Source organism: Phaethon aethereus (genome assembly GCF_964289735.1).
Source record: "Phaethon aethereus genome assembly, chromosome: 1".
In the NCBI taxonomy this organism is placed as follows: Eukaryota; Metazoa; Chordata; class Aves; order Phaethontiformes; family Phaethontidae; genus Phaethon; species Phaethon aethereus.
In genome coordinates, this window is record NC_138575.1 from 137,261,756 (window position 1) to 137,333,844 (window position 72,089).

At 41.1% G+C, this 72,089-nt stretch overlaps 1 protein-coding gene across 1 annotated transcript; it reads right to left on the reverse strand.

The window, feature by feature from the left end:
* Positions 1–2,823: 2,823 nt before the first annotated feature.
* Positions 2,824–50,933, reverse strand: EGFL6 (EGF like domain multiple 6; the record flags this gene model as incomplete). The annotated part of the gene is made up of 12 exons (XM_082014438.1): positions 2,824–2,919; positions 4,159–4,424; positions 6,055–6,141; positions 8,080–8,160; positions 21,316–21,645; positions 29,456–29,578; positions 31,325–31,459; positions 35,211–35,330; positions 39,109–39,228; positions 42,122–42,214; positions 44,296–44,408; positions 50,866–50,933. The coding sequence occupies 12 exons, from the start codon at positions 50,931–50,933 to the stop codon at positions 2,824–2,826; spliced, it is 1,632 nt and encodes a 543-aa protein (XP_081870564.1).
* Positions 50,934–72,089: the final 21,156 nt, after the last annotated feature.

Here is a 72,089-nt window from a genome sequence, read left to right on the forward strand (position 1 = left end):
GATCTGTGCAAATTATTTTCTTACTCATTCAATGAATCTTTTCTTTTTATCTTGTCTTTTGGGTGGAACGCTACTACTAAAGTAATTGTCACAGTGGGCTACGATTCAACCAAAAACGGATAAATTATCAGCATATCTGGCTCCATATCAGACCATGTTCATTGTGTTCACGCTCTATTGTTTGTGTATTGATCAAATAGTCTTTAGGTATTATATCTTCCACAGGCAGTTTTTATCTTTCCATGCCAAATAAATGCACGTGCAAGAAGTGTCTAGCTGCACCTTTTTAGGTAGACTCGGTTTGCTCTACATACATATTTCAGCTATGTCATTTACACTGTAATGCTTGAGACTGTAACAATTCTTAGACTTCTTCGGCTTTAGGGCATTGAGTATATGTAAATTATTGCTTTTTGAAGCTAGACACAGAATTTTATTTCAATAAAATTGATCTTTCTTTTTCTTGGCCTTCAGTAAGGGTAGTTCAACTTCAGCGTCAGACAAGGAGGAGTGAGTCCAGAAAAATACGTTTCACTTTTCTGTCTTCTTGTGACCAGGTTCTTCAGGCATCCTGAGATTCCAGTCAGCATCTGGTCCACTACTGAGGGACCTTTCCCCTCGCTTTGAAACTCCCAGAGTCTTTGTCCTGAGATTAAAGAGAGTTTGGTTTTATAAAGTCCTTACTCTGTAATTTCCTCAGCAACTCCAAAGACACCAGGAAAGAAATTCATATGTCAAAGCTGAAGCCCATGTACAGTTCTCAGCGCATCTGTTTTGTAACACAAACCAGTTCTAACAAAGAACAAGCATTTCCTGATTACATAGCTATTGTAAACTTCCCAGACATTCCAGTCTTCTTTACCCTTTCCTCAGCTGTGTGCAAAAATACTGTGTTTCAACAAGAAATGTCTCAAGCATCCCTGACTTGCTTCATCGGTGCAATTTAAGGTGTTTGAACTTTTGGAGTTGTATTTTGTTAAACAGCTTAGGTTCGTATAGGCTGAATTCTTCAGGGTTCTTTACTGTTTCTCTGTAAAATTCTATTCAGTTGTTCTGGAGGTTCCCTTTGTGTAAGAAATAGAGTGTGTTACTAATAATAAACAGTGAGCAGTCAGCATACAAGGGGATACACAGAGCTAACCAAGAGGAAAATGTATGCACTCATGTTTAACTTAGCATTGCCAGAACCAAGGCTTCTCCATGGGCAGCTCTGTCCTCTTGGGATTCAGACCGTTAGGTACTTTCAGAAGAGATCACAGGGCAGAAGATGGTCTTGTGCTCCACAGCATTGTCATCTGATTTCTTCTCAGAAAAGGTGGACCCTGGATTCTAGACCCGCTTCAAATGTGTGCATGTACATGTATGTGTACATGTGTGTGTTCATGGGTTAGCGTGGTGGGGGGTGGCAGGGTGGCAGCTCCTAGTTCATGGGAGAGGTTCTGCTCACCTCTCTGCTCCTGGGGATGGCAGATAGTCTCCATCTCTTTTGCAGAAATTTGAAGGACACGAAGGGACTCGCAGCAAAGATTTTTTTTTTTCAGTTGTGTAAGAAGGAGCCTTATTGTGTGGCTACTAGGCTATTCTGTCTACTGGAAAATGAAAACCATTCTTTCACACCTCTGTGGGGTGAAGTATGCCTGCAATCCAACAGGAACCAATTTGTCCCTGAAGGGCAGTACATAATGTGAAGTTTCTTAAGTGCTAATAATGATCCCTTCTTTTTGTTCCTGTTGGAACCTGTTCCTGGGTCCAGAGGAGGGCCACAAAAATGATCAGAGGAACACTTCTCCTATGAAGAAAGACTGAGAGAGGTGGGGTTGTTCAGCCTGGAGAAGAGAAGGCTCCAGGGAGACCTTATTGCAGCCTTCCAGTACTTAAAAGGGGGCTTGTAAGAAAAATGGGGACAGACTTTTTAGCAGGGCCTGATGTGATAGGACAAGGGAGAATGGTTTTAAACTAAAAGAGGGCAGATTTTGACTAGACATAAGGAAGAAATTTTTTCACAGTGAGGGTCGTGAAACCCTGGCCCAGGTTGCCCAGAGAGGTGGTAGATGCCCCATCCCTGGCAACATTCCAGGTCAGGTTGGACGGGGCTCTGAGCAACCTGATCTAGTTGAAGATGTCCCTGCTCACTGCAGGGGACTTGGACTAGATGGCCTTTAAAGGTCCCTTCCAGCCCAAACTATTCTATGATTCTATCATTCTATGATGAACATTACATGCTTATAAAACTATAAAGGGATCATTTCTGAACAGTGTGACTCAAAGAGACTGATGACAAGGTATTTTACATACTTTATTAGTAATGAAAGTATTCCTCAAAGACATGACTCCACTTACAATTTGTGTAGCTCCGTCAAGAAGGAAATAAAGCTCCTCTGTTTTCTCTTACTTGTTGAATAGATTGAATATCTACACACTAAGCAGGAAGTTAAAATTACGTCACCAGAAGTGCTAACATCCTCTTAAGTACTGCTTGATGTTCTTGTGAAGTAGAAGAAATAGAAGGCTCAAGAATAGTCTTGAAAAGAACTTTAAGGAATAAAAGCATGTAGAATTTGTAAAAATGCTAGACAAATAATACTTTAGAAACTGTGACCTTGAATGATAAAATACAGTAGTGCTCCACTCAAAGCATCTGTTAGAATAATCCATAAGAAGTGTACTCTGCTTCTTGCACGTATCAGTTTTGCATTTCTGCATTAAGTTCAAGGCACAGTTTTTATGTTTTCAGTTTTTATAAAGAAAATTATACAAAAATACACTACTAGTAAGGCAAATATTAAAAATAGTATTAAATCCAGTATACTCAAATATCTGTTATCAGGTGTCTTCTGGGCATAGACCAGAAATTAATATAACATTGTCCACTCCAATTTCTCCAGTTTTGCCCTTCCCACGTTCTGATTCAAAAGTGACCTGTCATGAGAAAAGAGATGTATTAACAGTGAAAATGTAGTTCATACAACCACTTAGCAACTCTTAATGTTAATTAGTTATAATGCTATATCTAAAGAATGTTTTATCACACTACAGGACTTAATGACTTAAATCCTTGCAGTTTTTAGTTTCCATGTATTATTTACATTATCATATTTAGACTGATAATCCTCTTCCCAAATGTATTCCTCTAAGAAGATTACTTATTTTCATTGTACAAAGAAAATGCAAATTGAGTGAAATCCTATTATAATAACATAGTTTTATCACAGTGTGTGATGTTTAGTGCACTCTGTTTCTTGAAGGCATTACAACTGTTCATTTTTGATCTATTATATATACCCATATCTATATATTTGGGTATATATACTTTATATATACTACATATATAGTATATATGCTATATATTTTTATATTTATATATATACCTCTATACATGGTATGTGTATATATATAGCATAGTAATGTATACTATATAGAGAGAGTAGGTTCATTTTTATGAATACAATGGTTGGGTTTTTATTTTATAGCCTGATTTTCATTTAGGTAAGGACTTTTCTACAAGTAGTGCACGGAATCTTGAAAGGAAATAGCATTTCATTTATACTCACCGTATTCAATTATACAGAAAAAGCCTTTACACAGCACTGGAAATATTCAGTCACATAAATGAGAACCAAGCCCTAGAATTTCAAGGAGAAACTTGCTGAAGCCCTGATTGAGGCAGTTTTCATACATACATCAGCACACAGTGTTCCCTGTGGGCTAGCACGTCCTGCTCCTAGGGTGACTGCCCACCCCTGATCATACACGATGCCTCCTTTTGCAGTAATTATCTGGTTTAGTGTGGTTTGAGAGCATCCTCTTCTGTGAAACAGGGATAACTTTCATTTTGCCAGGAATATATGTATGCTTCTGTTGCATGAGATATTAAGCAGAGATTTTCATTGTTTCTGTTAATTTATGATGTGATGCAGTTTTTACAAAATGACAGGATTACTGTCATCAGTGTTCTAACCAATTGGGGTAATTCAGTTCTGAAATTACAACTAGATAGTAACTTTTCTGCCTCCTAAAATCTGTGCTCCTGTTTCCTACTTCAGATAAGCTTTTCAATTGCCAGTTGCCTATAACAGAGTTGGTGGAACACTTGAGGATTAGGAAATTAAGCTGTTATGTTGATTATGGTAGTTGACTTATAAATTGTGTTACACTTACACTGTTGGTTGCTTCAGCCCCCTGAAATATATCTATTTTTCCAATTCTCCACCTTTCATCTTTTCCTTTGTTCTGCTCCCAGACAGGAGTGTTTTTTTTGTTTGCCAGGAACACTCGAAGTTTCCCCACTCTCTCACCAGCAAGCCGATAACTGAAAATCAAGCAGTAGCTGCTCTTTGGTTTGAGGTCAGTGAGGAGAAGTTTTAGACGCCCCATATCCTTCTTGTGCCCCACAAAGGCTGGAACGGCCATGTAGTACCCATCGCCTTGTAACAAAAAAACAGGAAAACACATCTTTAATGGACTTGTGTTATTTATTAGCAAATTGAATACATATTTGCTAAGAAAAATATGTGGAAGCTGTGTTCCTTGAATAATTTAAAATCAGACTGGAGAAAAGCAGCAGGGAGTGTACTTTGCAAGGAATAAGCTTGCACTGTTGGAAGTCAGATCAGTTTACAGAGGAGATGAGTTCATATTTCACTGGCAATTACAGTAATTCTTCCTTGCACTATCTTTCAAAGGCAAAATCATCTCAGTTTTTCAAATGCAGCAGCCTGAAACATGCTGCTGTGCCTCTGTGGTCAGACCATTTCCAGCATTTAAGCTACCTCAATACTTTCTCCACTGTCCTCTGCAGTGATGAAAGCAACTCATAAAGGAAGTGGTAGCTTATTCCCCAAATCCTGGAGGACAAATGAAATGAGAGAGGCACACAAAGTGATAAAGGGGTGAAACACCTGGGCCCATAAATAAGTCATAATCAGTAGATGTAAGCTTGGGGAGATGGCGTAAGGTCAGGGTAAAGTTTTCCTGGAAGAGACAGGACAGAGAAAAGACTTGGGGAAAAGGAAATATATAGAGCAGGAGAGGAAGGATTAGTGAAGAAAGACTGGAATGGAAAGACTGTGAGGGAAGAGGTAGAGAATGTGCATGTAGGAACTGGAGCAAGTGGCCTGCAGGATCTGCAGGATCCACCGGTCCCTACTGCAGCAGCTTCTGCAACATTCCCTGTGTCACAGGGGAAGAGACATCCTTTCAAACCAGTTTCTTCAGCCACACCTTTTTATACACACCAGCACAGCAGTCACACCTTGCACTCACGGAGATCTTTCTCATGTTTTAGCAGGCCTGCCATTGGTACCAGGTCAGGTGTTGGTTGTTCTTGAATAGCCCCCTGCCCTTGGCTCATTCCGAGGAATGATGTCACTAGTTTGTCCTGCTGAGTCTGAGATTTCTGAGCAGTTAATCACAGTGCTGTCTAAGCCATGCGAGTGACTACATTACCACATCCATCTACATGGCAGAGGTGTGGTTAAATGCCCTACCAGTCTTGGAGAGGCACAACACATAACTGATAAGGTTTCCACTGCCTTGTACCTCGCAATTCTGAACAGTTAAATTTCTAATCCTTTTTCTTATCTTTTGATTTGTTTGTGTTGAAATTTAGAAACATAGAATCATTAAGGTTGGAAAAGACCTCTAAGATCATCAAGTCTAACTGTCAGCCCAACACCACCATGCCCACTAAACCATGTCCTGAAGTGCCACATTTACACGTTTTTTGAACACCTCCAGTGATGGTGAGCCCACCACTTCCCTGGGCAGCCTGTTCCAATGCCTGATCACTCTTTCAGTAAAGAAATTTTTCCTAATATCCAATCTAAACCTCCCCTGGCACAACTTGAGGATATTTACTGCTGATTACCAGTTGCCACTGGATATTTCAAATAAACAATTTCCACTCTCAGCATTCTCTGACTCCTTTTTTCTTTTATAAAGAAAACCCGCTGATAGGAAAGCTAATTCTTGATTCTGTTTTCCCCTCCATCCCCCTTTTTTGGAGGGGGTGAGCCATCAAATCAAAGCATAGCTAGAGGACAGGTATTTAAATACCTCTATCTCGATCAGCAGGATTCCAGTCAAAGTCATCATCAGTGTCTTGTTTCCAGTCACAGACCCCTTGACTGAAGCTGCAATCAACTGAAAAAAAAAATTGGCAATGGAGACGCAGAGGTAAGAGGAGCACTATATCATAAGTACTGATAAAAATAATTTGCTCTTTATTCAACCAGTTATGAATGCATAGGTAATTCTAAAATTATCTACAATCTGAGTTTAGATAGTGTTGACCTAGATTAAATTGCAAAAAAGTAAAACATTAGAATTTATGTAGTAATTCATTCTTTAACTCATTGGAAAACCCGTTGTGTCTTTTTACTGCCACTCTCCCATCTGCACATGGGTTTATGTGCTGTGACTTCTGAATACTGAGTGCCTGCTGATCACCAGGTATAGTTGGAGGTGTTAGTTTTGAACTCTGGCATCACAAATGGTTTGGGAACTGTCAACTTTAGAGCTTTCCTCTCTCCGTTTGTTCCAGTGCTGTAGCTGTAATCAGCTGAGATGCTCAAGCTCCCGTTCTGTTCATTGGAAGAGAAGCTGGCCTCCCATGAGAGGAATCCTTTACGTCAGCACTTGATACTAAATGGAGCTGGGAATAGCCCAAATCTGTTGACCTATACAGCACACTGAAAAAGGGTGTCACCCAGCACACACCACTGCCTTTGTGACTGTGCAGATGAAAAGCATTACATACACAAGGAAAGAAACACTGTGCAATGTAAGCATGACAGATCAGATTAAGAACAATACATCAGCCATCTGAATTTCCTCAGAAAGAAGCATCCTTCTTGTTCTTTTCATGTATTTTACCATGCGACAGAGAAGTGCAGTACATGGCATTTAGAGAGCTTTACTGTATAAATCCATTTTTTCTGCGACTACTGCCTTCTGAATTGGAAAACCCCCAGTATCTTACCCTTAATGTCAGCCAGCATATCTTTCTATTTTGTTTTGTTTTGTTTTCTTTAGGATTTGGAAGCATTTGTGGATTGTTTTTGGGTGAAGCCCACCTTGTCCTAAAAATAATGTCAGCTACAGCCAATCCCAGCATTTCAGCCCCTGCCCACCTGGCTGGTAACTCCCCAGGAGGATGCTGCTACCCTGTAAATGCATCAGCTCAATACGCTCTCTCAGTCCCCCCTTTTGGATTCTGCTTTCTTCCATGGCTTTCATAAGCAGGTCCTTATAGTCAGCTTCATGACTCTGCCCATCACAGGGAAACTGTTTCCCACCAGGAGAGAGTGGGAGACTGTCCTCTGATCTGCTTTTATACTCTGCTTTGACCAGAGCTACACTGCAGTCTGTTATAGCTCCCAGCAGGCAGTGAAGTTTTCTGTTAGAAAATGCATCAAGCAGTTTCCTAAGGCATGGCAGAAGCTTAAGCTGTGTACATATATTGGCAGGTCTTGCACCTTGCATGCTCCCCTGACTGATTTTAGAACAATTTTTTAATGTGAGAAAGAACAGGTAGTAGTATCATCTTACTCTGATATCCACAGAACTTACTGATGAATGGGGAACTATCATAAATTCATAGCCAGGCTATTTCAGAGTCAGGGTAAATATTTACTCAGTCTTGTTCAGGGGAAACTCCTATTGATTTCTGAGAGAGAACCAGAAGAAAAAACAAAAGAATATGGCTGAAAGACGTTGGCATATTGTTGTGTGCTATGAAACACACTTCTAACATGTTTTCATTTTACAGACAATAAAAATTATTTTTTCATTACTATGAAATAGATAAAGTGAAATTAAATTGCAAGTCAAGTTTCAGTGTGTGGGAACTTTCTATACTTGGCTTAAAAACAGTTAAAGTATCTTTTGAAAAGGACACAAAACCAGCTTCTCACGTTGGAACTGGCAGAATGGTTTGGTCAGGTATGCACTGCAACATGCTCACCAAACCTTTATTTTATTTTAAAGGCTTTTAAACTGGTCCTGCCTTGGCTAATATAGGTTGTCATGAAAACACACAATACACAGTAAAATAAATACTATAAAATAAAAATCAACTACCTTCTTGCTCTGGTCTTGACACTGGAACTTTTCTCTGTGCCAGGAGAGGGCCAAAGGCAGCTGCTTCCTTCACCTTGGGAACTAGGAAAACAACTTGTCACGTGCTGAGTCATCACAGGAACAGAAAATGGAACTTTATTCCTTTATACCAGTTGCCATGATTTATTTAAATAACTCAATGAATGTGTTTTCCACTCCAGCACTAAACTCACATTCCTAACCCCAGTTAGGTATTAGCTCTGAATTTTAAAACTTTGTTTAAATTGCTGTTTTCCACAACACTGTGCCTTCTAAGCTGTGGGCAATGGAGCTGCAAGATTCACAAGGTCATAAATAGTTGAACATGACCTTTCTTTGGGGTGGTGATCTGCTTTCTTCCTACAAAACTTCCACTAATGATTGAAGTACCTGAACTGTACCGGACAGCAAAGATGACGACTCAACAGCTTGGCAGCACTTTGCCAACAGCAGCTTCAAAAATGGGTAATGTCAGAGCCTTTGTAAAAGCCATAAACGTTGGCGGATCAAAGGCCCACAGCTCTGTATTCAGGTAAGTGACAGCTGGTGCTGCTGTAACAGAAGCCGCAGGAAATTTTTCTGAAGCCGTACTTTCTGCTGGGGTACATGTTCTCCTGCAAACCTGATCAGCTCTGCTCTCTGTTGGGAAGGAAGGGTGCAGCAACTGCCCTACCTCTTCCTCACCCTCTCTGCAACAGCTGGCAAGCACAGCCTGATGTTTTGATAACCAGTCCTGGTGGAGACCCCCGAACAAGTTCTTTTGTCAAAATTGGTTGACGTGTCTTGTGCCAAACTGGAAGAGTTGGTACAGCAGCACAGTCAATGAATGTTAGGTGCATTCTCTAAGATACTGGACTAAAGGAGGTAGCCACTCAAGAAGCACTATTTTTCAACAGCAGCCTCAGAGACCAAGGCAAAACCTCTCCTCTCTGATGAGCTACAAAGATATAGAAGCTTGCAAACTCTTATTTACTCTAAGTAATACTCTAAAATACTCTAAGTATTTTCAAATTTCTGTCATTAAGCTTCTTTTGTACTATTTTAAATGATTAATAGAGAAGCGCACTCACAAAAAAAATGAATGTCTCAGCTTCTTTGTGCAGAGCCTGTGTAAGTAACTAATCACACATGAGATAAGGGGGAAACCCGCTTCCACTGGCAGAGGATTCTACCCTTTGCAAACACATATGCAGATGATACCTATGATATATACATACACACCTGTGAAAACAGGAGTAGCTTAAATATGCCATTTTAAAGGGGTGAGGGAGGATCCTTTGGATTACTGCTTACCGAAGGTGTTAATGGAAAGCCTGCCAGACTGAAGTTCACTTTTCAGCCACACCATGTGAGCAGCAGGGACAAGAAAAGCTCAGACTTCCCCAACAGTGCCAGATGATAGGAGCTATGGAAGTTATTTTTCCCTAATCAGCATTGTATCATACATGCTATTGGAAAGTTACAAATGCCAAATATTTTAAAAGTCATTACTTTCACAGGCATGCACATTTATTCAGAGGGAAGTTTGTTCCTGTGAGTTCCACTGAGCCAGGGCTTTCCATTGAAATACTCCAACATATTCATAGTCGTACGCACATACTCAATTTTAAGAATATACTTACAACCCACTGCAATCCAGAGTTGTAAGTATCCAACTCCTGGCACCATAAAGACTATGCCATCTACTTAACCTTTCTTCTTATCCTTCAAAAGTGTCAAAAATTGCTCTGTGTGTACACCAGAGAAAACACACACTAACAAAGAAGCCCTGGAGGCCCTTCCAGAGGTGCTGAATTGAGCTGAGAAAAGAGCCTCATGCAATCTTATGAGCTTTCTGATGAATTGCCAGGAGCATGTCTTCTCTTGCTGCCCTTGCAGCCATCCCCTCACCCAGACCATTGCTTAAATCACCTGGATAATATTCTTACTTAAGGCAGGGATTAATATATCTTTCTCCAAATTAATATATGTCTACATATACACATTTAGGAACAGGCATATAGAGATTAGGTGTTAAATTTACAGTCATGCCATAAACTTGGCCTTATACTTAGTGAAAGAGGCTCAGGCTGTCAAAACCCTTGCCAAAATGAAGAGAGCTATTAAAATATGATCAATTCAGGAGAAAGTGGAGTGATTTAAATCAGAAGACAAGAGCTGCCAGAATGATTTATTTATTGAGTTATTGAATTACACTTGAATTCACTTGGGCGATATACACGCAGGTATAGCTGTGTGCTGCAGGTGCTTCAAGCGAAGAACTGTCATGCACACAAAAAGAGGCAAATTTTGTATCCAAATCTATTTTTGTTTTCAGCGTCAGGCATTACACTCAGGTTTTCCACTTACTGGAAGATATCACCTGCGTGTTAAGAGAAACTGTAAGCTTGAGCGTACAGAAAGTTTTCCAAGAAACTTTACTTCTTGGAACGAGCCTACATTTTACATCAGACCATCATTGGACATAGCCAGGATCCAAAGTTTACCCCCTCCTAAGTACTAGGCAGGAGTCAGGATTGCTCTTTTTGGTTGTTCTGCTGTCAAGTGGTGCTTGCAGAAAGGCAGTCCTCATCTCACATTGCCTAAGCACATACTCTCACCACCAAAAGCTCACATACGTACCACTTCAGGCACAGCAGAGTCTAGCCTTCTTTCTGTACTGCTGGTGCCCGCCCATCTACTTAGCTGCTACACTAGCTACTATATAATATCTACATATAAACCCCTTTGTATCATGGTGCCACACATTCCTAACCGTTGATGTCATCATGATACTCTTATGAGGTAAGACGGGTTGATCTTATGAGCAGGAATTAGTGGCAGAGAGAACTAATGCCTAGATCATCAGAGGTACCTATGTAACTACCTACCACCAATTTCCGTAGGAGTTGTGTCTATGAATGTCTGTGATGGGCTGAGCATAAGTAAATTGCGACGTTCTGGTCCTGAGAACAGCCACCTTGTTGCTGACACAGGTTCTTGCATCTGCAGGAAATTCAGTGTTGCCATCTGAGACGTATATCTGAGCCCATATATATAACCCATGTTCTGAGGAGGAGGAATCTCTTTGAGCCATGTAAGATGCAGTTTATCAGTTGTATTATATATCAGGAACTGCAGCAAGGAAAGAGACTTTCTACAAAATAGAAGAGCCCCAGCCAGCTCTATCTGGCTGAAAGTACTTCCCTAAAAAATAAAAGGACTCACATAAAACAACTCTGAAACTACTGAGGATGTCTGCAATCATAGAAACGCTTCTTAGCAGTAACATTAGAAAATGAGAAAGTAGTGCTCAAAAGAAGCATTGAGACGTTGCTCTAGTATAAACGTGCCTAAATAGAGTGCCATGAAGGGAATTTAGAAACAAATTTATACATGAAACTAGAATTCCACTTTAAAAACACCAGGCTTACAGGGAGCGTTACGCATAATGAAACAGATGAGATTTGAGCCAGCTCCTAGCCATACCCCTGTCCAGGGACCTTTAGCTAAGTAAAGAAAGATAACAGACTGCCACAGCAAAAGAGCTAGTTACGTTCAAGCATATCCTTTCGTACAGCGCACCGCAGTGTCCTCCTAGAAGTGCAGGCAGACACCAGTTCCCTCTGCCTGTCAAACAGGTTTGTTAGCACTGGTCTGCCAGTTGCACCAATTCTGACTACCTGACTTCTTGTTTGGAGCTGGCTTGCACCTGGCTTGCTTGGAGCACAACTGGAGTGAGCTCAGGTCTGCCTGAAGAGTAGGTACTTCTTTTTCAAGTCTAGAAGTCAAATAAGACCAATGAGATAATGAAAGCAATAGGAAGCTTGAGGAGCACATCTGGAAAAGCACTGCTTGGACTAAGCTGCAATATTAAAAGGTTCAAAGTAAAAAAAAAAAAAAAAAAAAAGCTGCCAAAACCCCAAACTCAACAAGCCAAAGCTCAGTAGCATAGGTCTGTGGAGCGCTGTTTTATGGGGACCCTTCAGAAAGAGTGCAAAAGCACTGGTAAGTGACTCTGTGGTGCTAAACAAGCTTACTGAAAACACTGATAGATTTTCTTTTATGTGCACTTGGTTTCACCTCTCTGCATTGCCAACTGCTGTATATAAAATTACTTCTAGTGCATTTGGAAATGACATTTTTGTCTGAAAAAAATATGGCTTGGTTTATAACTTGGAAGTAATTTTCTATTTGTCTGCAGTAATGCATGTGCTATCCTTAAAGCTTTAATTCCTTTTTTTTCCCTGTTAGTGGGGCTGTATTTCTTATAAATTATCTGTGGCATCACACAGAGCTCTTGCTGAGGCAGTTACACTGGAAGAACAGATATATAGCAGAATACAATCACCCATGTGTTTAAGCGTGCTAGCTGTGGACAATGGGGTATATTTTTATTTCTTGTTATGGCTGTTTGATTTTTCTGTCCCCTGGAAAATGCCTACGCCTGGTTTTGCCTAGGTAGTCTAGTTAGTCTAAATGTAAAAATAACACACAAAATTTGGGAGAGGTAACTCACTGGTTTTATTTTTTTTATTAAATTTCTATAATTCTAACGTAGAATTCTAAAGTGCCTGAAACTGCAGCATGTGGGAACTCTCACAAAAATGGTACTCACTGTCTTTCTAACACTGCTCTCTGATGTCCAAAGCCCATTAAAAAAACCCAGAAAACCAGAGTGGGCACTGTAAAAAAATCAAGCAGAATATAAAAGGTAGTAAAATGAAGACTAGCTTCCTATATATGCAATATATGTATATGTCAGACTGAAAGGAATATGCCACACCGCTGCTACCACATCCCCCTCTGAAAGAACTGCATTTGCCAAATGTGCATCATCTTTTGAGCCTTTTATCTATAGCTGTGGACTGAGCTGTGGTCAGAGCATTATTTGCTCACATAGTGGTCTAATTACCAGAAAATAATAAGATCAAGAGCAAACATCCAGATAACTGAGAGAGTGCTCTTGTTCAGAATTAAGAGCCTAGAACCCATAAGAGAAACAGTTGACTTTTAGTATTGCCAAATAAACGAGAAACCCAAAACCTCTTTATCATTCTTGGTGCCATCAAAGGAAGGGGCTCTGTAATTAACACAGCTGGCTACATGATAATACAGGAGTGTTTTAAGCACCATATAAATTGCATAAACTGATAAAGTACAGAATATGGAATTTAGTTGCAGTTGGCAATACCATTCTGGATTATGAATGGTACATGAAAAGCACCAAAATGCTAGAAAATGACAGAATTAAGGTTGTGCACTGTAAGTTTACCTCTAGCTCGAGTGTAGCATCTATACAGTCATTGCTTATGTAACCAAGCACTTTGTGGTCCACATCTCTGTGTCCTCTTCCATGTACAGAAAGGACAGTTCTCACACAGTAAGGAACTTTCCAATACTCTGGTTTACTCTTACTTCCTATACATCTGCCATTTTTGCAATCAATAGGGCAGAGTCCTATTTCTTGAACTGCATCTTTCACAGCAGGACAGGTCCTTCCTTCACGCTGAACAAGGTAAGGATGCCATGGAAAAACAGTCCTTACAGACTGTACCATAAGGCATAAAAATATAAGAAGAAAAATTTAAGTTTTCACAGATGACCTTAATTTTGACATTTCTTAAATGTTGGGGGCTTCACTTTGCTCTTTTTAGCTATTGTGTTTTTTAAAAAAACTATGAGGAGTAGTTTTCACGAAGGTCCTGTATTTTGATAGTTGGCCTGTTTTAATAATTTCAGTCTCCACATAATAATTCCTTTTTTCCCTACAGTATTTTTCTCTGCCTTCCTATATATTTATTATGTAGTAAAACTAGTATGATAAAATCATATATAAATTTAAAAATAGTAATTAGGATCTCTGAAAAGTGTGACCTATCCATTTTTCCTGATTAACTCCTCTTCCTGGAAGACAAACAATACCAATATTAATAATTAACAAAAGGCAGCGAATACTTGAGGGGATTATATAGAGGAACTTAATGTGCTAGTAAAGGAATCACTGCTGAATAGACACCAGCAGAGGAGGAAAAACCCAATGTGTAAATTTACCAGCTGATCATGTATTCCAAAGAATCATTCAATATCATTAAAAACGAAAGTGTTTTTAAAGCCAAATGTTCAAACAATTAAGTGACTGAATCATGACTGAATTCTTATAATAACAAGGATCGAGTATAGCATGTGAAAATTTAAAAGGAAGGGAAATACAGTTAACATATGCAACCCATCCTGAAAGAAAATGCAAATAGCACAATGCATTAAGTCCTATACATAGTTGTTATCAAACCAGAAAGCCATAAATAATGCAAGTTCAGATACTTAATGAAACTACATCTTAGGCATACTAGTATCCCTGTATAAAGAAGCACACCCACCTTCTGCCAGTACCCCCTGGCAAAATAAAATCTCTCTAGCATGTTCAGCATATAAATCCGTTATATTAATAATGGAAAATTCCAGCCAAATGTGACTGGAACAAAGACAGTATAGGCAAAAATACAAATAAAACACAGTGCCTTAATATTTTCAAGCCATAATATTCATTGTCCCTGCTGTTAGGTATAGTGGCAATTTTGGAGAGACAAGCAGTCTCTGCCTAGCCTGGTATATGGCATTCAAATGCCCTGGTTTGGTTGAGAAAGTCCTTGAAAAAGAATCTCACCAAACATCATGGCAAAAATCTCTTGTATATTATTTGGACTTGGCTTTTCCTATGGACAAAGGATTTTCCCTGTGTGCCCTCACTCAAACTGAAATCTTGGAAATTAATCTATTCCAAAGGGTGTAGCACCGAGTACTCAACAGGAAGGTTACATGATCCACCCTTTGCAACTGCATCAGGTCACATAGCCCAGTACAGGAGAGCATGTTCCCCTTCTATCACCAGGCACAGAGAGCAGAGCCCTGTGTCCTTTTAACCAAAAAAGATGGTGACCTTACCCTGGGGGCACTATTTCTGTCAATTCTTCCTAATCTGTCCAAGCAGGTTACAGAAGAAACCTGTTGAGATGTCTGAGCTACTTCCCTCCTTGGATGGTTTTGACTTGGATGATTATTTTTTTTCTTGGATGACTTGGATGATTTTGTTTCTCTAACTGGCTGCCTTGCCTCACAGTTGAGGAAGCAGAAAAGCCCACAGTGCTTTATGGCACAGAATTTTGAAAAAAATTAGCTATAATGACAGTATTACTTATATTTACTTAATTAATTAATTATGATAACTGTTATCAGAACCTGTTAGTACTATGCCCCTAACAGTGCTAGACCAACAATAGTCTTGCAGTTCTGTTTGGAAACACAAGTTTTTGTCCCTACAAAAATCACAGCTATGGGGAAGCACACTCTTGCTGAGGGTAAATACCCCTTCAGATTCCACTAGTATTTTGCAGTTAATCAGTCAATCTTTTTGAGTCCTTCCCTGTCTAACCACATTTAGCTGAACATAGCTGATACTACCAGTGCTGGTCAGTTCACACCATTCTCTTGGAACATGCAAGCTCTCCATCAACTTACCTTCATGAAGAAGCTTGAGCACCTGAGAACCTAGTCTTAACAAAAGTTGCCATATATATTACAACTGTCTTCTGCTCACTTTCTCCATACTTCCTGAAATATTGTGGCCAGCTTTAATTAGCATGACTGGGAAGAGTTGTGTCCTTCTTTAGGATAATATTTTAGTGGAAATGTGTGTGAAACAGAATTCTCTAGTCATAAAAGTATGAGATTGGCCAGCAGAAGACCTGGGGTTTATTGCTTTTTCTGAGAGAACTGAGGCAGAATCCTTTGGTCTGAGACTCAAATGCATTTGGCAGTGCCAGCATGGTACGGCTGAACCCTAAGGGCAGCTTGCCGTCAAGTGAAAACTTCAACTTCAATTTGGCTTCAGCTCCTGCCCCTGCTGCCTCTTTTAGGTAAGTGATTTATGAAGACATCCTTATAAGATGGATTATGCAGAAACCTGCATAAGCCTGTGAGGAGTGAAGGTCTGAATAAAGAGGTAGGCTGAGACTTAGGTAACAAATCTGGTGTGGCTGGCTAGAGGGAAAGTGGCGTCCTGAGGACAGGACCCTCAACTTTGGAGGCGTGGCACTGCCAGCTAGAAACTTTTCACAAAAAGCAGAGAGATTGAGTATAGCCTGGAGGTTAGCATCTTCATTGGAGAAGGTAAGGTGGGCTGAAGTCCCTGCTGTCTGTGCAGTACAGATTTTGAATTGGGGGGTGTCTTGTTTGTTTGTTTGTCTTGTTTGTATTTTTTTTAACCTGAATGTCTTGCTGTTTATTTTTGTGTTGGCCTGTATGCCAACTGCCTCCTACCTCTGACAGTCATAAGGCCTGAAGAGGGCTCTCAATACACAAGGTCCCACCATGACAGAAAGAACTCTACCATTCCATCACTTATTTTGGTAATCCCACCTGAGCTTTTCTTCTTGTTCAAAGAAGGGCTTGAAGTGGCATGTCAGGCCCTAGTATTTTCACCATTTCGTCCAGTTAAAAGCTGACATAGAGAAATGTATTTTCGCATGTGGCTAAATGGCAGCTGTTCTGGTATTTTGGAAATATCACAGATTCCTGAGTTGTAAGCTTACGTGCGTACACTACCAGAGAGGCATCTAAGTATCTTCCAGGATGCAGGTCTACACACACTGGATACCACTGTTTTCTAACTGAGCTTTGAAATGCTCAGTTGAAAGTACAGAAAGAATCATAGAATCATGTAGGTTGGAAGCGACATCTGTAGGTCACCAAGTCTGACCTCCTCATCAGGAGGTTGCTCAAGGCTCAGCTCAGTCATATTATGAATATCTCCAAGGATGGATATTTCACAACTTCTCTGCACCTGTACATTTGTTGACCACCTTCTTAGTAAGAAATTATTTTCCTTCTATCTAATCAGAATTCCTCTTATTCCAACTTGTCCAATTGCCTCTTGTCCTATTGCTATATATTTTCCAGAAGAGACTGTCTGTGCCTTCCCTATAACCTTCCATTAGATAGCTGAAGACAGCTATAACATCTTCCCTTAGCCTTCTCCTCTTAAGGCTGAAAAACAGAGCTACTCTTAGCCTCTCCTCATATGCCATGTTCCCCAGGCCTCTGACCTTTGTGGAGCACTGCTAGACTCATGTGAGTTATGTCACAGAATCACAGAATCATTAAGGTTGGAAAAGACCTTCAAGATCATCAAGTCCAACCATCAACCCAACACCACCATGCCCACTAAACCATGTCCTGAAGTGCCATGTCCACACATTTTTTGAATCCTTCCAGTGATGGTGACTCCACCACCTCCCTGGGCAGCCTCTTCCAATGCTTGACCACCCTCTCGGTAAAGAAATTTTTCCTAATATATAATCTAAACCTCCCCTGTCACAACTTGAGGCCCTTACCTCTTCTCCTATCGCTAGTTACTTGGGAGAAGAGACCAACACCCACCTCACCACAACCCCCTTTCAGGCAGTTGTAGAGAGTGAGAAGGTCTCCCCTCAGCCTCCACATCTGAGGTGCTGTGTCCAGTTTTGGGCTCCCCATTACAGGACACATGTGGACATGTGGATATTCTCCCCATAATCCAGCAGGAAACAGTTAAGGACCTGTTAAGGCACCTGGATACCCAACAAGTCTATGGGGCCTGATGGGATCCACCCAAGAGTACTGAGAGAGCTGGCGGAGGAGCTTGCCAAGCCACCCTCCATCGTTTATCAGCAGTCCTGGTTAACAAGGGAGGTCCCAGATGACTGGAGGCTTGCCAGTGTGACACTCATCTACAAGAAGGGCCAGAAGGAGGATCCTGGAAATTACAGGCCTGTCAGCCTGACCTCTGTACCGGGGAAGATTATGGAGTGGTTCACCTTGAGGGTACTCACAGGACACGTGAAGGACAACCAAGGGATCAGGCCCAGCCAGCATGGGTTCATGAAAGGCAGGTCCTGCTTGACCAGCCTGATCTCCTTCTATGACCAGGTGACCCACTTAGTGGATGAGGGAAAGACTGTGGATGTTGTCTACCTTGACTTTAGTAAAGCCTTTGTCAGCGTCTCCCACAGCATTCTCCTGGAGAAACTGGCAGCTCGTGACTTAGACAGGTTTACTCTTTGCTGGGTAAAGAACTGACTGGATGGCCGAGGCCAGAGAGTTGTGGTGAATGGCGTTAAATCCGTCTGGCAGTCGGTCACAAGCGGTGTTCCCCAGGGCTTGGTTCTGGGGCCGGTCTTGTTCAATATCTTTATTGATGATCTGGATGAGGGGATCGAGTGCTCCCTCAGTAAATTTGCAGATGACACCAAGCTGGGTGGGAGTGTTGATCTGCTGGAGGGTAGGAGGGCTCTGCAGAGGGATCTGGACAGGCTGGATCAATGGGCGGAGGTCAACTGTATGAGGTTTAATAAGGCCAAGTGCCAGGTCCTGCACTTAGATCACAACAACCCCATGCAACGCTACAGGCTTGGGGAGGAGTGGCTGGAGAGCTGCCTGGCGGAAAGGAACCTGGGGGTGCTGGTTGACAGCCGGCTGAATATGAGCCGGCAGTGTGCCCAAGTGGCCAAGAAGGCCAACAGCACCCTGGCCTGTATCAGGAATAGTGTGGCCAGCAGGAGTAGGGAAGTGATCGTGCCCCTGTACTCGGCACTGGTGAGGCTGCACCTTGAATCCTGTGTTCAGTTTTGGGCCCCTCACTACAGGAAGGATGTTGAGGTGCTGGAGCGTGTCCAAAGAAGGGCAACGAAGCTGGTGAGGGGTCTGGAGCACAAGTCTTATGAGGAGCGGCTGAGGGAACTGGGGTTGTTCAGTCTGGAGAAGAGGAGACTGAGAGGAGACCTTATCGCTCCCTACAACTTCCTGAAAGGGGGTTGTGGTGAGGTGTGTGTTGGTCTCTTCTCCCAAGTAACCAGCAATAGGATCAGAGGAAATGGCCTCAAGTTGTGACAGGGGCTGTTTAGACTGGATATTAGGAAAAATTTCTTTACCGAGAGGGTGGTCAAGCATTGGAAGAGGCTGCCCAGGCTGCTGATGGAGTCACCATCACTCGAAGTATGTGGATGTGGCGCTTCGGGACATGGTTTAGTGGGCATGGTGGTGTTGGGTTGATGGTTGGACTTGATGATCTTGAAGGTCCTTTCCAACCTTAATGATTCTGTGCTTCTGTGATTCTGTGAATGACTGAGCCAGATGTACTAAAAACCAATTAAAATGCATTTGAAAACCTTAGAGAACACCGCAAAAAATCACATAGCATACAAGATAATAGTTGGAAGGAAGCACCTAAAAACAGACTGAGGAAAACTATGTCAATCTGATAAATGACTAATGTCAGAAATTAAGCAAGACACCTGCTCAGATACCATAAAATGCTTTAAATTTGAGAGTGTCTATTCAGATATATGGAGCGGTTGGTCTTGAGAGTGCTCACAGGGCACCTGCAGGACAACCAAGGGATCAGGCCCAGCCAGCATGGGTTCATGAAAGGCAGGTCCTGCTTGACCAACCTGATCTCCTTCTATGACCAGGTGACCCGCCTAGTGGATGAGGGAAAGGCTGTGGATGTTGTCTACCTGGACTTTAGTAAAGCCTTTGACAGCGTCTCCCACAGCATTCTCCTGGAGAAACTGGCGGCTCGTGGCTTAGACAGGTTTACTCTTCGCTGGGTGAGGAACTGGCTGGATGGCCGAGCCCAGAGAGTTGTGGTGAACGGCGTTAAATCTGGCTGGCGGCCGGTCACAAGCGGTGTTCCCCAGGGCTCGGTTCTGGGGCCGGTCTTGTTCAATATCTTTATTGATGATCTGGATGAGGGGATCGAGTGCTCCCTCAGTAAGTTTGCAGATGACACCAAGTTGGGTGGGAGTGTTGATCTGCTGGAGGGTAGGAGGGCTCTGCAGAGGGATCTGGACAGGCTGGATCGATGGGCAGAGGCCAACTGTATGAGGTTTAATAAGGCCAAGTGCAAGGTCCTGCACTTTGGCCATAACAACCCCATGCAACGCTACAGGCTTGGGGAGGAGTGGCTGGAGAGCTGCCTGGCAGAAAGGGACCTGGGGGTGCTGGTTGACAGCCGGCTGAACATGAGCCGGCAGTGTGCCCAGGTGGCCAAGAAGGCCAACAGCACCCTCGCCTGTATCAGGAATAGTGTGGCCAGCAGGAGTAGGGAAGTGATTGTGCCCCTGTACTCAGCACAGGTGAGGCCGCACCTTGAATCCTGTGTTCAGTTTTGGGCCCCTCACTACAAGAAGGATGTTGAGGTGCTGGAGCGTGTCCAGAGAAGGGCAACGAAGATGGGGAGGGGTCTGGAGCACAAGTCTTATGAGGAGCGTCTGAGGGAACTGGGGTTGTTCAGTCTGGAGAAGAGGAGGCTGAGGGGAGACCTTATCGCTCTCTACAACTACCTGAAAGGGGGTTGTGGCGACGAGGGTGTCGGTCTCTTCTCCCAAGTAATAGTGATAGGACAAGAGGAAATGGCCTCAAGTTGCGCCAGGGGAGGTTTAGATTGGATATTAGGAAAAATTTCTTCACTGAGAGGGTGGTCGGGCATTGGAACAGGCTGCCCAGGGAGGCGGTGGAGTCGCCATCTCTGGAAGTGTTCAAAAAACGTGTGGATGTGGCGCTTCAGGACATGGTTTAGGGGACATGGTGGCGCTGGATTAATGGTTGGACTTGATCTTGAAGGTCCTTTCCAACCTAGTGATTCTGTGATTCTGTGATTCAGATAAACTCTCACATTTAAATGCAGGGATAAAAAAACCCCTCTGAGATTCATGACATTATTTTTCTGTTGGGAATGACATGAACAGTGGTGCCTATTATACGGTCAATATTATTTGAAACACAAGCACATCGGAGTCTATGTTTTTCCTCTGAACAATACACACCACTTAAGGTGATGAATATGCCTAGCGTGAATCAAAGCTAATTATTGTCTTACAACACACTATCCTGTTTCACTGGGGCTTCTGTGAAGAAAATGGGGAGAAGCTATGTGCTGTGTCTAAGCAACTCTGAAAGCCCAGCCTGCAGAGCGGCTGTTGCGACACAGCACATTCCCTCTCTGCTCACATTGACTGCAGACAGATTCCCCTAAAAGGGAAATTCAGTACCTTTAGTCTCACCAGTAGGTATGTTGGGTTGCTTTTCATTCTCTACAAGTGACTTCTGATAAAATGGCTATAATGCTTCATGATGATTTTGTTAGTCTTTATATATATTTTTAAACTGAAACCAGATTTAAAAAAAAATGAAGAAACTTACAAAAGACATCTCCTCTAAGGCTTCGCTCATGGTCAATCTGATTCTTAAAATCTTCTTTCTCTTCTTCATCCGATTCTTCTGCCTCCTCTTCTGTAGTAGCTTCAGTTTCTTTCTTTTCCTCAGCGTAGCTCCCACCAAGATCAATACCACCTTCATAGTCCAATAACTGCAAGCGGGTCTTAGAAGCTGGTGTCACAGCTGCTTCTGGGATCACATTCTTGATTGTTTCATGCTTTTCCACACTGTTTTTATGTGCAAGAAGTTTCTTAATTTTGTCTTTAGCTGTTCCAGGGATTCTTGGAATTTCCTTCACTGACTTTTCAGGGATAACTAGAACCAAGAAGAAGATATTAAATATTCATCTAAGGAATCATTCAGCAATGACAGCATTCATAAAAGACACCACGATGTCCTTTACAATGTCCAGAGACCTATACAGCCGACTTCTCTACTATGAGATATAAATTCAGCTCTGCACAGAAGTGAATATGCATGCACTAGTTACACATTTAGCTGTGTTGTATAGACAACCTATCTCAGAATGCCAAATCTTCCTGCAATTTCAAGGTGGACTAGAATATAAATGTAAAATTTCCTGAGATTTTTACAATTTTATGATTCCTCTTGTCTACAAAATACTAAAAGGACAACCAGCCTTGTAGTATCTTGCAACTTTGGATTCTGCTCCGAAACACCAAGGCTGCCAGAAATGAAAAACTTGAGTGGTGTGAAAGTCAATGAAGACTGTTTAAATCTGTATAACAAAGAAAAAAATATAAATTGAGGTTTTCCCTACTATAAAGTATAATGAAGTCAAATATCCTCTGTATCCAGGCAAAAACCTCAAAACATTCACTGGTAAGACGACCAATTTTTTACATTTACATGGCAGCCCTGATTTTCAAATCATGCTTTCCTTGTCAGTGTATTGAGTTTCAAGACACAAGCCTTTTATTTGTTTTAAAATTCTATTTTTCTCTCTCTACAATCATCAAACTATATCTGGATGCTTGAATGAGGGACATTTTTCATAGGAACCCATTTGAAGCTGTATTTCTAGGGATGTGAGGAGACAGGACTGAGTTTCCACCAGTGGTGGGATCCAGTAGCAGCGCAAAGGGCTCCTTTGAGACTGTATGTTGGCCAGTTGTTCTCCATGTTCTCTTAAGATAGGAAAATTACCAGTTTACGTGAAATGAGGAGAGATTTTAGTTACATATTATGAAAAATTTGCTTACTATCCTTGCTATAGGATAGTAAAACACAGGAGCAAGCCACTTAGATCATTTGAACTGTATCACTAGAAGTTTTAAAAAATTGTTAGGTTACCATCTGTCATTAATATGCTGGATACGATCTGCCTCAGAGCAAAAGAACAGACTAACTGATCTTTTTTAGTCCCTTCCAGATGTACTTTTCTGTCAGCTGACAAAGACTGATGGCTCTTCGTACTGTTAGCAAAACCGAAACTGAGGGTTAAAGCCAGGACAACTTTGGATCAGTTTGTTCAAGGTATGTGTATAGTACAAAGCAAATTCAAAGGAGAAATTGTGGCAATACTGCAGGTGTTGCCTTTTATCAGCAACATCAGTTGCTATGCAACATCAGTTGAGGAACACCACTGTGCCAAACCTAGGTATGGAAAGGTTTGTGTGACAAATATGCAAGTTTTAGCAAAGACACAAATCTGACGAGTTCTAGTTTATAAGGTGATGCCATCCCACCATTAGGATTCCACGAGAGTTAACTAAGCCTGTACCTGTCATAGTACCAGAGCTACCGAGGAAGAGGGTGTCCTTGGGGTTTAAAGTCCATGGCAATGGACTTTGAGGCTTGAGACAATGAGGCTTTTGAATCAACTCAGGATTTCATAACTGCTATGACATGAGCAGTCAGTATGCAATTATATACTCGGCCCTCTAGTGTTGGTCACAGCCTGAATCTGTGTGGGTTAGGAAGAAGGACTGTTAAGTAGGATAGAGCAACCATGTCATAAGCTACTGACACTTCTGCAGTGAGCTGAGCAGTTGCAGCGGGCTGTACAAAAGGTCTTCCATAGATGGAGGGCATTTCCACCACTGGGTCAGAATAGCCTTATATACTGTTTCCCATCTTTGATTCTCAATCAGTATTGATGCTGCAGTGCCTACAGTCTTTTGGGATTACAAATGGTGGGAGAAGTCAGCTGGTTTTATTTCCTTCTGCTTTTGCTGGCTAGTTATTGCATTATCAGACCAAGAATACGTTCCTATTTTGCTCCTCACTTTATAATAATAAAAACTTTATAGTAGTATTTTGGGACAGATGTAACCTTGGGTAGCACTTTTTTCTGTGTGTTTCTTTTCATAGAAACATAGCAGAAGAAGAAACACTGGTTAATAAAATAGAATTATAGTCTAGTAGGAAAAGGGGAAAGTTCCTGAACTTATGTTCACTCCTGGAAAATACAATCCTATCACTGTGAATTTGTCACATTTTTCTTTATGGCAAATGCAACTACATGCTATTTAGTATCCCGGGAACAGAATCAGACTCTCTTGGTGTGCTCACTGGAGCATTCAGGTTTTTTTGAGGCAGCAGTTGCACGTATAAAGTAAACAGATGGCAATTAAAAAGTAAATAAAAATTGAGGGTTTTGTTTCTCTTTTTGTTTGGATAAAACTTGCAGCCTTGCTTGTCAGGTACTTGCAAGTAAACTCTTTACTAATACTCCACTACGCGAGCCTTTCCTCTGGAGGATGATGTCATGAAAGATGTAGGGTTCTCTAGGTCTAAACTCAGAATGCAGCAATAAAAATTAACAGGAAAGCTTCATTCCAAACAAATTTCCTCTTGACAATCTTGAAACTTCAGGCTGTTAGTAAAGAGGCTATGGAGATTTTCAAGCCAGGACTCACTGCTCAGCAATCCTGAACATCTGCTTTTAGTTTCTGCTTTGAAGTCTTCCTAGTGAAATGAAATATTCTTAACAGCTCAACATAATAACCTCTGTGGTGTCAGAAAACCAATCTCCTTGTATATGCAAAACTAAGCAGTGCAGAAAATCAACTGACAGGAGGGACAAAAATAGGGGCATGGAAGTGCATAAATCATGACGTGCTTGCAGACTCCAGTTTGCTGCTGCAATATGAAAATCTGCACGCTCATGGAGACAAAGAGGGACTAGACACCAAGCATATTTCAAGATATATCACTAGTATCCTTTTAAACTGCATTCACCTGAGGTGTGGATTTAAGTCTTCTTACGGCTACCCGTAAGTTGCAGGAGGAATAAACCTGTGTAAAGTTAGACCACCTTAAACTCAGCCTGTTCTGTTGAATCCACTTCCAGTGGACTTGCCTGAACGAACAGCTCTCCTTCTATGACAATCTGGGGTGCTACCACTGAGGCAGTGATTTTTCAGGACTCTTTCGCCCAAGAGATTTATATAAATGCACAGGAGCTGCTCACAAACATTTGTATGTTTATCCATTGATGTGACTGCACAGAGAATTTTGGAGAATGAAAAGGAGTGCATTTCATCCGAGCTCTTCTTTAGGTACCTTCCATCAGGAAGCATGTAGATTAATGCCTCCTGCTCTTATAGAGTTTGTATTTATTGCTCTAGTATGAAAAAATCTCAGCTTTTAAAGGTATTTAATTTCTTTGCATTAGAGAGAATTAAAGCAAGAGGTGGAAAAACAAAGGCAAATTATGACTGAGGACTAAAAGCAAATCTTTTCTGTCATCAGTTGCTGTGCAAGATTGTAAGACCACAGAAATGGCTTGGTGCAGGGTGCCCAATGACCAAGTTGTGAAAGTTGAGTTGGAAAAAATAGAGAGAGAGCAGATGCCAACCCCCCATCTCTGTGCTGTATTATGTAAAGGGAAGTGCTCTGGGGATGATACAGGAGAGGGATAGACAGTGATCTGTTTTCCTCTTACATCGCCTGTGACTGCAGCCAGCGCTGGCTGGGGCTCTGAACCTAAGGGAGCTGCAACAGGAGACACCTTGCTCTGCACTCCTGCAGAGCATCGCGTTGCTTCCACCTTCACACCTAGCAATGTATTTTAAAACCCGGTGAGAGACAAGCCTAGGAGATTGGCTTTTAGAAAAGTCCTTTTGTAGCTCCCTTTGTAGCGTCTGTATATAAAAGTTGGAGAGGGGATGGGGGATACAAACAACCATTTACCACATATAAGGGGAGTCTGTAAATGTGAGTAAATATTAGACCAGCAGAACACGGTTTCAGAAATCACTCTATAAATTCTCAACCTCTTCTAGATAGTCTTAAGAGAGTCTGAAAGCTTTCACAAAAAGGTTAAAACACATATTCTAGACTATTATTCTCTTTTACACACCATGGAATATCATCTAGCAATATGTATTTCTAGCCTGTTTCATTTCTAATATTCTTAGCATCTTATTTAGGGAAGGATGCTTTACATCATGCTGGACTGTGCTTAATACATGGCTAAACCAGCCAGCAATCCTTCCAGTGGGAAATGTGGTATGACAAAAGCGTTAAGTGTTGTTCATTGAAGGATGACAGCAGTATTTGGCTCTGTACTGAATTGAATTGTAAGAATTTCACCAGTGATATGAGCAGAATCGCTTTCTAAGCTTTGAAATGTTATGAAGTCAAATCCAACTTATCTCGGGACTGGCAAGTTAATAAGAAAGTAAAATCATATATGGGTTTTAGGGGTTACCGTGTGAGCAAAAAAGGATCCTAAGTAATACAAAAGGGATAAAAGGAGTTGTCATGACTCTTTATTGCCATTTAGATATCCAGCAAAGCATAATGAAGAACAGTAGCCTCTGCCTCCAGCCAGGCAATAACAAGAGTGCCATTGTTGAGCTCCTTAGAGTGACGCCTGAAGGTTGTAGGCTTTAAGTTAGTCCTGCTTTTTCCTGCTATTTTGTAGTTTCCTACCAAAAAAGTGAATAAAAAATAGGTTCATTTTTCCCCCAGGAATCTTAATTGCTTATGGAACCTTGTGAGATCCTATTCTTTAATAATAGCTGGAATACACAGAGAAGCATGTGGTGAGGGAAATGTGGTTTTTCAATGCACAATAGGAAATCAGGAAACACATGAACCTGAGAACAGCAAGAGATTGCAGCAAGATAGAGGCCAGATGTGGAAATGGGTAGGACACTTATAGGGAGCATTTGAAAGATAACACTTCTATGGATACTTAAATGAAATGTATGCTAGAGACAGTTTGGAAACAGCCTCCAACGTTTCATGCATATAGGAGTGTTGAATGGCAAAAGGGTGTCTGAACAATCACAAGTCATATCTATATAAGCAGTGCTGTCTGCAGTCTGATGTTTCAGCAGGTTTCTCCTAAGTTAGTATATTGACATACAAATTAAATGAAATAATTTCCCCCACCTTCTGTGCAAAGGTGAATTTTACATTACCTCACTTATTATGTTATTTGGTAGCATGAGGAGATGTAGGCACAGAGGTTTCATTATAAATAATGTGCTCAGTTACTCTCATTTCATACTCTGAACAGTAAGCTATATATTAAAATATTTATCATTTGTTGTAAAAAGCTAATACTGTTGCTGCGGTAGCCAGTTTGTTATATACTAGAGACAATTGCTATGAAGAATTTAAGGTTCCCTGTGAAAACGGGATTCCCACCCTCTGGGAATAATTATGTGGAGTACTGGGGACATATTTAAGAAGTCTTTTGTTTCACTGCAGCAAAACCCCAGGCCCATCTGTTGGGAGCTGGGATGGGCTGCAGGAGCTGCAGCCACTGCCACCAACAGAAATGTGAAGCCACAGCCTCCAGCCCCCAAATTCCCAGGATGGTGTTCTCATCCTACTAAACCCAACAGGAAAACTTGCTTTGACTTCAGTAAAGCCGAAGGTTTTCCACAATTGCCATATGACATGGAGAACACTTAGCATTTTAGTGTAGGTTGGTACATCTATTTCCCTGATAGCAAAATCATGTCCTGCCCCCATTAGTTACACTGATCAGACCTTTTTGAAGATTGCAGTAAAAATCAACTATTGACACATTCAAGGTTAAAAGAACGTCCTCCTCTTCTCTTTAAGAAAAGGTGTACATGTGGGAATTAGCACCAGATAAACCAGTCTCTTTTTAGCACCACTGCTTTTCAGGTTTCACCTACCACTGACTGTATTTTTGTCCCCTCTATTGCTGTATACATCTCTCTAGTTAGTCCCTTGTCTTTTGACTTTCTGCCTATGGTTCTGATTTCTCTCACTACTGTGTGTTATTCCTCTATCCCCTCTTGCATTAAATCTCTTTTCTGTTTGGTGTCTTCTACTAAGTTTATGAATGCACAGCTTCTGCCTCTTCTAAACAACTAATGGACTTCAGTAATTGGAAATACGACATGAATAAGTATGCAGAGAGAGAATAAATATTTAATAGAAAAACCAGTGAGAAGATAGAAATCTTCTGTCTTCAGCAGTGATTTTTTTACAGGGATAGACATTAAAAAATGCATCATAGCCTCTCCACAAGCTAAAATATTTCCTTTGCTCATATTTAAGCAAGCATTCCTGTTGAATTGTTTCTGCTTGAGGAAAGAATATTTTATACATAGACTTGGTCAAAAAGATATTTTCCTTTGAAATGTTCAGCTTCTCATTAAAAAAGAAAAAAACAAACCCCCCCAAACCCCAGCCTCTTTGGCTGAGGGTTTTGGTAACATTTCACCCGTGGCACATTTTCTTTTAACAGAACCATATCAAGATGTGTCACGGCAGTTTACTTCGCTATTCAGTCAGGTCTCAAGCCCCATTGCATCCTGCTGTTGCAGTAAACTGCAGTGACATATCACAAGGGATGTGGTCTAGCAAGGAAACTGGCTCATAACATGCTTTTTTATTTTCCAAAATATAGTTTTAGCTATACTAATGTATCGAGTTGCTTTGGCTTTGTGTTTAATGTATATTAACATGCCCAGATTATACAGTTAGAGGTACTAACGATAATTTCAGATTATAAAAATAGTTGAAAACTATCCACTGGGTTTATCACTCACTCTACTGTTCACTGGAATATCCCATTTTTTAGATCAATTTTGAGCTTGAAAAGCTACATTTGTATAACTGAAAAAAAAAAAAAAGGAACATGTAAAGTCGTGTTTCAATGCGGCACCAAAGACATGACAATGCAGAAGAGACATTATAACAAAAACACCATACTTTGAATGAACACTAAATTCATAAAACTTTTAAGCCTGGAGGAGTGCAATATATATATTTTTATGAGTTCCAGCAGTACAGAGTAGGAGAAACAGTATATATGCACATAGATATATATGCACAGACATGTCATATATATATACACACATACATATATATGTATACATATAGTTTTAGCATAGCACTGTCAAGTTCTTAATCTATAAAACAACCTGATTGAAATCAGATGTTTTGGGTTGATCCTGGCAGGGATCTTCATGATTTTTAGATAATTAAAACAGAGTATAAAAACATAAAACATTGTAAAAAAACTCATACCTGAGATTCAAAGGGTACAAATGGCTTTGGAGTTGGAACCATTAATTTCAATACAGGAATTAAATTAAAAGGTTCATTTTAAATATAAAGACAAGAGCAGCCTTTTGCTTCTTTCTTCCTGGAGGGTCATATCCAGTTAGAACCGGGCAATGATATCTTTACAGGAAGTCTTTAATATTCGATAAACAAAGGCAAAATTATAAGTGAAAACAGTTTAGTACAGAAGTCATGGCTTCCCTCCATCCTGTCACTTTTTGCTAAGTTAGCTTGAATCTCTTCTGGAAGAGACCACGCAGCCCTCCAAGAGGCTAGCTGTGGGAGTTTGAGGAAAATACATAGCAGAATTTTTAAAGCTATTTTCTCTGTTTCTTCAGGCCAAATTCTCTTTTCTGTTCTACTTGCGATTCCTAGCAATACTATGAGACTTGGGGACTCATAGGCAAAATAAATTTGAGTTAATAATACTTGTATCAACTGTGCAATGACTCATACAATAAATACATTATTTCATGGCGAGGTTTGCCTTGGTTCGTACTGCAGCAGAGTTCAGCACGGTCTTTCCCAGAAAACGCCTTATAACCATCAATTATTGGAGAAAACCAATATAGCACTATTCCTGCCATCCAGTGGTACTCACCAGCGCAATCAAATCCGTTTCCTCGGTAGTCGTGTTTACATTTGCATTTGAAGGAGCCTTCGGTGTTGAGGCACTCTGCATGGAGGTTACACCTGTGTGTATTTGTCACACATTCATTTACATCTAGGGAAAGATATAAATGCTTTAGTGAAAACTGTGTTGAAACCCAAGCTTCATGACAGCCTGTATATGCTGGCCATCTGTTTCCAGGTATTGCAATCACTAGTGTTAGACCAAGATGGTCCAGAGACCATCAGAGGCAGAATACTTCATGCTAATGTCAGCTCCAACTGCACAGCTACTAGCATATGGATCCATGGAAAATGTAGAACATCCCAGTGAAGACAAAGTGAACATGGTGGTTTTCTGACTGAGAACAGGATTCAAACTACAGGTTTGAACGTTAAAGAACATGCTGTTCTATTAACAAAAAGCAAAGGACACCAAGAGAACGTGTGACAGAAATGAAAAAACAATTCGCCACACCTTTCTCATTCTTTCATTCACTCTAGAAGAAATGCAATGGAAAGTAACCCTGAGCATGCCAAGATGTTGAGATCTTCTATTTACCTCTAACACTCCAACATACATATAATGCTGTACGACAAAGGTATAATCAGGGAAAATTCAGTGGAAAATACTACGTTCAACTGACAGCAAAACATACAAGCATCAAGAGTAACTGGTTTTGTTCTCTTTTTCCCTGATTTTGCTACATCACAAAGCTGTTTCTGATTTCTCCCACACGAGGGAGCCAAGTTGTACACGTTTTTGCACCACTTGCACTTTATCCAGATGCTTCATTTTTAGCAGCTGACAGGTCCTGTCATAATGTAAGTCAGCTAGGAGAGAAGTAGCAGGAAGACTGACTCAAAAGTATGGTATGTCTGAGAGTGAGATTCAGATTTGCAGACAAAATCCTGACTCCTGAGACCTCTCCAGTTTTTCATCCCTGCATACATACTGTATGAAAAAGTATTTTTTACACTTTAAGACTTTCAGTGTTTGCATACAACAGGAAATGCAAACTTGAGTTTCCAAAACCTGCCTTATGATCTCCCTTCCCATCCCTAATTCCTAATACCAAGCAAATATTAAAAAAAACCAGGAATTCTCTTTTGTATGTACTTCTTGTAGTAGTTCCAACTCTTCCAGGCCCTTATGTAGTCAGCTGCTTGAACAATACTGCTGCAGTGCCTGCTGCAGCAGCTTATACTTTGTTTTTCTTCCACCATTCAGCTAATGGACTGAAACAGGAGGAAAGGTGTTTTAACATTTGTTTTAACAGCTGGGCATGTCAAGATAACTTTTTGCCTGTATTTATTTTTGTTTGGGAAAAACTTAGGCATGCAAGAGAGACCTGAAAAGTAATTAAAACCTACTATTTTTATACTTTTTTTTGGTGTAAGTTCTGTACATCCAAACAACTGTTTTTACAGTCATGAATGCACTTTATTTACATTCCTCATTAACGACACAAAAAAAAAGGAAAAAAAGATTGTGGGACTGCTTGTTCACCACAGATTGAAAGCTAAGAGGACAAAAAATGGCTCTTTAACTAAACCTGTACCAGAAGTAGCACTTCTTTGTAGTCAACTGTTCCTAATGTACTGCAAGCCCTGGCACATCTTTACTTGGTACAATAAGGCAATTTATTTTGCAAGTGCCAGTGATTAGGTTTTTCATAAGGCCACAGAGAAAACCCAGAGAAAAGTTCAAAGTGTCTCCAAGAATATTCTTCATGACATCTGTTACCCATTTCTGAGGCAGTATCCCCAGACAAGGCCAACATGCTTCAGGCAATGATGGGAACAACACACAGTGTGGCAATGAAAAAGAATGAAGGAAAATTAATGGGCTAGATCTTACCTACACAGTTGTAACGGCCGCTGACATATTTCAGTTCATAACCAAGCTGGCACTTGCAGTAGTAGCTTCCAAATGTGTTGACACATCTACGGTTGTAAGAGCAGACAGCTTTGCCAGTGGAGCATTCATCAATGTCTAGAGCAGGAGAAGGATTGCTGGTCAGATCCATGAGAAAGTAAACCAGGAAAGCAAGAACTAGTTGGGATTTGCACAGGAATGTTTTAGCCCTGGCTATCACAAGTTGTTTAATAGAAAAGTCCTATAATTTCACACTTGGGGGTGGCTTTTGCATGCAGTAATATAAATGAACCAGGAAAATGTGAACAAAGTTTAAGGAAGATTTTGAGATCTGGCATGGTAAGAGAAAGGGTAACTGGCAGTGCGGAGGATCCTCACTGGGGACAATGATTTGCCCTCAGGTCATGGAGCAGAGTCAGAAGGAACTCCACAAATTCCTTTATTTCCCTGAGAAAGGAAATGTCAGAGAATCGTTTAAGAGAAAGCCCCATAAAGAGGAAACTGAGAGCAACAGCAGCGCTTTCTACTGAATGTCTGCACCCCACCTTGCTGGGCTATGACAAGACATAGTGGGGAAAGAGTTTCCAGACTGCAAGTGGTCTGCCAAGCAAGGCAGATGACAGGGACAAATGTTTTGGAGAAAGAAGGAGGAGGCTTGGTATGGGAAGAGCCTAAGAACATTATTCAACAACCATTGTAATTAAGTGTTACTAATTTGATTTGTTTTGTTGTAACGTCAAATTTAAAATAGTGCCGATTATGATATTTGACATTTTTCCTTTCCTATCACATTATAACACATAGCAGTGACTTTGCACGTAATTCATTGTGCCCTTTACAGGTTAGAATTGCTGTGAAGTGCTGCTGGACACCACATTCATCTTTTTATCATTTCTACCACGCTTTTACAGTGCTTAGGTGATCAAAAGAAAGTGGACAACAACAGAAGAATATCTAAACAAACCTGTAGTCAAAAATCTCTCTTTCTGCCCACGCTACACATTTCTGATGATGGTCTCACTTCCCTAGGCTCCAGGGCGTTCCCAGACCTTCCCAGGTTCTCAGTTCCTGCTGCCTCTGCCAGAACCATGGTCTGTCACAAGCTAAAGGACAAGCCTGCTGCACTCAATCCTAGTGAGAAGTTTACGTCTGCAATGAACACTTAAGACTCACCGTACTCTTGAAAACAACAGGTTTAGGTTTAATTAATGTTTTTTATATATAATGGTTATATTTTCTTTCACCTATGCACATGTAGAAGAGGAAAAGTGAAACGCATTAGTGTGCTGTTCTGCTCTGCAGGTTCAGGAACAATGCAGCTGCTTAGGAAGCTTAAGCTAAGACTAATAGCCAGGGATCTTCAAACATTTATTTTTTCATAGTGTTTCTGTGACTAATTCCAGAGTGTCCATATCTATTAAGTATTATGCTATACAGCAGGATATTACTATCTCTCTCATTTTATAGATGGAGAACTGGTGACGGAAAACCAGGGACATACCACAAATCATGCAGAAAGAAAGGGTCTGATATTTCCAACCACCGGACATACATACTCTTTTTGTTTATTTTACCTTTTATCATATGTATCAACATTCATCCAAATCCATTTGAGCAGGCAAGGTAAATACAAATGAACTCAATACGAAAGAATAAAATGAGTTGCCTGAATAATTCAATAACAGATTTAAGAGAACCACTCTATTGTATTTAAGTACATATGTCTACAATGTTCACCTTCAAATAGCTCTTAAATAATTTAAGCACATTAACTGTGACTGGTAGTAGTCTGAAAGCCTTGCTGATTACTCAAAGCAGGCCATTTCCAATTAGAAACTCATTTCATTTGAAGGAAAGAAATAGCGTTCTCATGTTGGAATGTTTATAGTTGGGAAGTTGAGCCAAGTATCCCTGTGGGTTTACCTGATAGCTCCTAAAAGTGGTAACGTAGTCCAAGGCCACACAGCTTTCATATGTGACTTGATATTACAGCTGTGTGTTAAGGAGAACAATTCATACAGTAACTGTCCTTCTATACAGCAGTGTCTTTTGGTTGATGCATTTATTTAACCTTTTGTTTGAAATGTTAAGCGTAATATTGTTTTGGCCATTGCAGCTAAAATTCATTATTTATGTTTGAATGTTAAACCTCTCAACATCTAAAATATTCTTTAAGCTGTAGAAATTATTCAACCAGTATGTACTGGTAAGAAGCATCTGAAATAGATTAGCTACTGTTATTCTTCTTTGCCTGTAAGGTATCATGTCCAAGCTGCCCTTTATGATCTGGTGGATTTGCACTATTGTGACAGAAAGAATGTAAAAATAAGTGAAATCATCAATGTCATTAGGTATGTTGCTAAAGGCATTTTAGTAAGTAGCACTTGTTGCAAAAAGTTTTTTCACAGATTCACAGAATGGTTGAGGTTGGAAGGGACCTCTGGAGATCAGCTGGTCCAACACCCTGCTCAAGCAGGACACCTAGAGACGGTTGCCCAGAATCATGTCAAAATGGCTTTTGAATATCTTCAAGGAGATATCTCCATTCTCTATTTTCCATTCTATTTTGGGCAGCTCTGGGAAATAAAATACTTCCCAGCTGCAATTTTCAATCTTCTATGCTTGCCTGAATGGAATAAAGATTTAAAAAACCACAAAATACCATTCTCAGTGATTGACTAGGGGTGTTACCCATTTAGAGGCATATGAGACTAGGAAGTAAAGGCTAGATTGGGAAAGAGGGGAAAATAGGAAAGAAGGAAACAAAAACCATTTCCTGGGTGGTTTTTTTTTTAAATTGATATTGTTCAAATGCTACAAGTTAGCGTTTTACAGGAAAATGTACTTATTGATTCAAAAGGACGACTTGCATTTCAAGAATTAGCTAAAGGTATTATAAAGAAGAAATCGAACTGAAAATTCTTTTGGGTTTTTTTCACATATGAAGCTCTGCTATGGTTCCTATTTTAAAATGAAATGGCATAAAGTACATACAAAGCAATATTTCTCTTAAATTTAAAACAAAGAGCATCTGGGCTGAAAAAGGAACACTTTCAGAGCCTTTTGGGTTGTTCTGTGATGAACAGCATTCCAGCTTCTGGAAAGATGCCCAGGCAGACCCTGGACCTGATTTACCAGGGCACAGCCCTGCAGACACTGGGGTCAGATGCAGCTCCCAGCCCTGCTCCTGCTGCTCCGACACATGCTTCACTGCCCCTTCTTCTTTAGTTGTAGCAGTGGTCTCTGCTTTGGAGGGTTTGTTTCACATCTACTGCGTTTTGAAAGGGGCTCATTTAGCTGCAGTATTGAAATGGGTACCATTGCAGCATTGGATTGCAGTGCTGCAGCACTGCTTTGTCAGATGACAATATAAAATGGTATCACAGAACAGTACCAAGTGTTGTAAGTAATGCTTTGTTCATCACACAGTAAACCCCCAGGTAAAGCGATGTTGAGGCTTCTGGAGAAAAATCTGGAAGCTTGTATTGTGGGTTATCACAATAAAAGAAAAACCCATCCAAGCACAACCCTCAACTCCTGTAATACATTATGTTAGCAGAACAGCTTCCTGCAGGCAAAACACTGTAGACCTCAGAAAAATAGGGAGAAACTAAATCTGTTGATGACTCCAAATTATGTCAAAACATTTAATGAGCTATTTGGGATAGGACTCACCCAAAGAATTACATGGCCAATATTACGAGAACACTTTTTAAAAAAAGCGTGCAAGCTTTACATCATACTGCGAGTAACAAGAAGCATTATTCAAGCCAGCAAGGAGAGCTAACTACTTATTAACCTTTCCCCGACTCTTCAATTTTTCAGGATCCTATAGAAAAGAAGCTGAGAGTGAGTTATCTAACCATACCAATGCACGTCCTTCCATTCGGTCCTAACTGAAGGCCACCTGATGGACAAAGACACTGTACCTCCCCTTTGACTTCTTCACATCCGTATTGGCAATTCACCATGGCACACGTCCTAGAACCTGAAAACAGTATTTAAAATAACAAAAACAGCAAAAATCCAGACTGGGATCACACACTTAAGTTAGATCTGGAGGAATGCAGAAAATAAATTAGAACAACAAAATTCCATTCATCATTATTCAAGCTGTTTATACATTAACACATTAGTAATAAAATTCAGGAGTCCAAGAGATAGATCTTAAATTCCCCCTCCCCTTCGCTTTGTTCTTTCCTTATTTGCCCTTATTCTTCCTTTTTTCTCTGCTCCCATTTCTGTGACTTCTTACTACTACCTTTTAGATTCAGAGACAGAATTGCTCAAAGTAGAAAGTTTTTTATATTTTCCATTGTGATAGTTTTACTATACATAAAACTGTTATTTGGTAGTGAATTGTACTTATTACTTAACCATTAAACATGGTTCTAGTATAGAATTTGATTTAAAAAACCATTTAGCATGATAGACTTAAGAACTGCCCTTTAGTTTGACCCTTTATGGAACAGATACCTGAATCTAATGAGGCACTAGCCAGAACACAAGTGTTAGTTGCCATAGGTTGGTTAGGAGTGTGAAATATTGGAGATGACTTTGATTAGCCTCTAAAGAGATACGCAGGGGTCTAGATCTTGCCTGAGAAACCTATGAGAGGCTAGAAATGTAGGAGAAATGTATTAAATATGTAAGGAGATATTTCTAAAATCCTGAAGATATCCAGGAAGCATTAGTGTTATGACGCCAAGGAAAGAAGTAGTATTTGGAAGTATTTACTGGAAGAAATGGAGGTGTGTGCAAAGAAAGTATTTCTGGCTACTTCACTCTCGTGTTCCGAGAAGCAGAACTGCATATAGGTTGTTTGCAACTGGAAAGCCTGGAACAGCTGTCAATTTATTTGAGACAGAAACCAACTGCAAGAACTTGAAACTAGCTCATCACTTACGTAGAAAATTACATGAATTTTATTTTAAAATGCAACATGTTTACTGTCAGAGGTACTAGCACGTTCAGAACAGTGTACAGTAACAGAGTGTATAGAAAAGACAATGATGTATGCAGGTCTATATACATCTACAGCCATATTATTTGATTTGAATATAAAATATAAAACATACTAGTTCTGTGTGCTATTAAAATTAATCTGTTTAATCTGTGATAAAGTTATTTTTCTTAGACTGGTTTGTTTAGACTTTGTGGCTAAGTGATAAATATTCAAGGCCAAGAATTCACTGTATTTGCAAATGTATTTTACTTGTGTATTAATGAGAACATACAGGAGGTAAGAGTTAGAAAAAGATGGACGGTAAATTATAATACTTTGTCACATCATCTACTTCCTAAGTGGTAATGAAGAAACTTACTAAACATTATTCTACTATAATTCATAATTCTCCATTTTCTCTTTTGTTTGAAGCTCCTATTCCTGGCTTTGGTTAGACATAATACTGGCTTAGATGAACTGTTAATCAGATCTAGTATAGTAATTCTGTCAGAGTTTAAGTGATTTTGTGTTATGTACTAAACTACTACCTCTTTTAAGCAATGTATCTCTGTGGCCCAAAGCCACATTTTTCTGACACCATTCTTCCAGCTCCACGGTGCCTTGGCATGGTTGCACATAAGCCTGACTGCTCACAGTCAGCTCCTTCATCTTGCTAAGGAGACTTACAGCATGGAGAATTTGATTCAAAAGGAGCAACATTATGCTCAAAATGTTTGTCTGAATACGATGATGAGAATTCTAGAACTGGTTACATAACCTAGCATTTCATCTGAGCACAAGCTTAAGTTAGCATCAGACGAAATGGGAGGCTAGTAGACTTAGCCAAGAATAATGTCTACTTGAGTAAATAATTTACTACTTCATTTCATAATCATAGTTTCTGCTTAAGAAAAATAAAGGCTATTCAGAACTCGAAGGTGGCTGATGGGTTGGGCTAATGAAGCACAAGCTGGATTAACATTTTTTGCTGGCTTCACTAGAGCTGTGAAGAATGAAGACTTCCATTCTACTGGAAACCTCATCTTTCCCCTGAAATTTAGTTTCATTCTGTCAGTATTTGTTGGGGTTCCACTGAGAAATAATGTTTCTGTGTGACAAAGCAAACTCCAGGGCTCACAGCTCTTCAGGCAATTTTTTCATATATACATGACACTGGCCACTACTGCCACTAAGAAATTCAGTGTTTTGTGCTGGCTTAAGCAAGAGATGGTGCAACTGCACATTTGGTACAAATTTGGTACAAATGCAGAGTTTCTTAAATCAGGAAACCAGTCCCGAACTAAAACTATCTTAAATCTAATCCAGCAGAAATGGTTAGTAACAACCTGGATCTAGTTTTCTGACTTGGTTCAGAAGCGTGGCTGCAGCAATTGCTTGTGCTCAGAGGCACAGGAGTGAGGGATGGATGGTACAAAGCTGCCGCTGGGATCAAAAGATAGTTTCTTCTAACTGTAATTTTGGCTTCTGCCAACTTCAGCTGTCCATAAGACAGCGGCCTTACTGAAAACTGCTTGGTATGTGATGTCAGCGGATACACAAATTATCTTGGAAGAAATGGATGGAATACATATCCATTTCTCAGGGATCTCGGGGCCCTGCAGCTATTGTCTGCTGGTGATACCCACCACGGTTAGTAACGCAGAGGTGCAATCCTGAGCCGCGCTGCAGGAAACCCTCCAAAAGCTCTGGCTCCAGGCACCTTTCACAGCAATCTCAGTCTCCCGGCTATGAGAGAGAGAGTAGGAGCTCTGGCTTTTCTGCCTGCCCCAGAGCTCCAGACCCTGCACTCCTGCAAGTGTTTGCTAAGGCTGGGTATTTTTCCAGTTATCTCCAACCTGACAGCCAACTCACCAGATGGACATCCTGCCTGGTGAATGGCTGTCTCCAAGGTTTGGAGATGAAAGCCTTTCAGAGTTTATGGTTCTCTGTCCTACCGATGGGAAAGGTTGTGCTGCATACAGCTAGGTCCATTGCTTAGGACAGACCTCTCAAGCAGATTGTTCCACTGCTGAGAGCAGCTAGCTTCCTTGTCCAACTGATGCATCTGCTTCAGTCTCGTGGGCTCCAGAAAGGATTGTCACCATGTTACCTAGGGTTTTGTGAAATTCAAAGACAAAATATCTGTATGGAAAAGCTCAGGTGAAGAAAAAAAAGTATTTTCTACAAACAAAACAGTGTCATCAAAAAATAAGAAGCTTACTTAGGTCATAAAAATCAGGTTGACTATGAAAGCAGAATACTTTCTATTACATTTCTGGCTTAAAGACAAAGAAAATAGGTAGAAATACAGTTTAGATGAGCCTTAGCTCAGTGAACAAATGTTTGCAAGAAGCTGGCAGCAAGTGTAGGAAGCATATCAACACTCAGAGAAAATAAATGAGTCAGGGAACACACAAAGGTAAAGCAAGGAGTAATGGCATGAAATTCAGCAGAGTAAAAAGCAGTCTACAGTGGTGCTCTGCTTGGATAGATTCATTCATCCTTATTCAACAGATGAACCGGCAGGACTATATGCCAAGGCTATACTAGCTGTCCTTCATCTGAAGTAATGCTATCAAAGATTTTTACTTCTATCGGGACAAAAATTCCTCTGAACACCAAAATACAAGTATGACCTAGTTTACTTTATCCAGACACTGCCAAAGAGAAAGTCTCTTTCAGCTGCTGACAGTACCAGAGAGCTAAGGCAATGACCCTATCCTGAATGAGCTAAATCCACTCATCACAAGAAGAAAATCTGCTGGGATCAAATGTGATTAGATGATTTGGGTGTGCCTGTCCTATCAGCTCTATTACTTACTTGCACATGTGCCATCTGGCATAAGCATGTACCCGTTGAGACAATAGCACTTGTAGCTGCCATGTGTATTCATACATCTGTGTTCACAGGGACGTGGTTTCACTCCACATTCATTCAGATCTGCAGAAGTCATTGGAATGAAGTGAGTGCTGGGTTTATATACATATATTCATACATATAGGTGTATAATATTGCCTAGTGTCTTGAATTCCCCACAGTAAAATTGCCTGGACTGAAAATGAGCCAGCCCCTTGCAAGATGAGAGCTTAGCAGACCATCTGGCTGAAAGGCTGCTAGCAACACTAACATACACAGACCTCTACACCTGAAAAACTAATGCAAACTCTGGCCACATCTGGCAGCTTGTTAGGAAGAGATGGAAGGGTGGGGAGACAACTGGAGTTAGTCTCTTTTCTGGGAGTTATTCTTCTGTATTTCTCTGATTCTAACTGGAGATTTTAGGCCTCCAGTTGACCTCTGTACTAGAAAGGCAAAAACATGAGACTAAGAACAGCAAATCAGCTTGAGCTAAAGTGAAACAAAGATTTTTTTTTTTTTTTCTGAGCTACACATTGGCACCAAGGTTGTCAGTAGCAGAAATGAAATACAATATATGGTAAGAATTATGTGACTTTAAGAATAAAAGGACAAATCTCAAAACTCTCAAAATCCTGAGAATAAAAGCATCCTAAATCCTTCTCAAAATCCAGGATTTAAAAGGCTTTGCAGAAACTAAATTAATTTCAAATTCCCAATAGCTATCCTTCACAGGGAGAAAACTAGAATCCTAAAAAGTTTAATTTGTGTGGTACAGGCAGAGCAGTGCTGACAATAGTATTGGCCCTATGACAGGGGGACAACAGCTGTGCTTGTGACTTCTGTGAACTGACACCTCTCCCGCTTGTATTTTAAACCCTCAGTAGTAAACAGACAGAACTCATTGACAGAATGCACCAGCATACGCAGCCCATTCAATGTGTGTTTAATGGCACATATTACCAACAACGTAATTTCAATAAAGATGCAACTCTCCAAGCACTGAGCCTGTGCAGCTCACTTTCAATGGGAGAAGCATCTGTTCCCATGTCTATGCGCCCTGCAGACCACAGAAAAATCTCCAGACCATTCAAAGCATAAACTTAGTGGTGGTTATATATGTGCAGAAGAGTTTGTTACAGCTCAGCCCAGGGAAGAAAAAAGAGGGTTGCATTCTGTTATTTAAACAAAGGGTCTGTTTAAAAAAGCACAACGTATCAGCTTGCAAATGACATTGGATTTTCATTCTACTGTGGCTCCACTAAATAACCAAGACTCTCACAACAAAGAAACTAGAAGGGAACAAAAGTTATTCCACTTAGACTATACATTTTCAAAAGTGCTTAGCTGCACCTATCTTGCACAATTCACAGTAATGCACAGAGAGTATACACAGCTCTAAAAGAGAACCTATGGAGATAAAGCTGATTTAGCTCAGACTCGGTGGCAGAGGAGATAATACAGTCCCCTTATCTCTGTTATTTTAGTTAGCTCATGTTGAGCTTGCTCAGCAGGGCATTCTGCTGTAAGGACAGACCAGGGCTGTATCTGCCAGTAAATTAAAAGTGGCTCTGAGCATTCCTGGCTGCTGGTACCTGACCACCTATAAGGCTATACTATCGAAATAGCTCGGGACTTTTCTGGCTTGTGCCAGCCACCCTTTTACTAAAAAAATCCTGGCCATGCTTCAGAAGGTAGAACAGCCCAGGGAGCTAACAGGCAATTTCCACATGCAGGTCTGTGCGGTGCTTCCACCGAGTCTCAGACTCTGAATCTACTGCAAGGACAGGAACTAGTCTACTTGTGTGTGGAGGGCACATCAAATCTAGCTGGAGTTACGCTGGAGAAAATACCTTAAAACTGGGGCTTCTCTGTTGCCTTTTGGTAACATTTAAAATGCTAAATAATTTTCGAGGTCAAATTTGTGTCTTTAGAGGACGAAGTTGTAAGTGGTACCAACATATCTATTATATACAGCCACAGCAGCTGTTTCATTTTCTTCTCTAGAGGTACTGAGGAATTGACTCATTTCCCTCCAAGCAACATCAAAAGTGCAAAAGAAGGTGTTTTCTAAAATACTTAACAGTATAGTTTTATAGCATGTTGTTTGAAAGATATTGTGTAATGAATGGGTTGTTTTGACTCTGAAAAATGTGTTTAGTATCTCAATGCAACATCTTCAAGCAAAAACTGAAGGTGCTTAGGAAAGTAGCAAGGACAGACCCATCCATTCATGTGGCCTTTATGTCATGCTTCCCTCACAGCACTTGCAGTTCACTCATTGGCAGTGCTGTAAGGAAGGCCTCTCTCCATGCACAGTGCTCCTTTCATCTGATCCAACACAGGGGTCTCATATATTGGAACAGGAAAAAAAGCTGAATTCTCACCAATGTGTTAGCTGAAATATTTCCATGACTAATTGCAAGTTTATGGAGGGAAAGTGGTGCATTCAAAGTTTCTGAATATGCAATTCTAAAGATTCCCAATTCTGTGTTCTCAAAAATACTAATCAGAATATGCAAACAGATGGCATTGACCCAGGCAGTCTGAGAAATTACATGTCTAGCAGTAATTGCATGTCTTTCTGATGAGAAGGTTAGTTAAGAAACTAACTAACCTTCTAGTTAGTTTGCTAGTTTAGAAAATAACATGTGTTTTGGATTTGACTTCCATCTCTTCCAATAATTTCCTATATAATTTCTCCATGCCTTAATCCTCTGACTATAAATATGACAGTTTGCCCTTGTCATCAGCCCATGGGAGATATATGATATAGGTTCAAACTTCTGTGTGCTGAGGAGGCTTAGAGCTTGCCTGGGATGTGGGAGGTGCAAGAGCCTTAAACCCTAAGCTCTTTTAAGTAAACAAGAAAATATCTTGTTTATTATTTTGGAAGATGACACAATCCATAGTACAAGATAAGGAGACAGAACATCAACAGCCTGATTTCTGGAGTAATATCCCCATGTGCACAAACCTTGATTACAGGTTTTCCCAGTAAATCCAGGGAAACATTTGCATTTGTTTGGTCCCAGGCACTCGCCGTACTTGCAGCCATGTCCACAGATAGCTGGGGGAGTCAGGCAGAGAAAGGAGAAAAAAGAGAAAAAGTTAGAAATATTCTATCTGAGAACTTTTGCCCTGTTTTGTTGCCTAAAAACTTGTTGTACAAGTTCAACATCCTCCATGCCTCTCCCTCTAGTTTGGGCATAGGAGCTACTGATCAGTACTTTATTTCTGCTGGAGAAAAGTGACACTAGCATGGATTAAACAAGTGTGTGCTCTTCCAGGTTTGTAAAGACCTGGAAAAGAAGGGGGTCCTTTTAGCTCTTTCCCTCATGCTTTTTCTGCCATTTAGTTTTGTACTCTTGCCTTTTCCTTATTTTTGAGAAGGCTGGGTAAGAAGCACCTAGCCAGCACCTTGACTTGCTACGCTTGGCATCTGGAGTAGGAAAGAGGCAACAGCACTCCTGCAGCCACAGGAGACGTATTACCTTACAGCACTTTTCCACTCTTGGACCTCCTCACTTACACCCGAGGAACACGTCCATCCCATGGTGGAACATCCAGAGCACATCCGTCAAACGGTCAGGCAACTATCCTTACCACACATCCCAATATGTATAATTGCACTAGTTGAGAAGGCTGTGCTTAGCCTGGATGCATTAAAAAATAAAAATTTTCTCTCAGCCCTCTGGATCATTAGTCAGAAATGAAAAGTTGGCTTTTATAAAGCTTAAGACTCCTACAGTCAATGTGATGGTCAACATGAGGGTTATTCAGGAAAAGCAAACCAAACATGCATTTAAATCAGGACTAGGTCTGGAAAAGCAGCAAAAGAGTATGCACCAGGATGCACATCTCACTACCTTGTGTAATTAAGCTGCTATCCAAACAATAGGAAATAGGAAAGTCACAGTCTTAGTTATTATATAATAAAATCCTTAATTCAAATTCATACCGCTGAATTCAACTATCTTCCCTACATTTAAAGATTCATGCAGATGTACTAGCTCTGCAGATTAAGGCATATTTCAGCACTACCCATATTCCTGAACGCAACGTAGCGTAGTGTGAGACCAGCTGAGTACTAACACTGAAGCAGAGAACACCACTGCCTCTGGATTTATAATGCAGAATTACATTATAGTTGGCTTAAAGAAATCTTCCAAAGAAGAACCTTAGAAATCTATGAAAACTGAATTTTACTAATAAAACACCCTATTGCTTTACAACAAGATAACTTACTTCATTGACTGATCAAAGTTACATTTGCCAGTTGTCCCTCAAGGTATTCATCTGCATCAAAACTAAGGTGCTCTTAAGCAATGCATAAATATTAATAAAGGTATTCACCAGTTTTTCCTTTTTTAAACTGTCATGCTAAATATACAGGGCAGAGACTTTTTTCATCTTTCCCTTTTAGACATCAGTCTGTTGATTTTCATCAATGAATAACCCTAAGCCTCTATTCAAACTCACCAGATATACAATGCCAAATTCTCTGGAACAACAGGTGCAACATCTGAAAAAGATTCCTAAAACATGTATTTTATGACTTTATTGTGTTTTGCCCAAGAACAGCTAGAGAGAGATTCCACATCACCTTCTCCTTGGGATCTGTAGACCTTTTACAAATTAGAAATGTCTTAAGAGTCATCAACTCTTCATTAAGCCAACAATCCACAGACCAGAACACTGGCTGGCTACCCAAGCTCAAGTCAGGCACTCTTATTGCTTGGGTTTTATTTATATTTTTCAGAAAGTTAAAACCTCCTGGTTCTCAGAGGCTGTGTACTCTGAAGATAAAGGATACCAATTCATAGAAAACCATTTTAGGGGCCCATATGGAGCATTAGAAAACACTGCATTTTTGGCACTTACTCAAAAGTATAGGCACTGACAAGGGCTGTACAGGGGGTTAGAAAAGATGATCCCTTCTGCATCTAAGAATTTTTGAATATGTATTTTATTGTTTGGTGTTATTTACCCAAAGCTCTGCTTTTTTGAGGAGATGGTCTCTCAAACATGTTTCATTCATTCTCTCACAGAGTTAAGAGATTTCACTCCTCGGAGGGTTTCCTTTTGTAACTTTGGGAGACATATATGAAATCCCTTTATTAGTACCAAAGCATAAAGTGTTAATGTTACCTTCACAGTGGCCCTTGTTGTTCTTTTTCCAGCCATAACAGCAATCCAACCTAGAGCCATAGCGACACACCCCAGGTTGGCTCACAGCCACCAGCTGCCCAGGAGCTCTCGAGCTGCGTAAGGAAGGATAAAACACTAGCTCCAGCAGGCACACACACTTTAATCCACCGCTCCCTATACTCCTTTGTACATTCCCCTTACGTTCTATCCACCATCAGGCATTTTCATTTCACCGAACCTAGGGCAGCGTTCCTAGATGGGAATGCAAAGTTGCATTTGGTTGGAGAAACAGGGGAGATGGGAACGTTTCACCTGCAATAGATTAACTGTGAAACATAAATTCTTTTTCACTAAAAACATGGCAAAGGCAAAAAATACAGCCAGGTCCCCTGCTAGAATGAGTCATTTTTAATATCAGTGAGGCCAATGGGGCTACTCCAGCTTGCGTCACATGAAGACTCTGGATTGGATATACGATGCCGTACCTGACAGCGCTGTTGCTTTGGGTGATGAAATACTGATTCTACAGAAAAGCAGATTTCTGAACATCAGTCAGCCCCATAAAAGCTAGTGACTTGCAGGCTCATAGCCACTGCATATGTTCAGGTTGATTGCGTAAGTGCAGAGAGTCCCATGCATTCTGTTTGCATGGGACTCCCTGACCATTCAAATTAACGTTAATTTAATCTGCCAATAAGCCCAGGGTGTTCAAAGTCACTGTGCAGATCAACAGCTGCAAGAGTTAGAAACCCTGCAATGCTAGTTGCCAAAATTATAAATCTAATGGAAATCTACAACTGTGTAAGTCTTCTAGACCTAATCTATGCTGCAAGGGATGCAATGACTCCAGTTCTCTTCTCCCTCTGCTTGCTGTTACTTAAGTTCTCTATGACCACACATCTGTCCCCTTTATGAAATTCTCTTCTTTATTCAAAATCCTCTGTCCTCACTGTTTTTTCCAGGTCATAATTTAAAATGCACTTTCTTCAAAGACTCCAAAGTGTTGTTTCTGACACAGAAAATACCTTGTCTGCGAGAGTGTCGTAGCAAGTGATTTGAGGTATTAACGGGGGCAATACATAGCAACAAACATCCCATAGTGGGGAAAAAAAAATCAGCAGGCCAGGAACTTTTACATGTTTAGTCTGAAGCACAGCAAAGGTATTGCTTTGTCATCTTACCACAGTGCTTTGCACATACTCTCCTGTGCTTATCTGTAAGGGTTGCACTCTTATGGGAACAGTTACTGCAAACATCACTAAGGCAAGCTAGTAAAATGAATATATGCATACACTTTGAAGATACAAGATGTTACTTCAGAGTCTTCTTCAGTAGTGGAACCATTGGAGAGAGAAGGGAGTTCAGAGTATATGCATAAGCTCATGGATCTGAGATACCCTGAATGAAGAGATGGTTGTCATGCCACCTGGCAAGTTAAGAAGACTTCAGTGTTGGAAAAGGTTGTTCTGAAGTCACCCAGCCTTTTCCATCTACCCAGTGATGCAGGTTACAGGACTATGTATACCCCATATTTAGACAGGAGAAAGAGTGTATCAGAACAGCTATGACTCCTGTATGGGTGTCTGTTAGAAATCAGCACCCTGCCTCTGGATTTATAGACAGTAAAAGAACACTTTTTCATTTTGTTCATCCAAATGCTGCTGGCTTACATCCCTTGCAGTATGCAAATTAAAGAACACATGTTCTGCTTACATGCTATGAAGCTCTCTCAAATTCACCAGGATAGTAAATGCATATTCTGCTGACATCTCAGAAAATCCCCTTGAATGCAGCTGGACAGTGCTATGACTCCCCTGGTTACAATGCCTGAAGCTTGGAGGAAGCAGGATCTGGTTACTTTCCAAAAGGTGCTCATTTCCACAGGAAAACAAACTCATTCAGTAACATTTTATTTAATAATTCACTTCAAAACCAAATAATTAAAGTATCTTCACAAAGTGTACAATATCTCACAAGATTTCAGTACAGACTCCTCTTAAAACTGGGAAATATTCCACAAAACTGCAAATAAAATGAGTATAGCTGAACTTTATAGATACTGCCCTGGACAAAGTCTTTCACTTTTTCTGACTTCCACAAGCATCAAGTTGAAGCCTACCTTTGGCAGTGGGAGAGGTCAACTAGATCATTGAGAGCCCACCTGGATCCCAAAATCTGGAGGAAAAACAGTTTTGCCAAGTTAGTCCCCTAGACCCATAAAGAACCATAAAGCCATCAGCTCAGCTATCGCTGTCAGGAGTTCAGCATTTTGTACAAAAGAAAGAATTTTAGAAACAGAAGATCCTTTCAGACAGGCAGCTCCTTTCCAGGAGAATGTCACATGGACCCTCCTGGACACTGGGGGAAAAGTAATGCAGACTGGAGGCAGAGGACTCTTCTGATCCCTCCCTATATGATATTCTCACAGCATTTCACAGGGAGTACCGAGAGGCCTAAGTGAGGTTGCTGTGCTTGTCACGGTCTGCTCAGTGTGCAAAAAATGCCTGTCCTTCGAGAATCTGCAGCCTAAATACGTGACTGAAGAAGAAAGGCAAGAGAGGGTAGACTATGCAGGTCAGATCACTGTGCAGGACAGTGGCAAGAGCGGTCTCCACATTTCTAGAGAAGTACTCTGTCCTCCGAGAGCCAGCAGCTCACAGCACTGGTGCTAAAGGTAACAAGCGGCAGACTGACCCGTCCAAGGGGCCCAGGCAGCAGAGAAGTAACCGGTTTTATATGGCTGTGACATTGCTGACACCAGTAGGATGGCTTTTAGCAAAGAACATTGAAGATGAATAACAAGAACTTCTACAATAAGCCAGGGCCGCCTTAGCTGAGATGACAGAAAGAAACGGCTGGCCGTATTTGCTATCACAAGATCATTTTGAGCTACTAGCACTATTATAAAATAGGTGGCACCTTTGGGTGTTTCAGTCAAAATTCCAGGAAAGTTTTTCTGCTGACATATCAGGTTGTATTGTGTACAGCTCTTAATGTCCATGGTGAAGAAATATGAATTATATATGGTATATATGATGATAAAAGCTATGAGGAATGACCTGTTTTACAGAGGATGAGAAGAACTTGGCTTAAGCTGAACAAACCAAAAGCTGAGAGGGGGTCTGATTGCTTCCTACTACCTGTCAGGTAGCTCCAAGCGAGAGAGAGAAGAGCTTGTTAAGAGAAAGGCCAATTTATATCTATTTGCTCTTGTGCTACTGTCCATTAATACTTACATTAATACAAGAGTAAGAACCCAGCCAGGAGAGCGGTTAGAGTCTTAAAGGGCATTGAAGAACCTGGAGAACAATTCCTACCTAATTTTAAGATATATAGTCTCTTTCACAAACTGAGAAAGATCTAATGTTGCCTGTAATGATACAAGCATAGGCTTGAATGAAGTTATGTTCCATTTACTCAGCTGCCGCCAAAAAAAAAATGTTCCTCTCTGGAGTAATATGAAGATCTTGAATTCTATCCCAAAAGAAGTTGGATCAATTCAGGGCAAAGCATTCAGACACTGCCCAGGACCGGCAGGTATACACCTACACCTACAGTGGCGTGAGCACCAGACAAAAGAAACTGGGTGTGTAATGTGAGGACAGACCTTAAACTACTACACAGTACCTTTGACTTGTAGTGATATAATTAATTTGATATTAAAAAAGAAAACTTATGTATTTACCATAAAACATGTTCAGAAAGTTCACCTGCTCCACTGATCAAGTGGCTAGGTAGATCTTCCAGCACAGCTAAGTTGCTGCTAGGGTAGGACTGATAATCCTCAATAGTTTAAATACACAAACAACTGCAAAGGAAAATATTACGATAACTGGTGAAAGGAGGGGAATAAAGCACACCTGAATGTTGGACTCGCTTACCCAACAGACTCACCCCCTTGCCCCATTTTTTGTTGTTTCATTTTAGAAAATAAGGAAGCAGTTTTACATCGCATCAGTTTCTCAAAATTAGCTATGACCTAGGCCAAGTCCACTACTAAAAATGTCTGTACAACAGCAGGCAGTCAAAAATTTCAAGTATAATAACTGGGCTGGACTGTAATCCTCATTAGCAGCCATTTTACCAGTAACGGCTGAAATAAAGAGAAGCAAAAATCCCAACAGTGAAAAAAGTTAGTTGTCACGTTCTCCTGACCCGTCATCGCGAGCAGTGTAGGTCCTGACTGAACTGAGTTATGTGACAGTAGCAGCTGCAGAGGGTGAGTGAGCAAGTCTTCAAAAGCCTGATCTAACTAGGTAGGTAGATAACAAAGTTAGGTATGGTTTGAGTTAACACAGTTGTTTGTTTTCAGGTCCTGTTAATATTCTGTATTGTACTAAAGTTTCCTCTGGGAAGGAACATTTATGAGCTTTTACCTTTTTTTTTTTTTTTTTTTTTTTTTTTGCTTCAAGACACACAGCTGCTGAATAGATTTAGTGTGCTGTTTCCATAAGATCTCTACAGGACACTTTTGGTCAGCCCTTGCACACACAATAGCTCCCTGCTGCTGGGAGGGTGGGAGGGAGAAGGTCTCAATTATATTATTAGCAGCTTCCAGTTAACTTCAAAGACAGGATATTATCCCTTTCTTTAATTTTCCTCTAAAAAAAAGTCTGGACATTGCTGCTAGCAAAAAACAACTAGCACCAAACCTAAAGTTTTGATCGACTGGTGTATTCAAAAGGTCAAAAAGATGGTATCTCACAACTTACTAATTTGAAAGAAATTCCTAGAAAGTCTATTATGAGTGTTTGTCATGCAGAGATACATTTGAACACTTTGCCAAATGAAGGCATGGGGTTTTTTTTGTTGTGTTGGTTGGTTGTAGTTTTGTTTGTTTTTACACAAGCTTATTTGAAGGGTGATTTACTTCCAGAAAAAAGTTCACCTATAGTCATACTAAAAAAACCCAAAGAAGTGTCACCTATTATCTTTTAAGAACTGTGTCTTGGATATCCTTTCAGCCAGTTTCAGGCACTCAGCATGACAACAATCCTGTTTTGCTGTAAGTTCCTCCCAAAACACCAAATGAAGCTTAGCTTGGGCTTGCAGAATCATAGAATCTTTGGGTTGGAAGGGACATTTAGGGTCATCTAGTCCAACCTCCTTGCAGTGAGCAGGAGTTCCTTTAAAGCTTCATGTGCCCACCAAACTCCTTAAAGGAAGTGCTCAGAGCAGAAAAGTTAAAAGTCCAGGTATGAAAGCTACACTTCTAAGACACAAACATAACCATAATTAATTCAGTCTTTCAAAACTGATACTAATTTTTACTATTTCCTGTTCCTTCTTCCTAGCTATTCAGAGCAGATAGGATGTCTTTGTCCTCTTAAATTAGAATCCCTTGTCATCCAAGACTTCCATCAAGGTGTTTGAAAATTTCTTCTTTCCCTTCCTCCCATTGGAAGAGGCAGAGTGACAATCTCGGTAGAAAAGAAAGATGCCACCACCATCATCAACATCAACTTGGACAAAACAGTCTGGAAAGCAGACAGTCTCAGGTAGGTTGTAAGTTTCCCATAGTTTTGCTGAACTATGTGTTTTTACCAAACACATCACTCTCGGCTTCATCTAACTCCAGGTCATACTTTCTTCTGGAAGGAGATAATGCTCTTATTTTGCAGTTTCACACCTTTCAAAGCGTTTGAAATGCAAATACAACAACATCAAGAAATCGCTAACATGAGCATTTAAACCGGAGCTGTGCTTTGAGAGCGAGTGTGTTTTCTATAAAAGCAGGTCTGGAGTTCATAAACTTCCAGTTCCAGAGGAGCTGACCACTTGATAGCCCTGCGTGGGCTGGAACTTGCCAACAACGCTGCTACTTGATCGTAAACATTCCCATTGACAAACCTGACACTAAACAAATAAACCACTCAGCATCTTAAAGGCTTCATCCCCAAGTTGCTGCACATTCTCCTGTTACTAGCTACTGCCTTGCTGCAGCACTTTGCTTCTGGAGACTTGGGAAGGGGAACACTGGGATGGCCTGATCCGGGGTAAACGGCTCTATTTATCCTCTCGCAAACATCTCATTCTGCTTCTGGAGCGAACCTGTCTCAGCAGAACACAACAACTGTCACGGCAAGGCTGACTAAAGCCCTGGTTTATACAAGCAAGCCAAAGACGCGCTTTATACAAGCTCACGCCTTTCTGGACGCGGTGATGACCGCTCACCCTTCGGACCGTCCACGACCGCACTGGCGGTGCCATTTTCCCCAGCCGAAGGCAGCCCCGCAGCTTCGGTGCCGTTCCTTCCAGGGACGCGGCCCATGGGCCCGCTAGAAAGCCTGAGCCGTTTCGCGGCCGTTCAGCACCACGCACCGCTCTCACCTGCCGCCGCCGGGGCCAGCCCCACGGACACGGGTGGAGGAGGGGTTCTCTTACACCCGCGCCAGAGCACGGCAGCCCACGCCGCGGCGGGGAGCGCTTGCCGCTCCCTCCCGGCCCGGCCCCCCGCAGAGCCGCCGGCCGAGGACTGGGACCCCGCTGCGGCCCGGCCGGACCCCACATGGGAGCGGGGCAGCGGTCCCCGGGCCCCCTCCCGATGCCCGCCCGGCCGTCCCCGCTCACCTGCCCGCGGCGGCCAGCCCGGCGGCCAGGAGGGCGGCGAGCAGGGCTCTCCCGGGCGCCGGCACCATCGCCCGGCCCCGCGGCGGTAAGGCGGCGGCTGTCTGGCCCTCGGCGGCGCGGCAGGAGGACGGGAGAGCAAGCGGGCGGCGGGACGGGGCTGTATAACCTGCCGGGGCGGGGCGGGCCCGCCTCCGGCCGCGCTCGGCCTGCGCGTCCCACACGCCCCGGGCCGGGGCGGGCAGCCATCCCCGGCGTGGCAGGCGGCTCGGCCGGGCGAGCGGGACCGGGGCGGCGGGGGAGAAGGGGCACGGAGGCAGGGCGGTGTCACCCCGGGGAAAGCCCTGTCAGCCCGGCGGGCGGTGCGGGACCCAGCCCCGGCCCGGGTGTGGCCGCGGCTGTGGGCTTTTCCCGCTCCGCCAGGCACCCACCCGTCCCCGCAGGCACCCACCCACTCACTCACGCAGGCACTCGTCCGCCCCCGCAAGGCACCCACCCGCCCCCGCCGTGGCACCTCTGCGAGGGGTTTCCACCGCAGGGAAATAACAACATTTGCCCTGAAAGGTTTTCAGGCTTTGCCTTTCAGTTGCGGGACATTCCGTGGCCAGACGTTAAGCTGCTAAGGCAGCTGCCCCGGGGCCGAGTTCTTACTGAAGCTGCCAGTGCTCACAGGTAACTACTTGCTGCTAGCGAGTCCCTCGGCTTGAGTGCTGTTGCCACGGTGTGTGAACTGCCTTACCCCCTTGTATATCCTCCTAGGGTAACGCTTGCATTTGGGGGGTGCTGGGTTTCGTATTAGGGTGGATTTTTTTCAAGATTAATTAAGAACTCTATGTTTTTGCAGTGATGGAGAAACTTGGTTAGAATGGGACTGATATTTGCCAGAAAATTCAAAGTTTTTCAGCGCAATGCTGGTAAGCTATGTTCACAGAATCACAGAATCACTAGGTTGGAAAGGACTTTCAAAATCATCAAGTCCAACCATTAATCCAGCGCCACCATGTTCTCTAAACCATGTCTTGAAGTGCCACATCCACACGTTTTTTGAACACTTCCAGAGATGGCGACTCCACCACATCCCTGGGCAGCCTGTTCCAATGCCTGACCACCCTCTCAGTGAAGAAATTTTTCCTAATATCCAATCTAAACCTCCCCTGTCACAACTTGAGGCCATTTCCTCTCATCCTATCACTAGTTACTTGGGAGAAGAGGCCAACACCCTTGTTGCCACAACCCCCTTTCAGGTAGTTGTAGAGAGCGACAAGGTCTCCCCTCAGCCTCCTCTTCTCCAGACTAAACAACCCCAGTTCCCTCAGCTGCTCCTCATAAGACTTGTGCTCCAGACCCTCACCAGCTTTGTTGCCCTTCTCTGGACACGCTCCAGCACCTCAAACATCCTTCTTGTAGTGAGGGGCCCAAAACTGAACACAGGATTCAAGGTGCGGCCTCACCAGTGCCGAGTACAGGGGCAGAATCACTTCCCTACTCCTGCTGGCCACACTATTCCTGATACAGGCCAGGACACTATTGGCCTTCTTGGTCACCTGGGCACACTGCCGGCTCATATTCAGCCGGCTGTCAACCAGCACCCCCAGGTCCCTTTCCGCCAGGCAGCTCTCCAGCCACTCCTCCCCAAGCCTGTAGCGTTGCATGGGGTTGTTGTGGCCTTATTAAACCTCATACAGTTGACCTCTGCCCATCGATCCAGCCTGTCCAGATCCCTCTGCAGAGCCCTCCTACCCTCCAGCAGTTGTTACAAAGGCCAGCTTGATGGAAGTTTACAACCTGAGTAATCACAAGGAAGTAGTAATTCACCTTTAACAATCCCATCTGCTGACAATACATATGCAATGTAATATTCACAATCAATGCATTGATTCAGAAAGCAGAAATATTTCTAAAAATAGTGTTGAAACAAATTTTAATGTTTAAGTTTAGAGAATTCTGACCTTCCATGGCAATTCTGGAGTAAAAGTACCCACCACTATCACCAATCAACTTTGTTTACTGGATAAGTTTCTTATGAAATACCTACAATAGCTCTGATTGCAGTGGTAAGGTATCCAACACAAAATAAAATAGGGAAAGCTTTAATCACTCTTGTCTGCATTTGAATCACTCCACCCACTTGGTCATCTCATAGACCCTTGTGAGCCTGAGGTCGGTCCTGGAACATCGCTGGGAGTTTGAAGGGACTAATTTTTCTTTTTTGACAGAAGGGAAAGCTGAGGAATAAGCGACTTATCTGGGATCACCCAGGAAATCTGTGGTAAAGACAGGAAAAGAAAACAGATCTTCATGCCAGGTCACTCGCCGTGGGTCACCCCACTCAGTTCAGCAGGTGTCGATAAGCATGCCTCAGCAGATTAGGCTGGGGTGGTTGACACAGCACCACTAGCTGTCTGCAGTCCCCAGGGATTGCCAGGAATGCTGCAGGAGAGTGTTTGTACGGTGTACATTCAATGCATGTTGAATTCAGCATTTTAGGCACAAGCCTTTGGCCAGCTTGTTCTTCTGTCATCCTTGCCATGGGAATGGGAAGGTCCAGGAAACCTGGGATGGCAACTGTTTTAGTCACTCCAGCTTAATCCTCTGCTGAGCAATATCAACACCTACACTCAAGAGAGGTATATGAAGCAGTGGTGCCTATTTGGGTCAGCCTAAAATCTCTGCAAAAAGGTTTTCCAGGAGCTTCCACAATGCTTGTATCAAAACATTTTGAATAAGATAACTTTCCCAATGGTCCTGAAACAATCAGATGCCTTCCTGTGTAGCCCATCCACTCTTGGTTTTGAGCCTGTGCCAGGCTGTCATCTGCTGATGATTTCTTTGGACTTCCGAAACTACAGATATCCCCCAAAAATAGATTTAAGTCACCTTAAGGGTGGAGCAGTACAAAGTTAGAGCTACCAAAAGATGGCAAATTTAGTTCCCACGATTCAAACTACATCTAATTTTTAAAAAGTGTGCAATGCTGATTTTGTGCTGTACAGGATGGTAAAGACACTTCGCTTCTCTTTTTTCTGGTTGCTGGACACAACAGCCATTGCTGGTTTGCAGCTGTTCCTCTGCCTTTCTGAAATGCAGTAGTACCTTGAGGCTCTCCAAGTCTCTCCATTAGACTTGGCTTCCTGTATGGGAGGAGTACTCTTTCAATTTTAATTCAATAAGTGCCGTGTAGAAAGTATTCCAGTTACTTGAGTCTGTATTCAAAGATGCATTGTATTCATTATGCACATTTATTCCAACACATAGGTACAAATGGATCATTTGATGCTGGGCTTGCCACTAAAACATTGGTCAGTATTCTAGACAAGTTTTATCGATCAGGAGAGAATTCAGTTCTGAATTGTAGTGCATGTGGCCTGTTATGAGCTATAGTTATTTTGTCAAAAATCTTTCTTTTTTTATAAAGACTGACTTGTGGATAGATAATAAAATGATTACCTGAAACTCTGTCCTTCATTTAGAACAATAATTAGAGAAACAAAAGCAGTGGATTTCATAGAGCATGATTATGTTTGCTAGGATATTAATATTTGCATTGTTTAGCCTTTCTAGGCCACAAGATACCATGCTTTCCTGAGATCCCCTGTCACACTGTGTTTTGCTGTATGATTCCCAAGGTGAGAAATTTTCAAGTCTCAGGTCATGATTCATCCTTGAAAAGATGGGACAGTGTGAAACGGGGCACAGATATTATTCACACTTACCATTTTAATTTGGTTTTGCTTTAACCATCCAAAAAGTTACATGCGTAACTCTGCCACTGAAGAGATCAAGGCTCCAACTATACTTTTATTACCTATGATTTTGGGAAAATTCTTAAATTACACTTGTGTGGCCTCGTTATAACAGGAATGCAAATGTTTTAGTAAGCTACATCAACCTGAGCCACAGTGTGTAAATCATGATTTCCATCAGAGTTTAAGCATGCTGATTTACCAGTAGGAAATGCAGATTTACTGGAACACTAGAGAAATTTTAGTCTCGCACTTGACACTCTCTCCTATTCATTCACACTGGCCAGCACATGCTCCTGTGTCCCACCGTGCTGTCCTCCACCCAAGGGTCACATCTGCAGCTGGCCCGAGAGCAGCGCAGCTTCTGCTCAGCTATGGTCTGGAGCCCATCTGCTTGCTGGCTGTAGAAGACACCTTGTTGTTGCCTTGCAGTGGAAGACAAACTCATGTTTTCCTGCTCTAAATGCTTACTCAAGTGCCAAAGGATCACTTGTGCTTGTCCATGGTGTGGACAGTTTATTCAGATGACAAGGGGAAAAAGTCCAAGAGTTTCTTTCAATATGACTTCTGCCTTCTCTTTGTTCTTTTTTCCATCCACAGAATCACAGAATCATTAAGGTTGGAAAAGACCTTATCAAGTCCAACCACCAACCCAACACCACCATGCCCACTAAACCATGTCCCGAACTGTCACGTATACATGTTTTTTGAACACTTCCAGCGATGATGACTCCACCACCTCCCTGGGCAGCCTGTTCCAATGCCTGACCACTCTCTCCATAAAGAAATCTTTCCTAATATCCAGTCTAAACCTCCCCTGTCACAACTTGAGGCCATTTCCTCTCGTTCTATTGCTAGTTACTTGGGAGAAGAGACCAACACCCACCTCACCACAACCCCCTTTCAGGTAGTTGTAGAGAGCGATAAGGTCTCCCCTCAGCCTCCTCTTCTCCAGACTGAACAACCCCAGTTCCCTCAGCTGCTCCTCATAAGACTTGTGCTCCAGACCTCTCACCAGCTTCCTTGCCCTTCTCTGGACACGCTCCAGCATCTCAACATCCTTCTTGTAGTCAGGGGCCCAAAACTGAACACAGGATTTGAGGTGCAGTCTCAGCAGTGCCAAGTACAGGGGCACGATCACTTCAAACATACTAACATTGGAGTTCAGGCTTAAGGACATAGTAGAGTTTTTTGGTTGGTTTTTGTTTGTTTTTTTTTTTAATTTGGGTAGTCTGTGGCATCTGAATTTGGGAGTGCTTTCTACAAAGCTTCTCAGTGTCAGTGGAAATGGTGACACAGCAGTACAAGACAGAAGAGTTGAGAAGAGTCTTCACTCCTTCTTATTTGGAATAATTTTAGACAGAAAAGTAATTTTTAGTGAAAAAACAGATGAGAGAACAGCGTGTGTGTTGCAGACCATTTCTGGAAGTGCTTATGGATGTCAAGACATTTTGCTTTCCCCTGGGGTGCAACATTAACCCACCAGAGCAGAGTTCTTGTTTAAACTGAAACCCAAGGTGGAGCATATTTTAATGCAGTTATGATTTCTCACTCCACCTAATCCCCAGCTACTATTGCCAGTGTTGACCTACTCTGCTAATCTCTACACACTTTTAATCTCTGGTGTGTAGTAATAGAAAAAAGAAGTTGTGAGGTGATAAAAAGGATCCACCTAGACTTTAAATTTTTTTCAGCCACAAACATAGTACACAGGCTCAATGTAACTTTCTAACATGACAGATTTATATATAGAATGTATGTGTAATCTATATTCTTCTGAGTATGAAAAGTACTGCTCTGGCAGCAGGTGAAGAAGAAGAAGCAGTAATGCTGAGAGGTTATCGCAGCAAACAGAGCTAGGCTGCACTGAGTAAACGACACACAAAATGCCCAAACTATGCTCCACGCATGCCAGTTTTTACCTGGCCCATGGCCAGGAAGCATTTGATGGGTTAATATGTTAAAAGGGACTACTGGCTGAAGAATGGGGTATAGGCAGTCTGTTATTTCAACATACATTTCTATAACTATGCAAAATCTTAACAAATTTATTGCAAAAACTAAGTTATTTTCACATTTGTTTGGAAAATGTGTGACTTAAGCATGACTTAAAGGCATTTTAAAATACATATGTTTTCCCCAAAAGGCAGTTATGAAGAAGAAATGTTCTTTTGCAATAGATGTATAAATGGCAGCACATAATCTCTAGCACAGCTGCAGAGCCCCGATATTACACCACCTTGTTTCCAGGGAGCAGCAACACACAAAAATGTAGCAGAAAAAAACACCAGAAAATAATTTTGGAAAGAAAAGAGAAGATGTGAAAGAACTTTGTCACTTAAAATAGAGGTATCTGAAAAGTAAAGTTTCTGAGAGATTTTTTTTCTATCAGAGGACTCCTTGCCTGACAAAGATTTTGCTTCTTTTCAGTCACTAGGAGACCCAGCCTACTGATGAATGTAAGCAAAGTCATAAACACAAGGAATATTCTGTTGAAATGCCTTTGTTTTGCTTTAAAAACCAATTCCAAAATAATGATTGGATGCTGCAAGCCATCCATATACATAGCAAATATAGACATTTTTGGTGCCACTCTTACCATTTCAGCCAGAAGAGGCAATAATCCGCTGGAAATGCACTACCTAGTACAAACACACTTCTGTGTATTCCTTGGCCATCTGTAGGGGAAGTTCTTATTTTTGTCAGTACCGCCGTTTTGTACCAGTGAATCTGCATTGATTTTATCGCAGCAAATTTCAGTGGAATAACCCCTCGTTCAGTCCTGTTCAAATGAGAGGAACATCCCTGCGGCGGGGCTCAGGGGAACACACAGCCCTTCTGGGCTGCTCCCAGAGGTCAGCATGATCTTCTCCATCGTCCTGGTGGTCCCTGCTGAGTAGTATTTCACAGCAATGCTCGCTGGAATGGGGCTGGGCCTGGGTCTACCCCATTACCTGTGATTTATGAGGGAGCTATTTATTGGGGCTGTAGTCATGGCCGCCTCCTGCCTGAAAGCTAATGGGCAGTTTTTGGACCATCCTCCCAATCTTGCCCTGAGCTCTCAGAGGGGCTGTTTTATACCAGGCTTTTATGCATAAGAGTGGCCCAGGGCTTCCAGAGTCATATTTAAAATGTCTTACAGGAATCTCCATCAGCCTTTAGGCAAACCCTTTTTCACTCCATGTAATCCTGGTTCCAAAGCAGAGCTCATGGCTCCTCTTGCCTGTTGAGATCCAGAATGCAAAATAAGAAGTTAATGGGATGGCAATTATTAATCCTGTTGCTAAAGTGAACACTGTTCATGTTATTGTTTCATGAAACACTGCCCCTAATTTTGGGTCTTAGCTGTGTTTTATACTCCAGTTTGTCATCTCTGGACTCAGGTGAGGGCCCATGACCGGACCACTTTGCCCCCTGAGGGTGCAGTTTCCCAAAACTGAGTGAACGGATGTAACAGCTCTGAAATGGGGGTGTGGGGGGTGTGTGTGTGGGGGGGGGGGGTGGAGGGTGTGCGCGCGCACCTGTGCTTGCACCGCAAACTAAATCCTGTGCCCTTCAGTGCTGCGTTTATGCTAACCTGTCTGTCTGTAAGCCGGCGACTGGAGTGGAGCTGTTGTCATTTCAAATGAAAACCTCTGATCAGGTTTATGTCTGCTTGACTTCAGTAATGTATCTCTACAGCTGTCAGATCACGTCCTCCACCGAGATATTTGTGAAAATGACCTTATGCTGAGGAAGTGAAAAGTCTGAAAAGGTGACCCATTCTGCAAGCCCGTTTCTGCTCTTGTTACAACATCACAGCACTGTGCAGCTGGTTTCATTAAAGGCTGGGGCTTTGCAAGCAGAGGTAAGAAAACACAATTTTAAATTGCACCTCCTGCAACTCAGTGTCCTCTATCTTGATGAAATAAAGTCCTGTTTTTATCACAGATATAAAACTGCTTTGTTTAAAGCGAGTATTTCATGTATAAAATGATAATAAAAAAATACTGCAAGATAGATTTGACCCACAAGGAGATATGGCTTTGAGATTAAGTAGATTTCTTACTAACACAGAATAATCCATCCATATTTCCCTTGTCAGTCATACGAAATGATTACCAACACTATGTTTAACAGGCAGCTTTCAGTCATGCACAAAATACTGCCAGTGAAATTGCCTGGTTCAAAAATAACATAATGGAAAAACTTACTTTCGTTTGGTTTACAGGTCATAAAGATTGCAATTATTTACAATAAAAATGCCAAATTAAATGCTATATATTTTGCCTTCAAAATTAAAAAGATGTTTTAAAGCAATTTTAGCATACAGATATGCCATTTTAGCTTAATCAGAAATAATCTTACAGTAAAATTGTCACAACTTTTATGGTTATGAATTTAAGAATCAGATGTTGCTCTCAGTAATCACAGGAGAGTTTCCATTTTAGGTCATTCACACAGTTCCTACAAGTAAGGTTAAGTGGGTTTGAGTCCTGATGTATAGAGCAGATTAGCTACTAAAGTCACTGTTCTTTTATAACATCATCATCATTAGCTGTCGTCATCATCGTCATCATCATCATCATTAGCTGTCGTCACCATCATCATCATCAGTGACAACCCCTACTAAACTAGGACTGAGCTGGTATAGAGAAGCATTTTCAGAATCTCTACAGAAAGATATCTCTGGCCTTCAAGAGCCCAAGTTTTCCTAGGGTTCAAATTTCAATCATGTTTTTTTAAAAAGCCCGTTAAGTGATTTTTAAAAGCACAAGTGAAACACGCATGCTTCCCTCTTACTAAAACCTAGTGGGCAGTCAGCTTCTGCTTTGGCAGAGGTTTGCAAAGGCCCTTACTGACTGCTCTTGCCAGAAACTGGTCAGGTTCCTGGTGGACCTGGTGGAAAAAAGAAACAATTTTTTTGCAGATGTTGCCCTCTTGGCTTTCATGCTAAATGTCTTTCGTGGCTCCAGGTGAATGGTAGTAACAACAAACAGAAAAAACCACAAAAAGGGAAAACAAAATGAAAACCAAAGCTGATAATTTTTAACAAGTGAAATTATTTTTGAGGGCCTTTGATGACTGCTATCTTTTCACCAGGGTTTAAATGTTAGCTATGCTCTAAGGTAGTTATGGTGGTAATTATGAGGAGACTCGTGTCTCTCACGTGATGGCTGCCTTGTCTACAACCTCTGAATCCAGAAAAATTATTTCTTCAGCTTGATACATCCTGGCACTTGAAACCTTGAGGCTCCTCATGGCGTATTTTGCAAAGTGCTGGGAAATCCACCAAGTTTGCGTTTGCTTAGGTTTTTCCTGCTTTTCATACTTGCTACTTCCCCTCTGAAAGTTACTGTGGAACTGCTCTGTAGACTGCTGGACCCTGAAGCTCCCATGCAGGGGAAGAGATTAGGTCTCCACAGTGTGCTGAGGGACATGAAGTGCAGGCACAGATGCAACTCTGGCTGAACCATGCTCTACCGTGCTTTTTCCCCGAGGCAGTGACGCTGGTACGCAAAGAGATGGAAGGGTGGGATGGGAGGTGGCTTACTGAGGCTGTGGAAGAGCTGAGCTAGGTTTGCCCCTTTCTTCCCCATGCTTCAAGTACCCCTTCTGATAGAAAGGAAGGGGCTACATTTTCAAATTAAACCTTTTAACTCTGAAAAGTGCTACAAGTCCCATGTGAAGAACCCAACACCAAGTATCTAATACATGAAGCCCCCCATGTGAGCCCTTGTTTTCCCCCTGGCCAATTTTAATTGATACCTAAGCAGTCCAGGTGTGTATCGTATCAGGGATTGCTATTTCCAACAGCTTTATGAATAAATGTAATAAGGGATCACTGCATGTTTTTTTCTGAGGAATTTTATAAGCATAAATTCCTGGCTTTTGACGTGATTTGTTTAGTTTCAGGTCTCCTGCCAAAAAGATTTAGACCTTTTTTTCTCATATTATTTCTTTGCATACTAAAGCACAAGTCTTCTGCTGCTTGACTACATTAGTCTGTAACAAAAATAATTTAATCACCGTTGATCCTTTTTTATATAACACTTTCCATATGGTAGCCCAGTAACATGGTACCTCTGTCTTAGTATTTTTTTTTTTGTGACAGAAAAACACAGTGATTTTAAAGTTTGTTCAGTAATACGATATTCTAAAAAATGAAAAGCTAATGTAACGTATACCCTTATTTTGCCATATTAATAAGTGCTAATTTAATTGACTGTCCTGTAATTCATTGCTTTGGAGCTTTATAATTTAACAGTTTGCCCTTTTTATTTGAATCATCAAAATGTAACAGTTCAGCATGTGGCAAAAGAATGACAGAAAGTCAGGATTAAACCGTATAGGGCCAGACTGAAGTTATCATGGGTCCACAGCTGCTGCTTTTCAGCTTGCTGCCCTTTGAGATTACTGTATGAAGAATGGCAGTAGATTTCTGTTAACCTGTATCGTCAGGATGCATCCTCATGTGTTCCCCTTGAGCATCTCAGTACTGGCATGCTCAGGAACACCGCAAAAATCTTAGCCGAGTGGGAAAGCACAGATCTTCCTCCATGTAATAGCTGTGACTTTATAGAACTGATAGAGGAGGGAGACTATAGCAACCTGATATTCATAAGTCTGACGTTTTATCTAATTTTTAAAAACTCTAAACACTTTTAATTAAATCAAACAGTTCTAGGGATTTTCTTGAAAATACATGGTGATACAATCCTGGTAGGATTGTTATTACTTTTACTATAATGGTTCTTATCATTTAACATTTCAGTTGCAGTACTGCTTAAAAACCACAGCCATCCAAAAGGTGTTTTACAAACTCCATCATAGGAAGTACCCTTTACTCTAATCACACAAATTTAAAACTTTAAATTACAAGACAGGTGTAAAATCATTAATGAAATTTTTTTTTTTTTCTCTTAAAGCCTTTAGAATGAAATGCTCTTTTCAGGTTAGAGATATGGAAAATTCTTTTAAAAATTACAGCTACGTCTTTTGATAATCACCTGACATTTTAGGGAAATTGTCTGTGGTCATGAGACACTGAGGATGACATGAGTGGGAAGAGCAGGGCAGCTGGGATCTGCATTTATAGGAGGAAGCCAAGGGTCTAAATTTTTCTAAATGAATATACTTAGCTTGAGAGCAGGTATATTTTTGTGAGCCAGGATGCAGAGCTGCTTTGCAGAATTCATCAAGCCTCCTCTGTATGTTAAAGTACTCAATACCTAGAGCAGATATTTTCTCATGTTGCAGCTAAAGTTACTAGTAGAATGAATGAAAGTTTATATCTGTCAAAATAGTGAAATCCCTTTAGTCCATTGAGATAATTTTGGATAAAGACCATCTGCTATGTGTATGACCATCTAAATAGTTCTGGACAGAAAGCTCTCTCCATACCAGGTAGGTCCAGTTTGAGGATGGCCAGAGACTACTTCCCCCATGCAAAGGTGTGTTGGTTTTTCGAGGACCTTCATGGTTTCATATCACAAAGGCATTTGGTCCTGTGTTCTCAGCTGACAGATTGTTATAGTTACAATGCTAACTGCAAAGACTACACTTCTGTTACCATGTGAGTTGCAGGTTCTCTCTGTGTGTTATTATTGGAAGCAGGTGTTGGTTTAAGATTCCAATTTTTCTTGTGCTGGAAATATCAATTATCTAATGTCTAATTAGGAGTCACAAAGGACCGATGAAGTTGAAATAGAAACACTTTAGCTAAGACATTTACATTAGGCTTTGGATAGAGTGAAAAATAGATCAGTTACAGCATTAAGGATTGAAATATTGCTATAATAGCAAACGACTATATCCCTTTTTTTAGGCTACTGTAGTTTCCATTTGTTTTGTCAAGTAGTTTCAGATCAAGTAATTTTATAGAGTTTTTGTACAGTAGCATAAAAAGAGGAATAAGAGCAAACCATTCATTTCTTGTTCCCATAAATCATTCTATCTTCTTTAACAGACCATTTTGAAACACTAAAAAGTCATAAATGGAATTTCAGAATTGGGTTAGAATTGTGATTATAAAATGAATTGTGATTCATTTTTGGTTTGGCTGGTTGAGTCCCAGAATTCATTCATTTAGTATTGCTTCAGGCTACCTTGAGAAAAAAAAATTAAGTTGAAAGTTGAAATTCTTGCAGTCATTTAACTAGGATCTGAGGCTTTAGAAAAACTATAAAATATCCAGATATTTATGAGGCCTGGTAATATTGCTTCACTGAGACTACGCACATGAGGAAATGTCGGCAAACTAGATTGTTAAAGGTAGAGCACCAATATTAACAAATCTCTGCCACTAGGAAAAAACCTCAACGTTCTTTTTTACCTGAAATTATAAAATACCCCACAAAGTGGGCTGTTTGCATCACTGATATTTGATAACATTTTTCAGATTGGAACCATGCTTAAACTCAACCCTGTAGTTCATGGGGTAATGCTTGCTGACTTCGGTGGAGCAGAGGATATGAATCTATTGACACAATCAACACAGATCGCAGATACCCCTAAGAAGGGATCAATACATCTGACCAAACTCTGCTTTCTATCAGGGAGTCCTTATTTCTGGCCAAAATAATGGCAAGCATAAAAGCTTAGTGTTTAGGAAATGCTTTGTATTTTATTATATTTAAATAATTAAAAATCATGCATTTAAGATGGTGGGTGGCCTAGCACAACATTAACAAAAGCCTGTTGAAATTATACCATCAAGCAGTAATTCACTTTTCTAAACATATAAGTAAGAAGTGTCACATGTTAGGTTTATATTCCATTGCCTGGATTTCCGAGTGAGGTTATAAAGTTATTTGGCATTAGTGACTGAACGACAGGAGATATATGCGTATTTGATTACTTGTTCAGGAGAACATGAAGAAGAAAGCTGGCAACATTTATTTTGTCAGATAAGACCAAGGTCATTAAATGAAAGGAAGACAATGTGGAGGTAATGAAAAATCTGAGGGGATCATGGATAAAAATATGCATGGAAATGTCACAGTTTTCTTTGCTGTAGTTTGGTTCTCTGGCTGCAGACGTTCATTCCTGGTTCAGTTGCATCTGGTGTGCTTTTGGAGTGCATCTTAAGGTTTTAGCTAAAATCCATTGAGTCCATTTCATGACGTCTGTGTGAACCTAAGCATGCTAAACAGAGTCAATCATGAGCTTTACTTAAAATGTGCAATTCTAATTTGAACTGAAATGCACATGTAGACACACCATCTGTGTCTGCATTATGGACAGTACTGGTATTATAATAAATAAATACTTGCTTTTTGGAAAAAATCTTTCCAAAAGGACTCTTTCGAACCTTCATTTTTTTAATCTGGCCGTCTACCCTTGTCTTCATGTGGCTCCTATCATAAGCTCTTTCCTCTTGCCTAAAACTTAATTTTCCAGGCTTAAACATGTGGCTATATCGTTTTTCTGAAAATAATACCCTTCCTGATCTCTGCTCCTAAAAGAACTGTCTTGTCACATACATGCATAGAAAGTGTTTTTCACTTCTAGATATCTTCCAGGTGCATATTTTGGTCTGTTTTCGCTCTTGTCACAAAACAGAGTATACAGTGCCTTCCTCTGGATGAAAAATGACTTCTTGCCGTCATTGCTTTTCTTGTCAATCTACACAATCTTGGTATGGCTTTTATTGTTAGTGATCAATCTGCTCTTAAACAGAAACTGTCATTTCCAGTAGTGTATCCTACTTGGAATGAGACTGTGTATCCTTCATGTTTCTGATCATTTTATATGTCTATAACCTCCTCTAGAACGGGATGTTTCATTCTTTCTGTTTTGTTTTCTTCTGGGCTATGTAGCCCTTTGCTTTGAAGTCACCCACTGACACCACTGTTTCACCCACTGACTCTGTTCTTCAAACTCACAGATACACCTCTAGAAACTACACTTGCGATATTAATCTTCCACTTCTGCAGTCAGATTCTTGTCACTTTTTCTTGGTTCTTTGCTGATATTACTGGGGTCATCCCAAACATCTGGCCAGAACGAGAAGTGTCAGTGGCTGTGAGATGATTTTGGTGCATTGCTTTGATGGGTGCTCAATTCTTTATTTGTATTTATTGCGGGCAGAACAGAAAACATTGATTAATATTTTGCATGCTTTCTTCTTCTGATTAGGCTCAGAATGATAAAAAAAAAAAAAAAGGAAAGGGGAAAGCAAGGCAAAATAAATGATATCACCAAAGTTTCCAGCCTCCTAGGAACTCCTGCAAAAATGTCTTTCAGCTCCTGAGTATGCAATGACTGTGGCATCTTCTGATGCTTATAAAGCTGGCTATAAACTAACCAAACATTCCTGTGCTATCTATAAATTATGAGATAGACAAAAAGCATGCAAACATTTTCTGATTAAAATCATGCTTGGAAAGGAAGAGCCTCACAGAGATTTTGTTGCTTTAGTGCTCTAGCCACTGCCTAGCAGCCAGGCAGGAATCATTCAGGAGTCTGGAGTCCAGTCAAGTAAGATACTGAAGTGTCAAATGAGAGTTTTGGAGGAGGTGCTCTTATTCTTCAGCTGAACTTTCTGGATTCCCTCAACATGTGATCAGTGTCCTTTACCTCCTTTTCTCATAAATGTTATGACTTCTCCCACCCTCATGCAAATCTTAATAGAATCCAGAGAAGATTCAATAAAAATAGAAGCAATGCAGAATTAAGTCAAGTATGTGATATTTTATAAAACTTAGTTTGTTGTTCAGTAATGACTCTTCACATAAGCATTCAGTTGATACAGTTTCATTTATACAAGTGCACACATTTCATCCTTTGTTGTGCCAGTGTTTTTGAAACTGTTATCATTGGCTTTGGTCCCAGTCTGAGATCTAGGTAAAAGATCTCTCAGATGTGTTTCATGCAGAATCAGGACTGTCCTCTTGAAGTTCATCTGACATCTCACTACCAGGGCTAGAAATCTTTGCAGGCTTTTGGAGATCAAAATTACTCATGTCCTTAGGTAATATAGACATCTCTCATCACTCAGCACTTTTGTACCATGTCACTCCATCTTCCAGATTGGCACTTAATCTTATTGCTCCATTTGTGTTGCTGAGTAGACCCCCATCTCTTTGGTCTTAACTACTCTGTCTTGGAACTTTTTCTTCCAACATGTATCCCTCTCCTTTAAATTTTGCATGTGAGCCAGTTATTTCTTAAGTCTATATGTGGAGATGTGTTATTATGGGTATTTTTACAACAAACATCTGTTTAACATCTATCTCCTGCTAATATGCTCAATGTAAGGCTAAGTGTACGCCTTAGGTCCCTCCTGGATAATATTTTTGCTGCTTTTTTTTTTTTTTTGGCTTCTCAGCTGTGTACATACTATAAATAAATTTGTACTCTGAAGCCATAGTGTTTATGTCCAACTGCCTTTCTCCCTCATCCATCCCTGCTCTCCTTTCCTTAGAGGTGGCTGTTCAGAAACATCTGCTTTCTATTACTCTCTGTGTCAAACAGAAAACAATTACAGCACTCATTAAGAAGTTTCCATGTTTAACCTTTGCATGGCAACATTCAGAGAAAGAGGACCTCCCAGCTTTTTTCTTGAAGAGCTTTGTTATTTTCTCACCATAAACTCTCAAGAAGGCTTTCAGCAGTTGTTCTATGATGCTTGGTTTCTTGCCTGGAAGCTCAACCTCTTGAAATATCCCATTCTTATACTCTCTAGTCTTCAAGTCACATTGGGTGGTGTGCTTACCACAGTAGCCTGAAAATGACCACTGTTAAAATAATAGCTGTTGTTTTAAAACTTACGCAATATTTCAGAACCCCCTTGTTCACACCACTAACAAGCAGTTTGTTCCCATGAATGCATAGCATGGTTGTAGATTAACCCAGCCAGCTGATGAAAGCTTGAAAGTCGTCAAGACTGCTTGGTAGGTGTTCTTTCGTTTGATCTGCAGTTACCTGTGGTCTGGGTTGAGGAAGATGGAGAAGCTCTGCTCTTTCCCATTGTCCAAGAAGTGCTGAGGAATGCATGTTATAGGAAAAAATCCTTAATGGAAAAGGGAGTGAATAACATTATCTTGAAGAATATTAATTTCTAGAAGACTTTATTATCTGGTATAAGGGCTTTTGAACTTTTTTAAATCCTTATAGGACAGGTCACCCTCATGGACCTGGCTGCACAGTATTTATATAGATGCTTATACAGAGAAACTTGTTGGCAGCTGGTGTAGCAAAACTGTGTTAGATCTAAAAGGAAGGCAAAGGTGCAAATTATTTGCAAAAGCTCCGAGTAAGTTGATTTTAATCACCCTCATTCCGTCAGTGATTGTCTTCATTCACACTCTTACTTCCACTTACTCACAAGCACCAAGTGTGTCTGAGTGGTCTGTCATTGTGCATGACACAAAGCACTGGCTGCTGAACCCTCATCACAGCTCTGGGGTTCCTCATGATTCACAAGGATGAACTAGTTTTTGGACAGATCTCTCATGTCCGTTTAGGAGTAGTGTTTTGCTATTATCCTTCTGCTGTGATAACGGAGGAGGAGATGCCATGTATGATGTTCTGCAGCCTTGTTGCCATCCATTGTCCTGTTCTCGGAGTGTCTTCCATTAATGAGTCATTTCTGCTGCAGTCTTATCACACTGCATATTGTCTGGGTTTGACACATTCCTCAGCGTGATTGTCTGGGGACAGTGTTCTTCATTAGGTTATTTTTTTAACCCTTGTTCTGCTGTTTCTTCTGGTGCTTTCTCTCTTACACACACATATCAATTCATATTTAATTCTTGCCAGCCTGAATACTTCTGTCACCAGTCCCTACCTCCTGGTTACAGTTCTAGGAAAAACTTGGAATTATAGCTCTGCAGGACTTAAGTATCATGAATAACTGGTGCTCCCTTCATACCACAAAAAGCCAAGAGTAGTATGTTGTTCGTTATGAGAACACATTATGGCAAACACAGCAACTCAGGAAGCTGCAAAACTCTAAAGCTTGTAGGAAAGCAGAATATAACCGAAACCCACACCTGCTCCTACTTATAGCTACATTAAAAAAAAAATCTGTACCAGTGTCAGTGCAATATTTGACAAGGAGAGGCCATCTCTCTGTCCCATTCAAATACTACCAAGTCATGTGTGATAATGCTAACATTGAGAAAGCTTTAACCTCCAGCTTGAGGATTATCTTTCTTTTGAGGAGAAAAAGAATGATATCATTATCTTTTTTTTTTTACTTTTTCAGCACTGGCCTGTTTCAGAATTCTTATTCTGTGAAAAAAAATTGATTTATTCAACCAAGTACATGCTTCCTCTGGGGCCTCATTTATATCCCCTTGCAATAAAGTGTGAGATTTTGATGCCATTGTGTTTGAGGGACCTCATAACAAAGACTTGAAGAAAATAGATATTGTAGACTAACAGTGGGAGGCAATACTGAGTGATGGTAGGACTGAGTAGACAGCTGTATACTTGCTGGTTTTTATTTTGTAATGTTGTATCCCACTGTTATCTGCTGTGCTTAAACACGTAAGAGTGTTCAGTTTTTCTGTTCCTATGGTAGACTGGATTCCCTGCTTCTGTAGATGGGAGTTGTCCCATTTTGAAATCTAAAGTACTTTTCCATTGCATAGCATTTAATTTTAACTCTTCTGTAATTTAGTGCAGATGGATTTATATGCTGTCTGGCTTTTTTTTTTTTTCCATTGCTGATTTGTCTAAGCAGACAGGTGGAGGTGGATAAGTATACATGCAGGCTGAATGGATGCCAGATATGGAACCAATCTGTATGATGTAAGCTGCAGAGTTCAACAGTGCTAGTAGCAAAAACAGACTCATAGCCCTCATATCAGCAGTTAGGATTAGCCCAGTGTGATGTTACTGGGCACCATGTGTTTTGTGTATCATCATTCTTGACCATGCGTAGTAACCTCAGGTGGTTTATAAGAATGAGTAATGCCTAATGCTGCCCTGCAAAAGAAAAATCCAGTTTAGGTTTGGGGGTATTTACATACTCTTTTTCACTGCTCTGGAATTGCATTTGGCTGTCATATTGCCCTGTACTGTGTAATCACAGTTCTCCTGGAAGTGGCCGCCATGTGGGACTGGACACTGGGATGCTCCTTAGCAAACAGATGCATACAAGCATCTTAGGACCATGTGGGTAAAATACTAGTGTAGGATCAGTCTCATTTGTACCACGTGTTTTCTAATGCCGCATCCTGCACGCTGATAATGCAGAGCTTCTAAGCAGGCGAAATGCACAGATATCAGAAGCTTTCAAGATGAAACTGAGCACTGGAAATGTTTACTGACTTCAGCTTTCTCTGTGCTTCTTACAGTATCAATTCTCCTTTCCCATTAAAGGTCTGTAAGTATATGAAGGTGAAATCTGAAGTATACCCATTTGACACTTCTAGGGAATTCAATCCTTGATAACAGTGGTTCCCAACTTTTCTGTAGCCTAGCCCAGCCGGAGAGGAGTAAGTGTTCTGCACCTCATGGTGCACTAAGGAACCTGCACAGGACAGCAGAGCCTGTTAGTGTGTCCCTTTTGTCGTGTATCATCTATACTATGCTTCATTAGCACCTCACCAGTGTGACCCCAGACTCCAGGTGGGAGCTGCCGCACGAAGGTCTGATCCAGATTTCATAGCCTGTACCTGCAATCCCATTAGTGCCTTGTTCAGTTGTTCCCTTAATCCCCTCCCTTCTGTTAGCATCTTGGTGGTGTACATTAATTACCAACACTGGATCACTACAAGAAAAGTGCTTTAGTCTTCTGTATGAACAGCATATCTACTCTTCTGAAGAAGAAATGCAAGAGGTCTTCTCAAAGGCTTCATTCATTTCAAGGTCTTCAGAGCTAGCTGTTGGTGCTGTTGGAGTGATGCTTGGTCATCGACAGTAAGAAGCAGTGCTATAGCAAAGCACAGATGGAGAATTTGTTATTGTCCAAGTGGTGTAATTTTAAAAGACATTTGCCTATTTCAAGGCCAACTGTGTCCATCTTTTCTTTTTCCATTTTACTTTTTGAGACACATAATCACTATTTTTTTAAAAAAACCCACAAGTCGGAGTTGATTCTTTGTCCATGGATTGTATCTTGACAAAACTGTTCTGAGAGTAGTTGGAAAAGGAAAACTACTCGTTTCCAGAAAGCTGTATCAATCATCTACCTTACTCAATAATTTGGAATTTAATTTGTTTATAATTTATTTCAATCAGCACATTGAAGAAACTGAGATTCTTCTTGATACAAGCAGCAGAAACTGATATGCCGTGGTTGGGAATTGCAGTAGCAGCTGGTAAATCCTCCTGTGTCTGTAAGATTCTGAGGCTGCAGGATGCTGTCTAACATTTTGCAGCAGTCTTCAATTTCCAATACCATTATCAGTAAAATGGACGTGTTTATTAAAGTTAAATATAAATCATGTGATATGCAGTACGTTAAAAAGGAGAGTCTGGCCTATGGGAAGCCATCCAGTGGATTAGTCGGTGGAGTAATAGTGGGCTCCGGTGGCAGGGGAAGCTGTGTAAGCAGCAGTGTGCACGGAGAAGGAGGAATACAGGGGAAAAGATGAGTTGTGATCCAGAACTGACTGCCCAGGGTAGACTTGGCACCTTGTTCAGAAGAGGGAACGAATAAGAGCTTTAGAGCCTTAGAAACATTTTGGTTCAGTGTTTGAAGTGAGTTGTCTTTGCTGTTGACCTGTAGGAGGTGGGCTTTTCTGTTCTTGAAATTAGTGCTGTTTAGAGTATAAGTCTGAGCAGTTAATAATGTACAGAGAGGCAACGTTGTGTTTGCACCTCTTGGAATCAGAAATCGATGTAGAGCACCCTGCTTCTCCCCAGCAATCTGTTTAAGAGGGTTAAGTTACATCTGCCATCTTGAACAAGAGTGGTCTCTGGTCTCTTCTCTAGAAACAGAACTGTATGGCTTTGTGTCACAACACACTTTGTGTTTATTGGTTCCTGGAGGAGGATTATAATATTGAATAAATGCCAGTGTCTGTGTTTTAATATGCACGCTTGTGCTGGTGCTTTTTACTTAATTGAACATTTATTTCACAGGTGTGCCGTTAATTGATAGAAGAGCCCCATGTGAGAAAGAATGACAGGAAAGATAAATTGGAGATTTTATCAGCCACTTCACCACAAAACCTGTGCTCTTTGGTGCTGCACACAATATGGTGCATTCTTTTTTTTTTTTTTTTACTTCATAACTGTGTGTGCTTTATTTGCCTAAGATGCAGCTCTTGATTTAGAAGGGAGTAGATTGGTTTCTCTACGTTGGGGGCATTCCTGAGAAACTTCAGCCTCTGAGCCCTGGTCTTATGACAGGAGCTAAATGGCTGAGCATGGATTTTGTGACCCAGGTCCTTGTAGGAATGTTACGCTAGATTTCTTGAACAACTAATTTACTGAAGAAGTCACTCATCAGAAAATTTCATTTTTCCTGGGTTCTCACAATTTTTTCTTTTTGTTCCCTTCTCCTTGAGGTCTAGATTGACCTCTACTTCTGGCTGAGAGGGATTTCTGCAGGGAATGAGAATGTGAAATCCTCCTTCTACTCTCCTCTAAGATCCCTCATGTTCAACAAAACACAAAATTATATCACTGATGAGTTCATGTGGTATAAAGTCAGTTCGGAAGTTTGATATTTAATGTACTGCCACTCTATCAACTGTTCTGGGTGTAAACATGATATAGGCAATCAAGGTGGGGACAAGTTGGCAAGGGATGAAGATGCTTTTAAGTTATCATATGCTGGTGCAATTACAGCATCTGAAGGCTTCTTCAGGCAGGCCAGCAGCAAACATCCCGCCATGACCATATTATTGCTTGCACCAGTCTGGAATTTGACATGTGAAAGTGTAGCAGCACCATCAAGCCAAGCTGAATCTACCGATAGCAAAAAAAAATAAACAGCCACAACTTTGGAAACACGCAGCTCTTTTATGATGATACATATCCTGTGAATAGGCTGGATTCCTCTCTGGGGGTGGTACTGCCTAATAATGGTGTTTAGATACTCAGTGTAGGGATGGCAGCATAAACCAGCAGATATAGTCTGTAGTAGCTACTAACTTGTTTCCAAGAAAATGTATTGATTCTGACCTACAGGTCGTGATCATAGACACATCAAAGATAATTGGAGGGCGGTTCTTTTCCTTCAGCAGGCAACTTAAGCCAAAGTTTATGGTCATGATGACACCAAACTCTGTCTCTCTGTATCACGCTGACTAATGGCATTCCTTACTTAAATATGAAGAAGTTGGGTTGCAGGTTGTCTTTAATTTGATGCCGTAATGTTACTGTTCCTTTTCTCCACCTTCTCTGATCATAACATAACATAACTTGGTGATTTTTTGGTATGGTTCTGCAAAGGCTTCCAGTCATTTCCTGCTGGGACAGTGGCATCGTTATTAGTGACCTGAGCAGAAGAGTATAAAAATCAATACATATAAATGACTCTGAACAAAGAAATCACATATCTCCTATTTGGCACTCAGAAGGGTATCTTCCTTTACTGTG